At 36.1% G+C, this 72089-nt stretch overlaps 1 protein-coding gene and 3 long non-coding RNA genes across 4 annotated transcripts; 2 read left to right on the top strand and 2 right to left on the bottom strand.

The window, feature by feature from the left end:
- The first annotated feature begins 22990 nt into the window (after nt 1–22990).
- Nucleotides 22991–28502, top strand: LOC134666187 (peroxidase-like). The gene is made up of 12 exons (XM_063523338.1): nt 22991–23121; nt 23543–23685; nt 24321–24485; nt 24742–24929; nt 25072–25276; nt 25367–25564; nt 25971–26115; nt 26639–26795; nt 27029–27196; nt 27535–27733; nt 28081–28186; nt 28427–28502. The coding sequence occupies exons 1-12, from the start codon at nt 22991–22993 to the stop codon at nt 28500–28502; spliced, it is 1881 nt and encodes a 626-aa protein (XP_063379408.1).
- A 27958-nt stretch (nt 28503–56460) lies between these two features.
- On the bottom strand, nt 56461–65151 carry LOC134665870 (uncharacterized). Its single transcript, XR_010098428.1, has 3 exons — nt 65042–65151; nt 62642–62877; nt 56461–58306 (listed from the first exon to the last, which is right to left on the bottom strand). It is a non-coding gene; the product is annotated as an uncharacterized LOC134665870 (long non-coding RNA).
- Nucleotides 58742–60232, bottom strand: LOC134665871 (uncharacterized). Its single transcript, XR_010098429.1, has 3 exons — nt 59963–60232; nt 59154–59288; nt 58742–59060 (listed from the first exon to the last, which is right to left on the bottom strand). It is a non-coding gene; the product is annotated as an uncharacterized LOC134665871 (long non-coding RNA).
- On the top strand, nt 62823–65234 carry LOC134665872 (uncharacterized). The gene is made up of 2 exons (XR_010098430.1): nt 62823–62870; nt 65032–65234. It is a non-coding gene; the product is annotated as an uncharacterized LOC134665872 (long non-coding RNA).
- The last annotated feature ends 6855 nt before the right edge of the window (nt 65235–72089 follow it).

The raw sequence follows: 72089 nt of genomic DNA, 5'->3' as shown, positions 1-72089 counted from the left end.
TCTATTAATTTTAAATGTGACATATTGTATTTGCGTGGCTTATATATTCGAAAATACAGACATGATTATTGATTGCTGGAAGTGTAACCGAGAAAAAAAGGAGCAAGCATTCAAAGATTCAAATAGGGAAATTAGCCTCCCAATATTACCTAAAACACTGGTTAAAATTTTAATAGTTCTCAAGATAACGCCGGGAGGTATACCATCGTTGGCGTTCACGGCAGCTAGCAATGAAAAGACTAGCTATGAAAAATACCTTTATAAGAAAATCGAAAACATAATATCACAATTATGATTTTTTTCATGACTGACATTCTGCAAAAATTGTGCGATTTGATTCTATAAAGTACGCTATAAAGACACGTGGTAGGAACACTAGCGCAAGTATGGAGATACCTCACCTAACCTAACCGAAGTACCTGCTTAGACAAGAGATAAGATCTATGCCTGAAATTCTTCAGCTACAAGTTGGATCCGAATTATGACACAGAGCGAGGCGTGGCGATATTACCTACCTGCAATTCTCCTACTATGTGACTATTATTACAAAAAAAGGATATGGAGTTAGAAGCTGCAAGCGGTGGATTCAACCTAATTTTACTTACACCGGCTCTTATTTAGGTGCTATCTTTGTATACCAAATTGAAAGAAATGAAAATACTTTACTGTTATGTTTTTTTTTTATTCATTCTACTCTTTAAAACCTTTTCTACATAATATTAGGTCCACTTGGGCGGTTTACGAGTGATTTTTTTGTTTGATACCTTGTAATAGATTTTTATAATTTACAAGAAATCAAACAAAAAAATTACGTACATCACCAGATATAGTAATCCACTTCGTCACCTTTTTCTGGTAGTATTTCGTTTCTGTAACGGTCTGGCGCCCCCTACGCAGAGTTTCGCGTAATATTCCCTATTGATAACCTTCGTCATTCTCAGATTTGAAAGTCAGTTAGGTAATAAAAGCTTGTAAAATAGTTTCTGGTTGGGCCAGTAATTGACTGGTAAAGAATAACTTAAAACATTAAGTCCACCTTTTGTACCTTTAACTTGTTTTGTGCAATAAAGTATAAAATAATGAAATAAATAAATATTTAAAGTACATCCTATTTTACTAGTAGAAATAATAAATAGGACCAAACAATGGAACTGTTACAATTATAGAGTAGGTAACTACTTTATGCAATCTGTTTAATTACGGAGGCAAACATAAGAAAAACATCAAAATCAAATTTCATGTAACTAATAAAATAACTAAAAAAGTTTCATAATTTCAATTATAGAGGACCTTTGGTTCCAAAGGACCAGAACCAGAGCTTTGGTTGCAACTATTGAGGTTTTCCATTTATCCAAGTAACCAATTAACCAGGTTTCACTGTAGTAGTAAAATATAGGTTTACATTTTTTGCCTTATTACAAAGGAATAAGGTCCAAAAGTGTAAACATTATCTTTGACGTCGACAGTCCATTTTGAGGAAAAAATTAAACTAGTTGAAAAACACGAAACTGAAGGCTCTCGACTGACAACAGATGACGGCCAACAGGCCACCGGCCGGCTATCTGATAATGTGTGTGTAAATTGGCCTGCAGGCCACGGACTGTCCGGCAGATATCTGTCGACGCTGACCGGAATCGACGAGCCGTAGTCCGAATAGCCGTCAGTCCAAAATCTGAAATAGAACTGTTAATGTGTGGCCTGCTGCGGTTAACTGACAGGCTAACATCGTCCGGCGAACTGTCAATTTGTAGGGATCTGTCAAAATTATATCAGACTATTGCCGGCAGGCGGCCGTACGGTGGGAAAATGACGACTCGTCTGTAGTCGTAGAGGTGGCAGCAGACCATTGCCGGCCGGCAATAATCGCTTATGTTTGTGGACGTTATTGGTCTAGGACGGCAGGTCGCCCGATAAGGCCAGAGACTGCAGGCGGACTGGTAATCAGTGGGCCCCTTTATAACTTACGTACCTACCCAATGTAGACTGTGTGTAAAACTATTTACACTCTTTGAATCTCATGTCTTATTTAAACGTCATTACCAAAACACAATGAAACTTTACCGACCCAAACAAAATCTCAAGAGATGTATTACAAAACTTAATACCAACGACGACCAATATTTATTGTTTGACAATTAATTCCCTTCTCGTACAGTCAGCCAGAAAAACTTTGTTCTGAGTAAGCCGCTAATCCGGGTACAGTCGGCGTAATCGTTTGATTAGTCACTGGCTGCAAGGGAGTTAGGCGGATCAAGGACTCACAGTTTAGCAAACTTTTATTTTATTAGAGGTTTTGCTGGCTTGTTAATTGTTTATTTGGTTTAGCGGAACTCTAGCGGACGTTAACCAATTAGGTTTAAGTTTTACCTTGATAGTCTGCTTTATTTTATTAAAATGTGCTGAATTATTTGAATCCATACTAATATTATAAAAGGAAGTCTGTCTGTCTGTTGCCTCTTCACGCTTAAACCGCTGAACCGATTTAGATGAAATTTGGTGTAGAGACTTTTTGAGTCCCGAGGAAGGACATAGGATAGTTTTTATCCCAGAAATCATCCCTTAAAGGGGTGGAATTTTGTATGGGGACTTAACAATAACTGCACAACTGCTGAGTAGCACCGGCGCTGGTGCACGATTTAGTTGAAATTTGGTATAGAGATAGTTTGAGTCCCGGGAAAAGACAAAGGGTAGTTTTCATTCAAGAAATCACCCTTTAAGGGGGTTAAAAGGGGAGTTTAAGTTTGTATGGGGAATCAACAAAACGCAGATTGAATGAAATAATACCTACCTACCTAAATTAATAATTCCACGCTGACGAAGTTGCGAGCAAAAGCTAGTATTACAATATTTCAGAAAGTTTCATATAAATTTAATATAGAGAAATATTTTTAACACAAACGAGTCATAACTCATAACAGCTAAAATCTAAAAAGTTAGACACCTATATTAATTAAATACCTACATATTATCACGCCTATTTCCCGGGGTACAATTAATTAAAATAGGGAAAATAATTTTACCGATACGGTAATAGGTACTTAAATAAATAAGTAGAAGTATTTCTACACCGCATATCGTGAGGCGCCGCGGTGTCTCTCCGGTATTTCCCGTAATTATAGACTATTCCCTTCCAAATGATAGTCCGTTTCCTTGTGGACTCCTTTAATGTAGTGTAGGGTTAGAATATAAGAATGAAAATAAATTTGAAATGAAACTTTAAAATTCAAGTGTGACTCAGGATTGCGATGTCAAAGTCCCGCATAGGTAGTTACATAGTTATACGTCTATGTAGATTATGGCACACGATTTCTTGGTACCTACACTACCTATTCGATTTTCCTTTAATAGGAGAAAAGTCGCTACCAGTAAAAAAATTTAAGCCACTTACTCAAAAAAATTTATAAATAACGACTTTAGGAAAGAGTTTAAAAGCCTAGGTACTTACTAAAATTGTGACGAATATTTATACACTTACAAACTGGCTTTTAAAACCGATTTAATAATTTAATAAAACAATAAGAACCACAGAAAATTTAATTCATGTGAATTGAGAACTCTTTTTCTTTTACAGTTGGTTTTACATGACTAATATTAATATGTAGTTACATTATTAAAATGTAAATATCATCTAAAATAAACACGTTAAAATCATTTTGAATTTAAATTGCAAAGTGATGCGTGTGTGATATTTCATTTTTAACTTGGCTGGAATAATGTAGAACCTTCGCGGCGTTTTCTTCATCCATATACAAAATATGCCCCCTCCCCTAAACTTTCCCTAGCAGTTGGCGGTGACAATATTTCTTGTAATTTACTCTTTCGAAGACGGAATAAATTTCCCACAAAATTTCGACCGTCTGCCACAGATGTTGGCAATGTTAACGTAGCGCGGATTGAATTCGTTTACCTTTGCCAATACCTACTTGTTGATGTAAATATTTAGAAACAGTGTCCGAATTTATTCTTCTTAAATATCTGTATAATTTTTGTATTTTAAAGGTTTTCTAAGTGATTGTTAATACTGAAAACCATAATTAGGTACAGTAAATTACAGTCGTAAAAAAATACAAATTACCTACTAATTCACAAGTATCAAGCTAGGGCACTTCGTTGAAGCTTAAAACCAGAATAGCTTTAGACAATATTTTTCTTACTTAAATATACCTATTCATAGTGGATGGAATTATGTAGGTACCTACCAATATACATACCGTGGTGTTAAATTGCCCATAAAAATGTAACGTTATATTGGATAGAGACACAATGTAGCATCACCCTTGTAAGTATTCTTTAAATGACTAATTAATTTGTTCTGAAGTCACTTGGCAGACTTCAGAAGTCCCGCCATTATATCTAGTCTAAGTGACGCATTTTCATTTTCTTCACCGTCTCAAGGCACAATAGAGTCTTTGTACGACTACTCGTTCTATCGAGCCCCTATTATAGTCAACATTTTGAAAACAGTACGGCAATTGTTGCTTCAGAGCCTTAGAAGAAGGTAACGGATTATAAAAATGGATACGTCATGGTATTTTTCAAAGTAGGCGGGTAGGGTGATAGGTGTCATCTCCATATTATTATTATAAACCGCCGCCGCCGCCTAAATAGCGTTTAGTTTTTTAAGTTTGTAAAAAATGCATATGTATTGTATGTTAGTCTGTAAGGTATTTGTAACAATATATGCGCCTTGTTGCCTGATTTAAAACGTTAAATAAAAATAAATAAGGAACCTAAAAACGCCAAATTTCGCAGAATTGTATTGAAATGACCACTATATGTGCAAAATTAGTTGTATCGATGATATCTGTTTGCGTTTTTACCATAGGCATTAAGCCCGAAAGACCATCAAAACGATTACAAATACATACATATATACTGTACGAAATACATAAGTAAATGTAAAGGATAACAAAATTTTTTTTTTGTTATGGCCATGCTTTTAAATTATGAACTTTAGACAAAAGTTACGTGCTAACTAGTGGTAGGCTACCTCCTCTTCTTCTTGATGCTTTTCGGATTACATGGTAAAGGAGCCTACACTTACCTTTGGTACCTACTAATACATGTCATCTAACCTTAGACCCCTAGATGGAAAACTAGAATTTATTATGAACTAAATAATGTAACTATGCATAGTAGTGATAATTTAAGTTAGTACTGTATAAATATGTATTCTGCGTGTACTTTGTGAAACTTTATCTCGTTCTGTAAGCGACGCTAAAGGGATAACTGGGGAGGCTGTTAACTGTATCCTTCGTATTTTATTGATTGGATGTCTGCGACAGATCTGAGGTATTCTGTTCATACTTGCAGAGTAAAAAATGGTTTGTAAGTAAAGTCATTTCACAGTGTTGAGCAAAAGACAAGAAAAAGTAAGTAAGCGAGTAAGAAAAAGTAAGCAAAAAGTAGGTCGGGTTGATAGTGCTTTTTAATACTTGAGTTTAGGTCTTGGAGAGCGCTGGTGAAAAGTGTCCACATTCGTCACGTCCCTCAGCCATGAGGATACGACAACGAAGAAGAAGATTATAGGGTATGCAATATGAAATGAACGAAAATAGATGGATGATCTACTGAACTATAGAATCCTGCTTAAATGTGACAAATCTTCGGGTTTACAAACTTTCCATAGTTCTTATTCGGTACCGACGTCTCCAGTAATGTTACATACATGTCATGTTACATCTACATGCATTCATACACACATTACATGTATTCAGTAATATCTGCATGCATTTTCCTGATATTTTTGGTGCGTAGGTAGGTCATTAAAAATACAATGCAAACACTGATGGGAAATCCAAACAACCGCAACATAGACCACTTAAAACAAAGACTCCTCACAGAACCAATAAACTATCTAGACGAAAGTTTAATTAAATTTTGTATTGTCTTTAATGTCGCGGCCCATCTAAGATGTGGAAGCGTTTTTTATAACAAGAACGGCACCTAATTGCTACGCTACTACTGCATCGAACAATAATTCACGGCGATTGAACTATGTTTTTATAAGTTAAGAGTCTCATTAGGAGGACTTATTATCGACGTGACAGAATTTTGGATTTTTCCTAACGACCGTAAAGTTATAGTGAATAATGATTAAACAAAACAAACAAAAATGATTAATCATGAGACATTTAAAAGAAAATCTAAGTAATATACATATGTCTTTCTCATTACATGTTAACTACATGTAGGACGTAGGTATTGCATCCTCAGATTCATTTGCCTTATGAAACCAACCACATAAAGAGATTCTTGGGCAAGAAACTCTTAGCGTCTAGTGAATAAGTGCCTCCCTTATTTATGTGAGTTAAGTTATCTTCTTGACTAATTAGATTAATCCTGTTCACCCATTAATGAATATTCAATAGTGTCAAGATCAAGTACCTAATTTACTCGTAAACTGTGTACTATTACAAGTCTTAAACTTCATTATAGCAAGTGTCTCATTTCTTGTGACTTAGGCCGTAGGTGTGAGCTATCGCTTTACTTTGAAAAGTTTAAAGCCAACAGTGGTTTCAGCGCCCAACTCATCGCCGTCTGCCTTTTCACTCCCATGAAAATTATAACCAAAATAAGCGCTTGGAAAATTTAAGCGACGCTTTAATTAAAAATGTTTTTTTTTTCTTTATTGTAAATATCAAAGAATGTGCGAAGTTGTGGTAAATATTAGATTTGGCAATTTGTAGTAATATGATCTATATATAAGGTATGAGAAATATGTTTTATTTTTAAAGGATATTTACTTATGACAAAAACCAGCCAACATAACCATAATCAAATGTAGCTGTCTATACATATTACATATATACGAATATAATAACCTAACCTTTGTATAAATTATATGAGAGGCCTTACTGTGTTGCCCGATTAAGGGACAAATACCTCGCCAACAATACCTTTTAATATATGATGAACTTAGAACGTAGGTACAGTCGCCATCAGATATATCGGAGCGACCAAGGCGCTCACAAATATCTGAACACGCCTCTATTATCGAGGCGTTAGAGTGCGTATTTAAATATTGTGAACATTTTGGCTGCTCCGATATATCTCATGGCGAATGTACCTTTGTATATTATCACACCTTCATAGGTAATAACTAGATTAGTATTAACCCAAAACTCCCGGGTGCCCGGCCAAACGCGTCGAACAGAAGGGACTTTATTATACCAAATGCATATTTAACGATACAATAATCCGGGTCCCTGTTAAGCTTATAACCTTATAAGGAACGGTATTACTGATGGAAGGCTTTTGGGAGGGATTAACATTATAAACACAACATAAGTACGGTACACAAGGGTTATATATTGTTTGAACTATGTATCTAATACCTTTAAACGAGCAATTCTTGTTTATTTATTTATATGTGTATAGGTGTATTTCGGCGATCTAGGAAACGGCTCTAACGATTTCGATGAAATTTGCTATATGGGGGTTTTCGGGGGAGATAAATCGATCTAGCTAGGTCTTATCTCTGGGAAAACGCGCATTTTTGTGTTTTTATATGTTTTCCGAGCAAAGCTCGATCTCCCAGATATTTGTAAATAAAGGCCTGTGCACACCGGCTGCTTGTGCGTGACGTGCACGTGCGTGTGCGGCGTTATAGTATACAGATCCTTATGAGAGATGGCACACCGCTTGCGTGACGTGTGCATGTGCGGCTCCAACATTTTAGCGCACGCACACGCGCGCGTCACGCACACGCAAGCGGGTGTGGCTCGGCCTTAAACGTGTACGAAGTTTCTTTTTCGAAATATGGACTGAACCATTAAAACAAAAGAAATCTAAATGAAAGATAATTTGTTTTCACTTTTCAGACTGTGCAATTGTTCATTCATTTACGGAGACATAAAATTAATTGAAACACCTAAGTATTATGAATAAAATATTGATAAAGAGCGAATATTAACTATTTCCCATTAACATAAACGTGAATAATACAATGATAATAAAAATTTAAATATATAAAGTGGACCTTAACCAACACCTAATCGTCAACCAATCTGATTATCTTATTTGACCGAAAAAAACAAGGCATGGTCTGAAAACAGATGAAGTCACTCGCTTAGCGATTCACGCCACGAGGAGGCCGCGGGCTGAATAAGAATGGGCCGCTGTAGGTTAAACTTGTATTAACCTGCAAGGGAATGAAATGAACGATTACAGTACGGCGGTGGGAAAAACAACCGATTTAAGGTTCTTATTTGCAAGGCAGATTTATATTAGATATATAATCTAATTAGAAGCTAAGCACAGTAAGGGATGTATTTCTAATATATTGGCTCCCATAAAGCCAAGTAAGTTACCTTAGGGTATAGATAAGTGTCTGGCGAGGTTGCGGAAGAGTACTTCGGCGTTCCTGGGACCTCGCCGTATAGCAGCGAGGCGGCAACAGAGGGGTTTTAGTGGGTAAACCTGGGGTCTCATTAGCCCACAACAGGGAGTCCCACATAACCATCCCGGCCCGTCCCCGCGCCGGGGTGGTATGCATAAAGCATTTCCCCTGTAAAAAAAAAAAAAAGTATAGATAAGTGTGACGTTCCACGGCAAAAGGTACCCTATGGCGGTTGGCGCTTACGTCAAATAGCGCCGCAATAATATTGGAGCGGCGTTAATAATAGCTGCCGCCGTTTATGGCGGTTGGCGCTTACGCTATTATTAACGCCGCTCCAATATTATTGCGGCGCTATTTGACGTAAGCGCCAACCGCCATAAAGTACCTTTACCCGTGGGACGTCACAAATATTGTTTAACTACCGACGTCATCATGATAAGTGTAAAAGGAATATAGTAAATATATTTTTACCTCAGTTACTAAAAACTCACAAATTCAAATTAATTAAATATTGAATACGAATAATTCCGATATCTTTACCTAGCAAATAATTTTAGTTAGACAAATAATTTTAGTAATTTTAGTAAGATATTACAGAGGCAATAAAAACGCATACGTATACTCGTACTTAGTGACGTTTTTGTTTGAAGAAATGTCAATTTTGACACTTGTTTGACACTGACATATCTATTCCATATCGTTACAATATCTAGTATTTGACGTATCTCATTGTTCAAATACGGCTGTAAGTATTGTATTTTTGCAAACGGAAATAACATATTTCCTCCATCTAACTTAATACAAAAAGTTTTCCTTTTACAAATGCCGCAAGCGACTAAGTTACATTAAGAAACTGCAATTTCCCCTGTTACCCAGGTGATGGTTACAAAAGGAAAGAGGGGGTAAAACTATTTCCCTCGAGATGCGTTGGGATTCAATCAAGCATTCATTCAATTAGTTTAGTGATTGACATTCGGGGTGACTATTGAGTGCTGACTAGACGGAAATATAAGGCTTCGTTACAAGTTAATTTAGACTTACGTATAGTTCGTTTTTTTTTAGTATTAGAAAGAAGTTGCAAGAAGGTAAGCGATCTTGACATGTTTTTTAATTGAAAAACGCTTTTTAAAAATCAACAACTTTTACTTATGAAAGCAGAAGAATATAAATGATCGTATTAGATTCATAATTGTTACATATTTGCCGTAACTTATTTTTAAAATGTTTTTTTCAATAAAAAGACACATCAAGATTGTTTACCTTATTTCTAATGCTAATAAAAACGAACTATAGGTACCTATTATGGATGTTTGTTCAGTTGTTTAATTTATTGAACTAGGTACTTAGTTTCTTACATACATTTTAATAATCTTTGTTAAACTACCAGCTACAAAAAATATTGGGTATGCGGTTTCTTAAAGCAAAGTGTGAAACTTGGCCTGCATGTATATTATTTGTAGCTCTGGATAATACTAATACTTGTATGCTAACTCTATTGTTAATACTTTTACCTACATAATTTTGTTACATATTTGGGCCCGGACCCGCGCTGCACAACACATTATTGCATTGTAATAAATAGTTTTACGGCTATAATTAGTGAACTACGTAACTTAGTTAGAAAGACGTCCAAATCATAAAATTACCAAATCGTGAGGTTCTGTACATCCATTCTTCTTATATCTGAAATGGTGACAAAATTATTTTCTTATAAACCTGTGAAACTATTCAACGACCCCCAATGCCTTATCATTAGTCAAAAGGAACCGGGTAAGACCCGGATATCCAATACTGGTAAATTTATTTACTTGCCGGTCCCCCACTGGCGGACCCCGGCACTTCTATTTGAGTTATACGGGAATACAGAAAATAGTTAAGAAAAGAAAGTCGCCTTTGGATTAGATTGGATAAAAATACTTATTGAAAATTAACTATGATATTGAAATAATTGGTATCGATATCCTTCACATGTTTCATCCAGCAGAACCAATAATGGGTTTGTATATAAAAAGAAGCTAAATAAATAATAATGGTATACCTTATTTTTAGAGTTCCGTACCCAAAGGGTAAAACGGGACCCTATTACTAAGACTCCGTCCGTCCGTCTGTAAGGTAGACAGTTGATCACAAATCATGTATTTATGTTGCCGCTTAACAAAAAATACTAAAAAGTACGGAACCCTCGGTGAGCGAGTCCGACTCGCACTTGTCCGGTTTTTTTATTGTATCGTTACAATATATGAATTCTTAGCGTTGGCGCGTGAGTTTTAAAACGGAGGACGCGGGCGCGAGTTCGAAGGGGCTCCTACCTACTCTCATTAGTTTTTCTTCTGACTGGGCTAATCCCAATGAGGGATCATTTTGCCAAGCGGACCCCTGGCTCCCTGAGTTAGCCTTGGCAAAATACCGAAACACCACTACTTAGGAAGATGAAGATAAGTATAATTATATTTAGATGCAGGACTAAAATTCGCACTTAATTTGTTTATTTTCTTAATTACCTGTAGTAGTTGTAAACCCACTGAGCAACAAATTGTATCAATTGCCGAAACAACGAAATGAAATAAAACTCGGAAACTTTGCCCCAGGAGACGACGATTGAATTAGTTCCTTTCACGATAGTTGTAACTGAAACTGATTTTCCGGAAGTATTTTCCCTTTATCGAATTATATATTTTTTGTTTTTGGAGAATTCGTTCTGACTTTCCAAGTGCAACCACACGGCTATGTGATCTTATAGGTAGTTTATTAACTTTGAGAGCTGCAATATAATTTTTTCAACCTTGTATTTCGTTTGCTTGAAATAAATCTGAGAAACTTATCGTGTGAAAGTAATGGTGGGACACAATGATGAATGAGTAAATGTTTCTTTATTCAGGCAATAGACCCATTACATAATTTGTGCAATTTCCCTTACAATATGAACAGTTTTATTTTATTTTGCTGCTTTATAAAAGTACAATAATCAACAATCTCTGTGTAGAACAATGACACTGTGGCAGTTTTGCTGCATCAATGTACTTATCAGTTTATTTCAGTGTTTTGTCATTTTGTCAATAATCCACTGTCATTGTCACGTGAATAAAAGCTTGTCACAATTTTAAATTGTTTTTAGGGTTCCGTAGGTACCTCAAAACGAAACCCTTATAGGATCACTCGTGTTTCTGTCTGTCCGTCTGTCACTACCTATTTTCTCCGAAACTACTGGACCAATTAAGTTGAAATTTGGTACACATATATTATGTAAGTTTGTGACCATGACGGACCAAAGACAAAATTAATTTTAAATATGGAGGCCACTTTTAGGGGGTAAATGAAAAAATGAAAAAATAAAGTTTTTCTTTATCTCCGAAACTACTGGGTCTAAAATTATGAAAAAAATACACAAAATAGTTCTTTACCCTATAGATAACAGGAACTAATTACTTAGTTTTTGATCCGACTCCTACGGGTTTTTAACGGCAATTCACTCGCGTTTCTTAAAAAAAAATACATTGTTAAAAATTGGGTGATGTACGGAACTCTTGGAACGCGAGACAGACTCGCACTTGGCCGTTTTTTTTTCACTTATTATTACTTAAATACGTACCAGTAGGTTTGCAAAGAGTATAGTTACCAACATAGAACAAATAATTTTTAAGAAAAAAAAACCGACTTCCATGGGGGCCGATGAAAGATTATTGTAGATGGTACACTATGTAGAAAAGAAGGTAAAACTACCCACTTTTTTACTAGCATTTCGCTTCTGTATAATGGCTCCTCTACAGGATGGGCCAACGCCGGCCACTCCAAGGGACGCAGCCATGCACTATCACTTGCTCCCTCTAACGCATAAATGCGTCCCTTGGAGTGGCCGGCGTTGGCCCATCGTGAAGAGGAGCCATGAGGGTCGTAGTTCTAGCCTAACCTAACCCACTCCTCAGATAGCAGTTCGGTTCTGTGCGGATCGCAGTTCGAACCTAATCAAACCCACTTTTCAAGTAGCATTTCGTTTCTGTAAGGCTCGCAGTTCTAACCTAACCTAATCCTTGTTCGGTTCTGTGAGGATCGCAGTTCAAACCTAACCTAACCCACTTAATGGCGCATGCCGTGCGGTGTAAGGGGGTTTAAGCGGGAGGGGCTAGTAAGATTGGCATCATCGTACTTTATACCTACATTAATTTTATGGTAGGTAATCATAGTTGTATATTTAGTTAAGGTATCATAGTGGTATTCTGGGTCAAGGTCCGGGTCCGAGTCCGGGTCCGAGTCCGGGTCCGAGTCCGGGTCAGCGTCCGGGTCCGTGTCCGGGTCCGAGACCGGGTCCGAGACCGGGTCCGAGTCCGGATCCGAGTCCGGGTCCGAGTCCGGTTCCGAGTCCGGGTCCGAATCCGGATCCGAGTCCAGGTCAGGGTCCGAACCGGATCCGGGTATGAGTCCGAGTCCGGGTCCCAGTCCAAGTCAAAATCGAAATTCGTAATCATCAAACGTGTACCATGCGTCATTGAAGAGTTCTGTTCTGGTCATCATCAGCAGTTCCACTTCATCAAATGCGACAGTTTTTAATGTAAATGCTTGATTTTATGATGAAAATACAAAAAAATCTATACGTATGCCTTTAATATTTGAGGACTCGATTCCTTATGGATCCCATCATCAGAACTCGAGCTTGACAAAAATGTGGCTTAAAAACTTAACTTGCTTAACGAACATAACGAAAAGGAAAAATCACCAAACGTGAACTATGCGTCGTTTAAGAGTTCTGTTCTGATCATCATCAGCAGTTCCACTTCATCAAATGCAACAGTTTTTAATGAAAATGCTTGATTTTCTGATGTAAATACAAAAATCTCTGCACGCATGCCTTTAAGATTTGAGGAGTTCCCTTGATTCCTCATTGATCCCATCATCAGAACTCGAGCTTGACAAAAATGTGGCTTAAAAACTTAACTTGCTTAACAAACATAACGACGAGGACAAATCGCCAACCGTGAACTATGCGTCGTTGAAGAGTTCTGTTCTGATCATCATCAGCAGTTCCACTTCATCAAATGCAACAGTTTTTAATGAAAATGCTTGATTTTCTGATGTAAATACAAAAATCTCTATACGCATGCCTTTAAGATTTGAGGAGTTCCCTTGATTCCTCATGGATCCCATCATCAGAACTCGAGCTTGACAAAAATGTGGCTTAAAAATTTAACTTGCTTAACAAACATAACGAAGAGGACAAATCGCCAACCGTGAACTATGCGTCGTTGAAGAGTTCCGTTCTGATCATCATCAGCAGTTCCACTTCATCAAATGTCACTTTTTTGGATGTATATGCTTGATTCGTTGATAAAAAACCAAAAATCACTATGTGTATGCCTTTAAGATTTGAGGAGTTCCCTCGATTCCTCATGGATCCCATCATCAGAACTGGATTTTGACAAAAACGGGACCAATCTGTATGCATATACATTCAATCAAAAAAAGAATTTTCAAAATCGGTCCAGTAATGACGGAGTTATGGAGTAACAAACATTTAAAAATAATAATAATTCTACATGACATCAAATCTCTCCAAACGGCCTCTACGTGTTGGATCCATATCCCCACGCATGCCTTATAAATGACCGGGCTCGAAAGACCCGAGAGTTTTAAAACGGAGATACAAATAATAATAATAATAAAAAACATACAACCGAATTGATAACCTCCTTCTTTGAGATTTGGAAGTCGGTTAAAAATGCATTAAAATATTCACTATGCAGCCTAATAACTTACAACGTAAATGTTTTAGTGGCGTTTGTTTTTACAACAACAACTTTCATGCATACTAATTGCTTCGCCGAGTTGGCTCGTGGATAGTTTCCCCGTACTTGTTTTCAGAAGTTTTTAACTATGGTAAGAATAGGGCCCGTACCCACTACACCGACCCAAAAAGTTTTCATAGAAAACAAAGTTCGAGACACATACCAGAGTGCTCCTCTACAAATATTGTGCCAGGTGAGACTACATCCTAACTGGGCCAATCCTTTCTGGTCCCGGCAACTCGTGAGTACTGGGAACTTTGAAGGCTTTTCTTTCCCAGAAGTTCAGATGCCTGCTTGGTAAACAAATGAGAAGCATCTTTCGACTTAATTCTGCTATACAATACAACACTCTTCTCTTCTTTATATTTAAGAGCTGTGCTCTTGTCGGTGGAGCAATCTCCAACTCGTCCGATCCTCTGCCAACTCCTTGACCTTCTGATATGACACGACCTGGACTTTTTCTTTTATTTGGTTAAAGTAATTGATTCTTGGTCTTCCTCTTCCTCTCTTTCCCTCTATTTTTCCTTCTATGATGTTCTTTAGGAACATGTCGTGTCGTAGCAGATGTCCAATTAGTACTCCTCTTCTATTTTCTATTGTCTTTATTATGTTTCTTTTCTCGTTAATCCTATCCAGAACCCTAAACAAAACAATACAACACAAATACTTTTTATTACACACCTCATTACAGAAAACAATACAAATAATACAGGAAGAAGAGATTAAACAACAGGCGATCTTATCGCTAAAAAGCGATATATGCTTTGTTAGGAAAAGCTATCTGGACGCAAATTCGATGCATGTGTTTAAGAAATATCGCGAACATACATACACAAACAGACAGAGACTTTGTTTTATATTAAGGTGAGGTAATAAGTTTTAAGATACCTATGTATTTATACTATTTGTTTAGTTAACGGTGTTTGTCAATATTTTTTTTATGAGCTGTCCAATAAAAGCTATTCTATCTATCTATCAATATTGCTGTAAAATATTGCTTATACTATTATCATCAGACCTTAGTTACTACACAACCATCTCATATTGACTTAATACAAGACAGTTCAGTATGACGAAACCGTCAATTATCTTAAGCAAATACCGTCAGTTGGCTCGCAATAACATAATAGATGTGAAATTGTGTATACTAAGTTTGCTCAGGAGTAAGGGACTCTTGTAATAATATAATACCTATTACTTATAGGCCAAGCAATAAGAAGTTATAGAGGGAAATGCTAGGAACACAATTTTTGACTCCGTAGCTTTGTTTGGACTAGTTAGGAGGGGAACATATCAAAAGTCCCCGGCCGTAGCCCCGGTGCTGGGGGGTAGAGGGGGGAAAGAAGGTCTCATTTTTCGGTTTTTCACTTATATCTTGGAAACTTTGCGTCTTAACGACATGACTACTAAGACAAACCAAAAGCTGATAAAATTTGTTACAAGTTTTATTCAGTCAAGTTTTTCGATATCTTTAATAGTTTTTGAGATTTCTGCTCTTGAAAGTTTATTTAAGGCTTTCAATTTTATCTTGATATCTACATTAGTGAAGCTCTTAGGCCGTGTTTGGAATCATTTTCGTATAAGTCGGGGGTGCTGAATTCATTTTTGGTATCACATTGACACCATTCCTAAGAAAAAACACGTAAACTTTAAACAAATATCTTTTTTTTTTAATTCCTCTTCACGCTTAAACCGCTCAACCGATTTAATTGAAATTTGGTGTACAGATATTTCGAGTCCCAAGACAGGACATAAGATATGTTTTATCTCAATAATCATCCTTTAAAGTTGTGAAATGGAGTATGGGGGGAATTCAACTTCGTCGACGAAACTGAATTCCTGAGGTTAATACTGCTTAAGGTAAGGTTTGAAGTCATGTTTGGTATCATTTTCATCTAAATCACAGATGTATACCACCCCAAATTTCATCTAAACCGGTTCAGCGGTTATTGACTCTCCATACAAACTTCCACCCCACTTTTCACACCCTCAAAATATGTTTTTGGTTATAAAAACTATCTTATGTCCTTTGTCGAGACTGAAACTATTTCTATACCAAATTTCAACGAAATTGGTTCAGCTGTTTAAGCGTGAAAAGGGATTTAAAAAAATATGTTTTTTTAAATTTTGGTTTTACTTCGAAATAGTGTCAATGTGATACCATAAATGAATTCAGCACCCCCGATTTATACGAAAATGATACCAAACATGGCCTAACAGCTTCACTGATGTAGATATCAAGATAAAATTAAAATCCCTAAATAAACTTTCAAGAGCGGGTATCTCAAAAACTATTCAAGATATCGAAAAAATTGACAGGATAAAACTTGTAACTAATTTTATCAGCTTTCGGTTTGTCTTAGTAGTCATGTCGCTAAGAAGCAAAGTTTCCAAGATATCAATGAAAAACCGAAAAATTCGACCTTCTTACCCCCCTCTACCCCCCAGCACCGGGGTTACAGCCGGGGACTTTTGATATGTTCACCTCCTAACTAGTCCAAACAAAGTTACGGAGTCAAAAATTGTGTTCCTAGCATTTCCCTCTACAACGTTTTTTGAGCATTCATTTCCTGACCTAGTATTAGTATAATAATGCGGCCGAATTCGAATACTACATGAGAATTTTTCTTCGTCTGGAAGAAAATACAGAAGTGTCCGTTTTTCGACTCTCGTTATGAGACTGGGGTGACAAAGTGATATAACAAACTACTATTTATACACAAAATGACATACTCTATAATAGTTTCCTGGAAAGTTACGCCCTTACAAGAGGTACTTACAGCACATATCATATCGACCTATCCGCGTGAAGCTGTGAGTAGTGAGTAATAACCCAAGCGACAATTTCACTAAGTGGTTAGGGTAGCAACCGGTTATTTATTTTAATCAAAAGGTAACATGGCTCTATATTTATTTTAACAAAATGAAAATGGAAGTTAGGGAAAGCTGAAACCTCGTGATATTTTTTTGTGGTTTATGGTTTTTGTGCCGTATTAGCCACTCACATGCTTTTGGCATTTTTACCAGTCGCTTTTCGGTGAAGGGAACATCGTGAGGAAACCTGCATACATCTGCGAAGAAATGCAAAGGTGTATATGAAGTCCCCATCCGCATTGGGCTAGCGTGGGGACTATAGCCCAAGCCCTCTCGCGCTCGAGAGGAGGCCTATGCCCAGCAGTGGGACGCAGGTATATATGCTGAATTATTATGCTTTTGGCAACTGTAGTTGCCAGCTGTCACCCTTATTTTATCATAATAATAGAGGTCACTGAAAAATATCAATCATGTGAGTGAGGACATTTTCACTTAACTGTGTACCAGTGGCGGCGCGTCCATAAAAGCCGATTCCCACCGGCTTGCCTGTTTTTGGACGTTTGAGCAGAGTTGTAAAGGAAATGTGTAAGCCAAATTAGCCCCGGCTTGCCTATGGATATGTTTGACGCGCCGCCACTGCTGTGTACCATTAACAACCGGCTAGCAATCGTCACAAAATTTACGGTCAATGTCAAACCCCATACATTTTGTCAGGAATGTGACGGTTAGACGGTACTGAAACACGACTTAGGCCCACTTGGACCATCCCACTAACCCTGGGTTAAGCAGTTAAATAATTAAACTAGTGTCATATTGTTCTGGTAACCATGGTAACTTCAGGTTTAACTCGTTAACCCCGGGTTAGGAAATTGGTGCAAGTGGCGCTTGATGAAATTATCCATTAACAAAATAATAGATATAACAAAACTTTATTTAACCCAGTATTATGAAATGTTTTTGCTTCGCTTAGCTCAAGCGACAACCTGTGGCAACATTATTTATAATAAAGTCATACAAAGTATCGCTTACCGCACATACTCGTGCGTGTAATAATTATTCATCTTCCACGTCATTACGTTCTGCGGGTCGGCAAAAACGGGATTAATCACAAGCCGCCGTCATTAACGAATAATGAAAGTGAACAAGTTTTTACACGCTCTGTAGAGAGATTTAATAATACAGTATAATCTATGTAGGCCTGGGAAGAAGCTGAGCAGCTGAAAACGTTACTAAAAGTACGATAAAGTTATTATTAGTAGGTATGTTCAGTTCAAACTTATTTTTTTTTAATTAGGTACATATGTGAATGCTGATACGCAATAAATAATGTGTCAACCCACATTAATTTTTCAATAAAATGTCAACTGTAAGCGTATTTTTTTGAGTTCACATCTTATTGCAAATTGTATGTGGGTTGACACATTATTGCGTATCAGCATCCATGTGTAGTTTGTACCTATATTTAACATCAAGCTTATCCTTCTTAGTATTTTTCATTAGAACATGTTTTTGATTTGGTGATAATGATAAAATCTACCAATTCAGAAACGTTGCATTAACATTAAAATTCTTACGATATTAAATCATGGTCACGAAAACGAGTGTTGCATGTTTCAAATTTAGGAGTATATAAGAACTAGGTAGGTAAATACATATAATTATTTATCACAGTTTTCAGTAACATTCACTACAAAGAAATTTTAATCAGAATCTTCCAGACAGTGAAATATTAAAGTAAAGCAAGCCTTTTGTTTATTCACCCTCATGTTTGTCGCTCGTACACAATGTGTAATTACTTGGCACTTTTTATGGAACCCTTTTTGGTTGCGTTGAAATGTACAAAACGTCCTCTGTAAAAGACATTGTTTCGTTTTTTGAGCCTACCATTACAAAATTAAGGTAAAAGCATAATATGATATAATATATAATAGCATTACGTAGGAAATTTGAAACAAGTGGCGATCAATTAAAACACGTCCGAAGGGAGTGTTTTAAATTGACACGAGTTGCGAATTAAGTACCTATTCGCTCATGTATCGTACAACGTTTTACGATTTATGGCAATAATAGTACATTACTACAGAGGCCGGGACGAAAGGGGTTGCCGGCCGAAGACATATAGACGGCCGAGCGAAGCGAGGCCGGATAGGTCTGAGCGCGGGCAACCCCATTTCCCGCCGAGGTATGTATAGTGCTTTTCTCAAACATGCAATGAAATAAATAAAATAAAAAATCCACGAAACCCAAGTTTTATTTATAGAAAAAACTAAAAGTAAACTACACCCAAAATATAACCAACACGTACCTATATCATTATCACGCGTATGTTTTACACGAGTCGTGTATTTTTACTACCCGTATATTTTCATGTATCTTTGATTTTTTCGCCTTGTATCCGTCTGTCGTTTTCGTCACATAAGTTTACATAGTCTTTCATGTTGATATCATGTTTCACATACATCGTTGCTTTATGCATGGAGTAAATAAGTATAATTTCCACAGTGTTGACGAATTTGTAGTTACATTCATTTAAAATATGCCACAAAATTGTTTCTAATAAACTGTAAGCCATTTTTCTTAGTTTCACAAATAATAAAATTGCCATAATCAACCATATATACATACTTCGTCTTTGACGTGGCGGCAGAGGCAGCAAGTTATTTAAAATCAATTCTGCTTACGCTGCCAATTCCAACACCTACGATTACAATTAATATTAATTTCATTATTTCGTCGGAACTCATATTAAAGTCAAAAAATCAATAACGCACCATAAATCCAATAAACCAGAATGAATATTTTTCAACTTTACCTCCATTACAATTTAAAAAATATAACTACGCGTGTTTGAGTAGACCTTTTTACCGCTAACGTTTAGATGAAATATTTTAAATGTTTTTATTTGTGTAGTTAAATTTATAATTTAAAATTATAGAATGTATTATTTATTAAGTTCATGTTGATTTTATACAAATAAAACTGCAAATTATAGCAAACATTGTTTTTTGTTTTTTTTTATAGGCGTAATGGCAGAGTGTCATTACGAACCATAAAGCAAATACTGCCTGTAGTTTTTTTTTAATGGATGAATGCCACGATGCTGTGTCGCAAATATTTGTGAAATGAAAATTAAAAAAGAGGACTTTGCCGGCCTAGGCCTGCAAGATGTGTATGAAATTCCATTAACGACCTTTTGTCCTAGCCGCACCTGAAACGTCATACTTCGCAGCCTATTATAAGGAACATAACATCAATATTTCATTGCATGTTTGAGAAAATTAATTTTGAAATAAGTAGTCACGTAATGTGCTGATTATCGTACTAGCGCAGTTATAGTATGTACTGTAAAAAATATAAGGTATATTTTTCAAGCATTTCCATATGTACTACCTTGACATCTAGACTCTCCCATAAATATAAATTTGTTCTTTTGAGACAGTAAATAATTATTATAATACGTATTTCATTTCGATTTAATGCACTTGTACAAACCCCAGACAGTTTCATAGAATTATAATTATTTAAATATCGTCGTCGCAAATATCACTTGGTTTACATAGTTGTGCTTGAAATAATTTATTTCTTCAAAAAAATTACTTTTAAGAAATACATAGCAGATCTAATAAACTAGAACCCGTTCTGAGCCATGTGGGGTCCAAAGGACCCCATCACGCTAGCAGCGTTACCCCGCTGTATGGCGATGAAGACCAGCTGTTGGACAAGCCATGACTCATTCCCTTTCTCTGGGCGCTGGCAAAGTTCTCGGAAGGAAGGTTTAACGTGCCTCCCGTCCCCAGGGCCGGGCTGGTCATAGTTAAGTGAGAATATTTCAGGGCAGAATATTTCAGGCGCATGTGTTTGTGGCAGGAAGTGTCGTGCTGCGATTAGACTTTACAGCCATAGGAAAAGGTGTGCCGCACCTCCGATCTCCGACGGCGCACAGACCTCTTCTGAATAAACTGTCGCAGCAACAATCATCTGTCAAGATGCTGTGGCCAATGATGATATGTTTTGATGCAGTGCCACTGAGCCGACTGACTTAGCAGTGTGTCCTACATGAGATGCAGCAAATGTACTCACACAAGTTGCCTATTAGACACCGCCCTCTCTGCCACAGAAGCCCGTCGGGTCGTTTGCCGTCTGTTCGACACAGCCCTGGTCGTTTCAGGAGGCACGGAACACCTACCGAGAGCATCGCTCGACGTATGATTTCGTTTAGAGAATGGTGCCTGGGGAAACGACCGGCGCATATCTAGCAGCTGAGCCCATGGTGGCCGTTCACCACCATCAGGTCATAGATGCAGCAGTGCGCGTTGTAAACCTTGCACCCCAACCTTAAAGTCACTGCGATCCTTAATCATTATCCAAATTTAAACAAATGTTTGCTTGTTTGAAAGTTTAGGTAGTCCGATAAAGTAGGTATTAGGTAAAATAAAGAAAATAAATATAGCCATTATAGCTTGAAACCAGTTTTCCGGCATTATACATAAAATATTCCCTACGATCTAACTATCATAACATCATCATCTGCTAAAATCTTTGCCAACAATTTCTTTCAAGCTTTAAACCCCACTTCGGAAGCATGCATAATAAATCTTTAGGAGACATAGCTTCTTTAAGAAACAGCGATTGCACATTTGAAAGTATAAAAGGTTAAATGAATAATCGTGCTATATTAATCTGGTAGAAGAAATTTTTGTGTAAAGAATCCATAATTATTCTAAGAAGGATTATAATTACAATTTTATAAACTATTTTTTTATAAAAACAAACCAAAATGAAAGCGCATCGTAAGTAAACTAAGTTGGTCGATTGATTCAGTAAATATTATTTACTTTTGTAAAATATTAAATAACTACGTATGAAACGTCCAGGCCAAACGTGTCACAGAAAGGTCAATAAATTAATTAGTAAACACAGACTATAAAAGTATAAGCAATAATACATAGCATTTGTTGAAGTGTACTAACTACGATATTTGCTCTTTGTCAGAATACGACGAAGTTTCCAGCGTAAATTATACAAGATGATCCTAAACCTTCCAGTCGTTAAATGGTGAAACTTTTCAATTACCGCCCAAAGTGCCTTTGGATGTGTTCCAGATTTTCCATTCGACATTTGGATTATTTATTTCCCAAATAAAGAGAAAAAGTCGATGTGGTTGGCATTGGCTACACTGCAGTCAAAAACTAAGGCGCTAGGCACCCTAAGGTACAATGCAAATACTGGCTGTCCTCAAATGAAATCTCGGTAGCTTAGTTGGCAGGCGATGGGCTGGTGATCCAGAGTCGCGAGTTCATGCCTCGCCCGAGACAGTGAATTTTTCAACTTTTAATTTATTTTGAAGGTTTAATAAGAAAATAGGTAGGTAACTTTATTTTATTATTTATTGCGTTTGTTATACAGTCGAGCCCTATAAATTATGTACATTTATTATAAACATGACGTTTACCCAGATTGTGTAAATATCATGCAACATATGTATACTTTATTTTCTTACCGGTACTTATTCATTATTTTGTTTATTATTGAAAATTGCATGTTACTGAGTCATTCAAGTAAAATATCTCGTGAAAACCACACGTAAAAGAAAATTCATATCGTGTGAATTCACAATATATATTTTCTGTCATCGGTAAGGTTTTAAATCTCTTTTTCTGTCGTACTATGATTTATAATTTAGAATTTTCTGCTCGTTTGCTGACTATTACATAAATAAAACTCATACTTATATTTACTTTTTTTTAACACCGTACTCGTTTTAAATTTTGTGTATTCTTTGCAAAATGTATTTTTAGTAAAGATATACCTATAAAGAGGACTTCAATTATTGGTAACGGTGAATGTAAAAAAGGCTGCATATAAGTTTCCAATTAGATTATTCGTCATTCATGATCATTAATTCACAATAAAGTTAAATAATATAAAAATATAATCAAGGAATACGGTATTTTTTACAGATTCAAGTACCTAATTACATACAACAAATGAACCGTTATAAGGGATAGAATAACTATTTATACGGTTTTAACTCCATCTCGAAAAACTTGCAGTAAAAATGTATAAATTCCTATGGGTATTGTTGATGTTATCGAGCTTGGAAGCTAAAAAAGTATCCTTTCACACATTTTATGAGACAGTGTTAACAAAAAAGGAAATACTTCAGCAAGCTAAGGCCAATACCACATTGTAAGTATGTAATTGTTTTAATTGGTAAGTTACTATCTAAGAATTTCTAGCAATCACTAACGGACTGTCATTCAATAAAGCTTAGGTACGAGTAAATACTTGTTGTTATTTTACATATTTACAAATTAAAACCAAAATATTACTTTGCTAATCCGCGTAAAAGATAACGTGCTAGTCAATCAGTGCTAACCCGTTATACTTACTTGCATGTTTTTTACATGCAATTAATGTTCCCACTCTCCCACCACTGTAAGCGATCTCTTCCAGACAACAGGGTAATATAAAGGATGTCCACGGATTTGTGTTATCTACTGAAATAGTGTAATTTCTACTGATAAATAACCTATTTATTTTTAAGTGCCATAATAAAAATAATCTAACGGATCTTTCTGAAACTAAGTCCTAAATATTTGTATCACAGTTGGTGCTCTTCCGAAATCGATCTTCCTTGTGATCCTAATGAATTCAGGCGCTTAGATGGTTCCTGTAACAACTTGGATCATCCAACGATCGGAGCGTCGCACACTCCTTTTGTAAGGTTGCTCCCTCCAGAGTTTGGAAATGGTATGGTACTTCTCGCTACATTGTCAGAAATAATGAGAGACGAAATCTGAATTTGTTATCAATTTTTGTAGATTAAATCACTACACGTACCTTATAAAACAAAGTCCCCCGCCGCGTTTGTCTGTTTGTGTGTGTTTATGTCCGCGATAAACTACACACATACATACATCACTGGCTCAGTGAACCAAAGAGGATCTTGGCCTCTGACACAAGAGAGCACCACTCTGCCCTATTCTGCGCCACTTCGCGCCAGTTGGGTATTCCGAGGGCGGACAGGTCTTTTTGGGCTTCGTCACTTCAGCTGTATCTGGGACGCCCAGACGGATGTTTTCCGCCCGGGTGCCCCACATACGCTCTTCTCACAGCACGATCCTCCGCCATCCTCTCCAGGTGACCTATGTAGAGAGTCGTGTGGCTCAAAACTCAAAATCTTCTTCACTGATTTTCTAGCGATTTTCACCTATCGATAGAGTGATTTTTGAGGAAGGTTTAAGTGTATAATTTGTTAACCCGTGCGAAGCTGGGGCGGGTCGCTAGTAGTAGTACAAGATAGACAAATTTGGCTAAATAGGTATGTTCAAAAATACCTTTATATTATTGTATATGACGTTCTTAATTATTTTTTTTACATCTAGGATTTGAACCTAAACCGGCCCAAGATGGAGGGCCCGAACCCCCAGCCCGACACATTCGCACCACCTTAATAGCCAACGGTATTCGACCAGATCCCATATTCACCATACTCGCGACACATTTCTTTGTATTTATGGCAGCGGATACAGTCAGTATACAAGACACAGGTGAGTGGCAGATCTTTTCGATTTTCTGATTGGTTTTATTATTTCCAGTCGTATCGTATCCTCATTTCTAATGGTTGTGATTACCACTGACGCTTTGCACCACTTTCTTCCAGGCCATTTGCTGGCAACCTTGGAACCCTTGGATCCTGCATATGCCTTTAGTGTGCCTATCCGGATAGGCACTTTTCCTCTACTGTACCGCCAGACTATCTGTTTGGTTACATCAGTTTTTATCTCATGAGTCATTACTTTTCAGTAAATTACGTGGTGTGGAAGCCATACTGCTGTCAACCAAAAGGCAAAACAGATCCAATATGTACCCCTGTTCAAGTTCCAAATGATGATCCTGTCCACAGATTTTCTGATATACGCTGCCTTAATCTAACCAGACCTATAACCTATCAATTTGTTGGATGTACGAAGAATGGAACTGCGCCAGAGCGAGTGAGTTCACTTTTATTTAAATATATGAATAAATAACCATTAATTGTTTACGGTGGAATAGCCAGAGGAATTAAAAATATATATATATTAAAATATTACTTATACCAATCTAGTTTCTTAATTATTTTGTGTATTTTGACAGATTAGTTCAGCGATGCCACTTTTCGACTTGTCGATCATGTACGGCAACAGTTTACAGAACGCTTTAAAGAAAGGCAGATTGTATTACCGAGGTCTACTCAAATACGAAATGGTCGACGGAAGAATGCTTCCACCGAGCACTCGAACCGTACCGAATATTTGCTTGTTAAATCAACCACCCCATGAAACTAGATGTCATGCATCACGTAAGTAACTTATGAGACGCCTATTTACCTAATAAAAATTTAAAATTTGGTTCTAAGATTCTAGAAATATACTTACCTTTTCAATTTCAGCGGAAGATGGAATGAACTCACTTTTAGGCATAAATCTTATTGGCATCTGGTTCTGGCGTAACCATAACAGAATAGCTTCACGTTTGGCGGAGTTAAATCCTTGTTGGAATGATGACAAAATATTTTACACCGCTAGAGATATCAATATAGCTACATATGTGCAAATACTTTACTACGAATTTCTACCCCCGTTATTTGGTAAGAACTTTGAAACATTTATTTCCCAATGACCCACGCTACCCAATATTTCGCCACATGTTGTTTCAGTCAAGATAGCTTTTGAGTTTTTAGAGAAATTCGATCTCACTTTTGGCGGCTTTTGTAAAATTATTGTTTCTATAGTAGCTGCTTGTTCCTCAATTTCAGCAATTTATACTACGATTTATAGTGACGCAACGAATACGAACTCGTCGAATATAAACTTTTTTCGTTTCGTATTCGCCGAATATGAAAACACTGTTCTTATTTTTTTCAGCGTTCATGTCGTATTTCTAACGTAGGTACCTATTAAATACCTACGCTAATCATGCTTTACTAGTTTGTACCTACTTACATGGCAAGTTTAAAGTGTTTAAAAATTCCTGATATAAAATAAATTTTCAAGGTTGGAGTAATCTAAAGGAAGACTCTGTTGTGTCGGAGAGTCGAGGGTTCAGAGACATGTACAACCCAGAAGTAATGCCAACAATATCGTTGGAATTCCCATATATACTCCGATGGGTTCATTTGATGCAAGAAGGAAGGGTTAAGTAAGTTTTATACTGTGAAATGTATTAGGTACTGTGAAAGCTTAATACTACTACGTGCGAGTGTTTAAAGAGATTATTTACCTATTTTACCACATAACGAAACCCTAATTGTGTCTATGCCAAAATATTAAAGATAAGAAATCACTCTTTAGTTACATTAAATTGACGTCAAAACGAAATAAGACTGATAATTATAGAAAACCACGCTCCTTCAAAATTCCGTTTATTGCCAGGTGGTGTCACTAATGCAGCAGGTCTCAGTTCCAACAATTTTGTTCGGCGCTTAGACCTCCAGTTTCTGGTTCAGTTTCCGCAAAGCCATCTACAGATGTGTAGTAGAGTTAGTATGACCGGAGGTTTGGTCAAAGTAACTTCTATTAGATGTGTAGATGGCGTTGAAAATTGATTTTGTGTAGACAACTTCAGTTTTCTTGTTTTATTCGTCTTGTTTTATTGGGCATGAATCATATGTTACTAACAAGAATCACATTACAATTTCACTATTTTAATTACGTTATTTCAGAATGTACGACGAAGCAGGACATTATCTCAAGCAAATGCCTATAGTAAACCTGACGTTACGAACAGGGTGGCTAGTATTAGACAACCACCTTGACGGAATGACGCAAGGGTGTTTCCGGCAGCCGAGCGGCAAACTTGACTACACCATTGACCCAGACGTAAGTTGAAATACATTTCTGGCAAAAATCTAAGTTTTGAAGACACACTTAATTATTACTGACTGACGTATCAGATTGTTGTAATTAGAATAGTTCTAGATAAATTATACACAATTAAACCGTGGTTCCTATACAGAAAAATAATGGTTCGAAAAGATTTCAATTTTTTTTATTAAATCAGCCTAATTGAAAACTATTTATAATTTTAATTAATTGTATATTTTTATTTTTAGATGGGTGAATTGGTTCTTGGAGGTCTACAGCGTGCATCTGATGTTGGTTCTAGTGACTTGGAAAAGGGCAGATATAATAATTTCCCGCCTTACATTGAATACATAAAGTATTGTACCGGACAATATATTGAAAATTTTGATGACCTTGTGGACTTGATCGAACCTGATGTAAGTAAATTTAAAACATTTAACATGAGTACTACAGCGGAAGCACTGATAATTTTATTGTGAGATTGTATATTCCGAAAAAATGGGAAGGGATGTGGTTTCATAATTTCCAAAATTTTAGCATCTATTGAAATCTGCAATCTTGGCAATATTACCTGAACAACGCGGTAACTGAATGACGTAGAATGCATCGTTATGTGCAGTAGAATAGGAACTTCATTGTATTTATCTGATATCTAAGAGTTATGGTTTGATCCGTGTCAATCACCGAAAACCGTGAGACAGTGTGTAAAGTAGTACTTAATATTTTGCTTTAATTATATATGTATTTTTTTTAGAAACTGGACCTTCTTCAAGAATTATACCAACATGTGAGAGACATTGATTTATTGGCAGGCACTTGGGTTGAGAACCCGATTGAGGGCGGTTTTGTACCACCTACATTCTACAGTATAGTAGTCGATCAGCTTATAAGGAGTATGGTATCTGATAGACATTGGTATGAGCGACCAAACCGACCAAACGCCTTCACGTTAGGTAAGTAAAATATTTCTAAAACGATAGTCATCAAGCACGCTTCATAATGAATGGCATTTTTTTACTTCATGCTTCAAAAATTTATGAAATTTAGTGGTATAGAGAATGAGATGGCATGGGTCAGCATAAATAAGTAGGTACACGTTAGTTTTATCCCAGGACAATCATCCCAGGGAGGCACCTGGCGACATCTACCGCACTGGCACTGATGTCTGAAATCGTATAGACAATCATTCGCGTTATATATAATATGAATCTTTTTAATCGCAGCATTAACCGTATGCTAGGTCAGACGGTAGGACGTTCAATAATATTGTCATAAGTTATAATGTCGTAATTACTTACAGAACAACTTCTAGAAATTCGAAAAGCATCAATATCCAGGGTTCTTTGTGATGTAGGAGACACAGTGACTCGAATACAACGACGAGGATTTGAACGCGCAGGGCCGAAGTAAGTATACCTATTATATTGATTATTTATATTTGTACAACATGATTAATAAACTAAGAAATCATCATATACACAATTCAACTCAGAAGCGAAAATAAACACTCGATCTCTAGCTACATCAACATAGCCATGTTTTTAGGTTTCCTAACTTTTTCCTCGTATATCGCCTTCGGATATTTTGTACACCTTTAATTTTCCCCTCGTATAGAGTTTCTAATAAAATATTTATGTGTGTTCCAGAAATAGGATGGTTAGCTGTAATGCCATCGAGCAAATAGACCTGACGGCATGGGAGGACTATTCCTGTTCCTGCTAGATTTAATACAATAACCATTTTCAAGATTTTTCATTTAATTTCATTTCATTCAAGATGATCAACCATTATTTTTAACATAAGTAGGTATAAAAACATGTTTTGTTTTAGTTGTATTTGCTTATGAGTAGGTTTGTGGGAGCCCTAAAACCAGTGTCGTGTCTATGACACGGCTTATCCTGAGCGGCATCCAATTCGGTGTATCTGTAATTAATTACTTTGTCATTTCATTAGGTTAAGCCTACTGTACCTATCTAGCGTGTTTTTTTATGTCTTCTAGAATACCTACTAATGGCTATCTTTTAATAAATCATAATTGTAATTTATGACAATAGTCTGTAATTCTACAACCTCAACTAGAAGATTCAATATATATGTTACTGTTTTTCTATGCATACTTACAAACATGTAAGTTTCTTAATGATTTACATTCTGACAGTCTATATTTTCCCGCTTTCAACATAAGACAAGGTGAACACATTTTGCTTTTGAAAGCTCTACTTGCATTATTAGTATGAATTTGCCGCCACCACTAACCGCCGCTACCGGCGCTGACAACTAATTTGTGGTCGCCAATTAGAGCCCCGCAAATTGGAACAGAGGGGTGAAACAGATAGATAACTACACATTTTAAAATTTTGGCAGAGGCGGTGTAAGAGTATCTTTATAAGCACCAGAGTAAGGTCGAATTTGTCGGCATACATACTGTAAATAAATGCACCCACCTTTCTATTAATATATGTACCTATCGACGCTTAAGAAACAATACTGTCTAAATAACAAATAATTTAAAATTTAGACAATTACGGCATGCTATTCGTTATTTTTTTCTGCACCTAACTGCATTAAAAGGTAAAAAACGTCAAAAATGTTAGTTAGACAGTATTGATTCTTAAGCTTCGCTATGTAACGTCAGACCCCTTTTTTAAATGCGTAAGCAGGTCAAAAAGAAAAGTATTTCACGAGTGTTAGAAATATTGAAATTTTTAAACTATCGCCAAGGAGGAGTTTTGGCCGAAGGGTGTCAAGTTCCGGCGGTTCCGCGGCCGGCTCCCTGACACTGCGGGGTTGCGAACTGCATCGCAGCTATAATTTTGTTTCTAGTTTTAAGATATATTTTGTATTAATATGTATGCTAGTTTTAAGGTATTTATCTATGGGCCAATAGTTGCCTGAAAATAAATGTTTTCATTCATTCATTCATTATGCCTAATTTAAGAACTGTCGCCGCGTGGTGAGTAAGAATTAACAGTAAATTGGAAATACATAGGTCACAGACACTCAGCTTAATCGCATATATTTTGTTTCTGTTCCGCCGTAAGTAGAAGCGAAGCAGATGATTTAACCTCTAGCCGCCCAGAGACCTATAAAAAGGTCTCCAGTTCCATTCTAATTTGAACATTGTGTTGACAAAATGAAATTTCATTTCGCTTGGCAAGGTTTGACGTATAGGCGGCTAGAGGATAAGTTCGAGACATGCACTTATATATTGTCACTGTTATTTAACAGAAAGAGAGTGCATAGTGAGAACTTTCGTCATTATGCACTTTAGCAGATATCTTATAGTATTTATGTTATGACTTAAGAAAAAATGTGTTTAATGAAAATTGTAAAAATAATTCCGATTTTCATTAGAATGCAAACAGCAGCATTAAGTACCTACTTAACTTCAGCAACAAAGCAGGCCGGACGGTGGAAAATCGTCCGGTATTGGAATTTCCTTTAAACTCGACGTAATGAGATGGGCCTAAAGAGGGTTAAAGAACGACAGGAGGAAGAATTAATTTATTCTGGGGCACCCCTATTCTGATGAATTCGACTGTCGTATTTGAAAGCTTTTAAAAAGTAAGTACACAAAATTCTAATAAGAAATGAGAAAATACGTAATTTTATATTGGTGCTGAAATAATTATACTACTTAGGTACCTACCGACCGTAAAATGAACTGGTATGTGGTATGTAAGTACCTGAAAGTCCCAAGAACCTACCTATTTAGAGATTGTACAATGAGATTTTATTTACTTTTTAGTATTCTATACATCAGTTTTTTTGTGGCTATGCTACAATGACCAATGGTGTTCGAAAACTTTTAACCAGATTACAGTTATTTTCCTAATTAAACAGTCCAGAGGTTACCTACCTTACTTACTTTTGTGGCATGTAAACTACCTAGTTTACATGCCACAAAAGTAAAAAACATATAGTGGTATAAAAATATCACAGCACGAAGAAAAAGATGCAGTTTACCGAAATAAATTTTCTATCGTTTTAATAGACATTACAACCGCTGTCTGTTACCCTATGTAAAATATTCGCCGAGACCAAATATCACTTAAGAAACCGTTCGAAATATTTCGTCCGCTTTTCGATAGGGGTTCCTCGATCAATATAAGAATCCCCTTAACTACTGGAGTGTGAAATTGAAAGCGAAGTCATTAATGGCTGAACTAATCTTGGAAAAATTCATCTAATTATTTTTATTACTCGATGACACGAATTATTATTATTACTGTAGAAGGTGGATATATTGTTATAGGAGTTATCGTTAATAGAATAATATCTTTCAGGAATATTAGAAGTGAAATTTACTTTAAAAATATGTAATTATTATATTATATTTAGAAGTTTTTTGGCTTAAACGAGTTCTTGATAAAATAAAGTACCTATCTATATAACTGTTATCGATAAAATATCTCAACATCGCAGAAAAATATTACTTAAATATATTTTAAAGATAAAGGTGATAGAGTTAGACCAAGATCAGTTTGCAGCGATTTTGATAGCCTTCGCAGTGCTAGTGTTATTTTAAACGTCAAGCTTCTGTGAAATTATGACGTATAAATAACACTTGCCCTGCGTGGGCTATCAAAATCGCTGCAGACTTTTCTTGGTGTATCTCTATATATACTGCACGGACTGAAACTATAGAAATATTTCACATAGGCAATACGGATGTGTTCACATGAAAATAATTAACGATCCCTAGAAAGCACTGTTTATTAATGTTATTCATGAAAACTTATAAATGTTCAAATGAACACCCATCGCAAATAGTTCTTAATGACAAGCTCAAAAGCCGACTTCTCACTGCCTGTATTAAATTCTGAAAATACCAACAGGTTAATAGTATCACGATTTTACTAACCTAATCTTAAGGTTTCAAATCGAACAGCAGCAGTTTTGCCAAACGCATTAAGCGTTGCACTTACCGCCTATGAACTAACTTATATTTGCGTTTCGAAAAACAATAACCAGACTAAATTGAACCTTAATGAAATTTCACGCAAAACCGAACCTGGTTGGTATTAGCAGAATCGTAAGGGCCAGATATAATGGTTTGAGGCTTATGAATAGGCAATATCTTGTCCTGAGGCGCTTGCCGCTTTACACTGGTTAATGACAGTTGTATGGGCGAGTTATGCAGATTAATGCCAATTTTGTGGTACTGCAATAAATATGTATACAAGTTTATGTTCTAACGGATGTTTATTTTCTAGAAAAATATATTGATGGTCTAGGAAGTAGTTAACAAAGAAGTGATCTATCTCAACTTAATGGAAGTATAAGTGAAATTGAACTTGAAGGGACGTATCAGTATTTTCATGCTCTCTGAAATCTTTCTGCAAACCAAACGTCCTGGTGGATTTTCACTTAGATAAGTTAATTTAATGCTACAAATAGAATTATTATTTACTTATAGCAAGTTTGTTACGCAATAGAAAGCACGCATTGATATTGTAATAATAGATTCACTGATTTAAATTTTTACGATTTTTAGACATTATTAAATCTTAAAACTTAAATACGCGATTTAGTCCCGTTGTACAATTTAATAATTGTAATAGATTATCGTATGTAATTTTAATTAGCTTTAAAGTCTTTATGATGACAAGCTCCTACCTAAAAAAAATACGCGGTCATATTTAAGTGTAACTTTAAGAAACTTCTTAATGAATGATTACACGGATAAAGCTGCTACCACTAACTAAACACTGGTTTTTTAGCTTTCAAACGACAGCCAAAGGCAATAGTTTCGATATAGGCATATAAGACCTACACAGATTTTCTAAGAATTTCCCAGCACACATTATACAGTATATTACACAGTAGGTACATTTATTCCACACGAGCGCATAAGGCCGGACGCAGACGGCCCGGTACATTTACCACACACGCCATTGCCCACAAATGAAGCGAGAAACGTCTCAATCCAGGGAAGCCAATGTTTATTTTATTCCGGTTCGCGTTTTCAGGACGTCCGCTAACATCAAATGTTTTACGCGGGATTCATTCATTCGTGGTAATCATATTTTAAAGATAAAACAATATTGTTTAGAAGATTTTAACATGTTTTTGAATTAAGATTTAAATTTTGTCATGACATTGCACGATTGTCACCTACATGGACTACGTTCTCGAATTATCGTAGTCAAGTGGATTGTAAATTAAATTCGAAATACAATAGCGCCATGACAACTGGTCAGTGGTCGTTTTGTCTCGATAGCCCGACAAAGAAATTGACCCCACTTTAATTTTACTTGGACTTACCTCTTGTTGTTCCCCTGTTCAGCATTTCTCTCTTCTTCTCCCGAGTTCTCTTTTAACACTTTGACATCCTGAAAAATATGCATATTTATTTTTCTGTATGGATATATAAATTACGGTACAAAAAAGTAGAAGCGAATGAAGTCAAGGTATGTAAGGTAGGTATGTCATTCTCTAGCAGTCAACCATACGTTGTTGGTCTCGTAATAATCGAGTCTTATTGTCAAACTATGTTGATACGCAACCACATCGATAATATATAAAATAAAATACAGGATTGAAAGAATACAAACAAAATCTTGAGTATCTTGCCTCCGGAAACGTATTTTTATTTTTATTGTAAAAATAACGAGAGACTGTATATATAGGTAAACATTATTAAACATATTGCACTACTCAAACAAACGTGACATTTCGGTTTCTAGTGACCAGCTTTATTAATTCCTCCAAAATCAGATACTTGAACATCTTTACCACTAAACCCTACGCCCAATATTAAGCCTAATAATAAACTAGATAACGCTGATAATAAAACAGCAATATCTAAGTTCAATGGGCAAATAACTGGTTGGAATTGAGATACGAAGAGGACACGTGCGAGTTATTGCCTCACAAGTGTTTGGACAAACTAAAATATTGCTTATTTGGGCGGAAAATTTTCCAAAGGGACCCAGTCGGAATGACCTAGCAAAAGTTGGGAATTTATTGGCTGGTGTCGATTGATTAATAGTTGCAACCCTGCTGCTAAGTATAGAAATATAAGTTAAGATCGATGGTCTTCAAACGCTGACCGTGTTAGCACAATAGGTTATGAATATTGTGATTAACGATACGATCATGCGGTATTTTGTTATTATTATTAAAATATTAGATTATACTCGCAGTAATACGGGTAATAATGAATATAAAAACCTTCTAAAAATACTTAAAAAAAAAGACTGCAGGAAGCCGAAGAAGTGGCGAAATATTAAGTACATAAAGTTATTTAAACGTAGTTAATTCAGTCGATACCTACAGTCCATATTTATTTTAGTTGGTAGGTACTTGAATAAATAGTGATATTCTACAAAACAATTAACTATTATCTAGTTTCTAATAATGATTGCCTGTCTCCTAGTTGCAATGTTGGCCACACAAGATCTCATTTTTTTTCAACCCGGGTATTGTTTGACATGGTATGACATATAATATAAGGCAATGTTGAACAAGCATAAAGTAACTGCGTTATCAAGAAAAGCTCATTAATTTTTTTTGTCAAGTAGTTTTATCAAAGTTAAGAATATTTGTCTTAATTTTACTGACTTTGTCGATGTTCATGGTAACCACCAACACTTAAAATAGCGCGAACGCCAGTTCACGGTGCATTGCGTCGCGCACGCGCAACTGGCTTCCTTAACGAACTGCGAAATTGTACAAACGAACAAGAGATTCCTCGAAACGGATGTTTATTGATATATTTTCGTTTAAAATTCTTTGTTTTTGTACAACTGAAGACGTAAATAGTCTTTGTCTTGATTTTTAATACAGAGCTTGTATAGTCGACGTCAAAGATATAAACTTTTTTACCATCCTCCTTTGTAATAAGGCGAAAAATGTAATATAATATCTTTGACTGTACCTCCGAATAACAAGAAATGATGACCAGTATTTTTTTATTTAAATTTAGGATTAGTGTTAGGGAGAACTACCAGCTTTAAAACTTACAATAGACAACAAGATTAAAACAGGAAGACAATTACAGGAACTATACTATGGAAATAATTTCAAATTTAGCAAATATTGATTCATCGTCACAGTCCTGTGGACACCTATTTTATATGAACACTGCGTTTTTGATCATATACGGTTATTATTTTCCCAAGATTTAGAGCCAGTTGCACTAACCACATTTGACAGACTGATCACCGTCAGCCGGCGCGCCCCAGCGTTTTTTTATGAAACTTTCCATACATAAAAATTTAGCGAACTCTTTAACGATACGAACAGTTTGGTGCAACCGACCCTTAAAGTAGATGTCCAAGTGCTCGTCACTTACATCATTTCATTACCAAGAAAAGTGGCACTAGGGTGTAATTTTATTAGTCATTATCATTGGGATGTTTTACCTTACCTCAATTTACACATCCACTGTCAAATATTATTGTGATACATTTATCGGGAAATCCGCTAGGCGATGCTAAAGTAAACAAATACACAAAAAAACTTGACTTTGTTATTTTTATGATTGGTCCTCGGGTTATGTAGGTCATCTCAGCTTTATCAGCCAACTTGAAAGACCCGTATCCTTTGAAGCACCCCTTTGAAGTTATAAGATTTATAAGAAGGTTGTTACTTCCCCGTTTTGGTAAGAGATATGTTAAGCTTGGGCTATATTACGGGGTTGAAGTCTTCATATGAGATGATCTTTTTTAACGATTATATATTTGCATATTTTATAACTAATCAGATTACATTCGTATCCATAAAAGGTATCAATGTTTTATATAAGCGCTAGCCTTGCAAACTTTTTATTATTCGCTAAATGAGAACATGTCTTTATGACGTCATTAGGGTATCATTCTTGATGTGTATTTTTACATGTGATATGTGTAATAGAGGCCAGTTAATGATTAAAATAACCCACGGTACATAAATATACTATGTATCTGTGACCCAGAAATCCTTTACAGGAAACCAAACATCGGCAAAGTCAAGTGTTTGCCCGAATAAAGGAAAAGTTACTGGTCCCGTATATATATTGCCAAGGGTTTTCGGTAACTCCACTGGAGTGCCTTAAGGACTCTCTTTTGTTTTTGTTTTGTAGATGAAATGAAAAATCGATTTAAGTGTAATCTTAAAATTACTGAAGATTTTTAGTCAGAGTAGGTACATTTAGAATTTTATATTCAATACTACAGTATTGTCGTATCAATAGGTATTTAAATATGTGAGTATATGTATAACCTATGAATATGCTACATTGTTTCTTGATGTAATAGTCCATAATAAATTTCGTTGACTAAACTCGAACTTAATTAAACTAAATCCAAAACAAAAAGAAACGAACATACCTACATTATACAGTATGCCCCAAAAGTACGTTGACAACATCTGTGTTTATGTATAAAGGATAATTTTTGGAAGATAATTCTTTTCGATTTAGTTAGATGATCGTAGTTTTAAATTTTAATAACATTTTGTAAAAGACGTCTAAGTAAGAAACTTATTCCTAAAAATTTCCATTCCCTGTAAGTGCAGCTATAACTCTTCATCCGTCCATAAAATGTGTAATAATTTGGGATTAAGTAATTCAAATAATATTACACCAGTGAAAAATCATTCAAAGTTATCAACTGGATACAAATTATCATGTTATTTTGGCAAAGACCCACAATGTCCGTAACATTACATTTGTTCACAAAATCGTTCGAAAATTCACCAATGATTACGAATTTCCTTTTATTTCCCCGGTAAAGTGAAAAGCCAATCTCGCTGAACTGTCGTCGAGCACGGCTCCCCTATTTTTCTTCCTACAACTCGTTCCACCCATAAAATTGAGTTAGCCCAACGGTTAATACTTTTGGCAAACAACTTCGCATTGGACCTACGTGGTTACTTCTGTTTTCCAACAGTAACACGGTGTTTTATGGACAGTTGATTATGGTTAAGCCTTCGGCGCTCTTATGCATAAGTAGAGGTTAGTATAGTACTTATTGTTATGGAGGTCTGTAAGTGCAAATTGGCACTTAATAAGTTGAATAATGTCAGCAGCAGGGTTACGCACTATAATCCTTTTTGCGCGCAACATACAACTGAAGTAGAAAAGAAGAATACCTAACACTTCTAGGTGTGACAGTTCAAGTCAGTCGCGTTAGCTATAAATAAAAAGATAAACCGCACAAAAATTCGAAACGAAATATTAATTTTGAACATTATGTATTATTTCACTCGAAAATGTAATTTTAAAATTAATAACTTCCCCAACAAATTTAATGTCCCCCGTGTCTGAAACCGTTAAACTCGGGGTCGGACCTAAATCGTTCAGCAATGTAGGTCATGCCGCATTGGACCACCTACATCACTGCTCTGAATGTGCACGTCGCTTATATTGAATAATTGTTTACGTGTATCCAAAGATTTGTATATATACCTAAATCTGAAACATTTTCAAAAGTTTATCAAATGTAGGTAAAGTATTGTATATGTAGGTAAACTATAAGTATTTGTGTTTATGTTAAATTACTAATGAGTCTAATGAAAAAATTCAAAGATTATTTATTTCCTAAATATTGTTTACTTTTACTTTCTGCTCCGTCAATAAGGCAGAAAATTTAATTTTGTTTGTTAAAATGGTTACCTATGCGTATGCGGTACTGTATTTAGTTCGAAGTTCAATCGAAATTAAATGCGTTTATTTGCTCATCATGATATATGATCAATGACAACCAATCACATTAATAATAATCCACGCTGCAAAAATAATCGCTGATTGACAATCAATCCGTATATGTATAGTTGACTGTTGACCGACTGTGTTTAAAATGATTTGAGGTAATTTAATAGCTTACACAGATCATCAATTTTCCGTGTAGGTACAACTTTACACTACATTTTTGATAAGAACACAATATATGTTTTATATCCTGCTACCCCAAGGTTGTCTGGAAGAGATCGCTTACAGCGATCAGACCGCCTGTTGCTAACTTTATTTACACTGTAAATCTGTTATTGTATTTTTCTTTGTGGTGCAATAAAGTGTATGTTTACTTACTTTATCTACGCACATATCATTACTGCTCTAAAATGCATTCAGAAACCATAGGAAATGACCAGCATTATTACAACCAATTTTACTATGAGAACTTTCTTATCTGTGGTAGTAGGTAAAATTTGTACTTTAAAGTTATAACTTTACAGATTTTTGTAAGGTTATGAGTTTAAATTTGGAACAGCTGTCAAAACTCATGTGGGCGTCTATTCTAGTATCCATAGATATTAAAACAATTATCGATACGAAACGTCAATTCGGTATATTTTTTTAATATAAACCGTACGGCATTTGATCTCGAGTGGCATGAGAATAGGGACTTCATTCGTTTGTCTATGAATTAAAAAAAAAACTACGGATGCGTGACATTTGTGAAAAAAGTTTTCATTTACCACCATTTGACTTACAGTTTATCTTTTAATTAGTTTTCGGTATAAAATTAATTTGATAGGCATAATAGTTTTTTAGGGTTCCGTACCCAAACGGTAAAACGGGACCCTATTACTAAGACTTCGCTGTCCGTCCGTCCGTCCGTCCGTCCGTCCGTCTGTCCGTCTGTCCGTCTGTCCGTCCGTCCGTCCGTCCGTCCGTCCGTCTGTCACCAGGCTGTATCTCACGAACCGTGATAGCTAGACAGTTGAAATTTTCACAGATGATGTATTTCTGTTGCCGCTATAACAACAAATACTAAAAACAGAATAAAATAAACATTTAAATGGGGCTCCCATACAACAAACGTGATATTTGACCAAAGTGAAGCAACGTCGGGAGTGGTCAGTACTTGGATGGGTGACCGTTTTTTTTTTTGCTTTTTTTGTTTTTTTTGTTTTTTTTTTGCATTATGGTATGGAACCCTTCGTGCGCGAGTCCGACTCGCACTTGCCCGGTTTTTTTAACCAAACTTTAAGCAAAAGTTTCGTGTAAAATGAGTGATAAAAAAATATTTAGGAGACGCCACCTCTCAAATCTGCGAGCAACGATGGATGTGGGCTGAAATATGAGGTTAGTGAATATATAATAGAAGGTAATAATATGTGTGTAGATAAAGTAGTGTATGTAACTGTACATAATTAGGCATTAAAACACTCGTGTGATCCTTTTAAGAACCCACACTCGTATTTTAATGCCTTTCATTATGTAGCAGTCACATAAACTACTATATATGGATAGATGAATATATGGATAAATAAAATAAATAGATACCTACCTAAATGCTGAATGCCGTCAGACCGCACAGAATAGGACCGAATGGCGAAATCTTATGGCTCCTCTACACGATAGGCCAACGCCGGCCACTCCAAGGGACGCATTTATGCGTTAGAGGGAGCATGTAATATTGCTATGTTATTCTACCGCACGGCTGCGTCCCTTGGAGTGGCCGGCGTTGGCCCATCGTGTAGAGGAGCCATTAGTGTCGGAGGCCATGATCCACTTCGGATCTCTGAGCGGGCGAAGTAAGTAAGTACGTAATGCTACCATATTTAGCATCAATGTAAAATTATCATTTTGTTTTCGCATATACCCGCATCATATACCTAAGTTCATTATATATTCAGTAAACAGAATTGCGTCAATGGAAAAGTATTATAAATTAACTTTGTGTGCACAAGTGTAGAGCTATGTTTTGGTTTTCTGTTTCATTTTTTATAGATACAAAATACAGTACCTAGATATATTGCGTCTTTTATATAAGTAAGACACTAGCTTCTGCCTAGGTACACTGAGAGAAAAATCATCACCAGGAATTAAAAAACAGTTCTGTACTGGGGGAAAAAATGAAGTTTTAGTAATAATTATGGACGTTTCACTATTTCTGTAAAGTTTATTTATTTCTACAAACAGCTCAGTAATCCCAACTATAATTTCGACAAACAGATAATAGAAATTGCAAGAACTAATAGAAATTGCAAAAGTAAATTTGTTCCTATTAGTTAACTCTCCTTGTCCCCGGATTAAGTATATTTTTTGAATTCTAAGTGTGTTTTTGTTGTACTTTTCTCTCAGTGTACTATTGAAATATACTTAATGAAATGTATGATATTCAAAGCTCTACTTATTCAACGCACCTCTTAGTACATTAGCATATTTCAGTATTATTTCGAATTAATTCAGCGAATACGATACGCTTACAGAAGAAATATTAATTAAAACCGGCTAAGAGGAACAAAGACTAATGTTCGAGGTAATGTAAAGAAAAGCAAATTCTGCGACACGTAATTTACCTAACCTGCTTATAAATAAGTTGTTGATAAAAATTTCATTTTTGGTACAAGCTTTTATCGCTGACTGTACTTTTCTTTCCACAGGCAACTAATACTCATCGAGACAATTCTAAAAACCCCTAACACAATTAGGTTGCGTTGTTTAAACACAGGGTTCCTATGGCCGCCTCCTGTCTCCATCATCAGATCAGCTCGATGGTTCCATAATATTGCATTGTCATCCGATTTATACAAGCATGCAAAATTTCAGCTCAATCGGAAACCGGGAAGTGGATCAAATTTAACTTGCAAGATTTGATTACAGACAGACAGACAGACAGACAGACAACGGACAGGTGGACAGGTGGTAAAAGCTTGTAAAAAGGGAGGACTTTATCTATAAGTCTGTAATTTTCTGTGTTTGCTTCCAAGGACCATCCAATCCGTATGAAATTATATCGATTTAAGCCAATTACTAAATGAACAACACAAAAGTTTCATAATTCCTTCTTGGAAAGTTTCAGTTACTTTCCTTGCATTGTAAATAGTAGACTGGACGCTGCGGAAATTATTGTTCTCTTTGCGTAAATATTCTTAGCCCAGTTATGCCCATTTTTGAGAGAGATATTTTTTTCATTTAACACCACCATTTAACAGTTTACATTTTTAAGTTGACATTGACATTAAAAAGCAGCGTGATGCTAAAAAGGATTTTTTGAGTCAGTAGCAAACATTTCATAGGAAAGGTCGCGTCTGTTTATAATTAATCTATGGCCAAGGGATTTGCAGGCGATTTGCATATTTCTAAAATGGATGCGGACGTCGTCTGGCTTTGTTTGTCGCTAATGGTATTTTATCACGCCTGTGACACTGCTTGATTTATGAATTTTCAATAGGTTTGCTCACTAGGCAGTGAAGCGTTCTATAAACCGCGGAAGACCCTTCCTCTACGTTGAAGTAGATTAATAAAATAATCTGGTAAATATTAACTGAATGTGTTCATTTTATTACCTACAGTTAGGACGACTCACGCTATACCGGGTCGTGACGTGACCACACCGAGCTGGTGTGGTGAAAAATAATTTACCTACACATCTTCATTGGTCATATGTATACAAGTAACTCATGCCGTTGACGTTTGTATATGTATATGGAGATACAGCAATCTATTGAATTAAACCGATATATAAAGACATATTGATAGCATTTATGTGACACGCAGACAGCGTAGACATAGCAGCAGGACTATATGCGCCCTGCTGTCGCGCAGTAGGGAGCCTTAAAAGATTTATACCGAGTGTTATTCTGATCAAGTGACCTTTAGACAAAGTGGCCATTAAGGCTGGTAGGTACCAACATCGACAATTGTACCTACTCGTATGGTACCACTGGTACCTAAATGAGAATGAACAGTTTAGATTCTAATTCTACACCTCTAGATGTAAGCCTAGTAATTTCTTACTGTACACTTTAGGTTAATACTGACATGTTAAACAATTTAGAAAAGAACATGATATCTACAGATCCAAATATTTAAAAACCGAGTATCTATACATAAATCAGTATTTTATTGCGATTTAAATATGTTTACACTTACACACTTACAGGTACCATTGATGTAGGTAAATTAACACCATGGTCTTAAGACGGAACAGGAGCTGAGTTTTAAATATTTTAGGTAAATATACCCGTCACGCTAACGGAAGCGGCTCCTAAAACTAGTGCGATAAGGACAAGGCGAAAAATCCTGCGTAAAAATCTCAAAAATCGAGGTTTCGTACTCCTCTGTTTCCTCCTCCAAAACCTAACCAATCGTAACCAAATTTGGAAATCTAAATGATTATAAAATTATCTGTGTCGGACCGTTTTGCTTTTTTGGCTAATTGATATCAGTTTTGAATACTACGCCTCTCATTGCGGCATAGTCAATGAGGCCATTTTGGCCAGTTTTGAAGGGCTCTAGCGCCTTAAAAAACAAAAATATCAAAAAAAGCAAAAGGGCCCGACACATATATTGACAATATTAATATTCTGTGTTGAAAAAATCATTGCTCTAGCATCAAAGCCCACGGAGGAAAAAGTTGAGTACGTTTGGATGGAGAAATGACCACTCCTGTTGGCTCTTAAAGGTCTAGCTTTCGCAAAAAATCAGACGTTCATTGGTAAAGGTGAGGTTGGTACCGGTGTCTATCAACGGGATTAAATGTTTCGATGCTCAATATATTTTAAAGGAATTGTGTACTATTTAAATTTTCAGATACTTACCGCATTATAAGTGTATGGAAGAAAGCTACGGCTCGATTCGGAAAATGAAATAGATCTCTACTAGACCTCAACAAGTTACGATATGGATAATTTAAAGATATTTGTAAGATAGATATGTCAAATTTGACGTTTCCGCGATTCTGGAGGTCCTCTGGAACGATTTCGACAAGTTATGACTTAGATATCCAAGTCACATCTAGTCGATATCTAATGTAAATCTAGTTGATCTCTATATCGTTTCTAGATCTTGTGATTATCTCGTTTCCCGAATACGCGTGCTAGTTTCTCTAACACATATTTGAAACACTAGTTGTAAAAATTACCTGAATACGGCTACAGTGCTGCCCTCCCACTGTAATATACCATTATTTATCTCGTCATATGCTCGCAACGCCCTCGCATCCGACTTGCCCTTTATATTTGTACTGGTTACAGTGGTTACCATATAGCTTGAGCAATAATGTAGACCTTTCATAGCGACAACCTCTAAATAATTCAGACTGGCGAAATGATAGCTCATAATGAAAATAGCATACCTAGAGAAAATATGAAAATTCATATGAATCTGTATTTGCAGAGAGCTAAGGAATGCTATTTGCATAAAAATGCATATAGTCCGGGCGAAGAACAGTTCGCATACACATTTCAAATAACAACAAATCCTCCGAAATGCTGGCGTTATTAACCGGGATGCCTGAGCACCGGGTAAGTCCAAATATTAAACTCGCCCAAAGAAACATATATTGCGCGATAACCGAGGATTAAGTCAATGTCAACACAGCCGGGCTTATACTACTGTGTACAGTGACGTGCAATGTGCATGACGAATGGTAAACCTTCAAAAAATATATAAAATCTCTTCTCTTTACATCGATGCTCTCTATGTCTCTAATTTAATATTTTATTACTAGCGACCCGCCCCGGTTTCGCACTGGTTAACAAATTATACACCTAAACCTTCCTCAAGAATTACTCTATTGATAGGTCAAAACCGCATGAAAATCCGTTCAGTAGTTTTTGAGTTTATTGCGAACAAACATACAAACACACATAGAGACGCGGCGGGGTACTTTGTTTTATATGGTGTAGTGATGTATCAGCATGTTATTATTTAGGTTAGGCATTACATTAAATTTGTACATCCGCATTTGTGGATAAACATAGTGATCGAAATGTATAAAAAGTACCACCTGTATTTATTACCTATGTTATACAAATAAATTTCTGATTTTGATTCTGATTCTGATCATATCAGCCCTTTATCGCCCACTGCTGAGCATAGGCCTCTCTTCTAGTTCGCTACTTATCCCGGTCCTGAGCTAATCTCATCCAGAAGTGACCCGCAATTTTCCGGATGTCGTCCACCCATCTAGCCAACGGACGCCAGGCGCCAGGCGGAGTGATGTATACCTATGTGAAAGTTTGTGGCGGTGTTTTTTCATAATAATACCTACGAGACTTTTTAGTGATAGTTTCTTAATTTTTTAGACATCAGAGGACAGGCCAATTCTTTATAAAAATGTATACTTAATGGATTACTACCTTAATGGATATGTTGCATAAAATTTATTGTCATATTTTACTTTCGCCTTGGCAGAATCATCATTTCGCAGAATTACTTTTTGCATAAGTTTCATGGCATACTGTTGTTTCGCACAATTTTGTAAAGCAGAATAATGCAATGGCATAATCTCAATTTGAAGAATAATACTATAATCGAATAATTGTTTTGCCGAAAATTGCGTCGCATAATATGTACTTGGCATACTGTCTTTTCGCACAATTTCCTTAGGCAGAATAATTCATTGGCATACTGTTGATGAGAATAATATTTTGATGGATAGTTAGTTTCTCGCCGAAATAGGTATCGCATACAGATATAAAATCTACAATACATACTATAATCGAATCGAATAATTGTTTTGTTATATAGAAGCTATTCGATATAACGTTTACTGGATATAATGAATATTTGTTATAAGTATTTATGGTATAATGTATTCAAATGTATAATAATAAGTTGAGGTTATAATAAAAAAAGTCGGTTCTGGCGCTTCGCCGGCCGCTACCGCGGCACGCTCGCTTCGCTCGCTCGGCTCGCGCGCTGTAGGGTCGCAGTTCTACCTAACACTCCTCCTCGCTTCGCTCGTCGTCGTACCTAACTGAGACCTGCCTTAAGTTCGAATACGTAGGTTGTTATAATAGTAGTAAATATTACAAATTATACCAGTACTACATTATGCCAACTGAGCGTTATATCGAACTTAATTATATACGCTTGTTATATGTATGTGTTATATGTATATGTTAGATTAAAAGTTGTTATATTACAAGTTCATTATACTTGACGATAGTTAGACTCTTTAAGAATATACCATGTATTGTTATAGCAAAAGTGCATTATGTCCCTCAATCGTTATATCGACTAAAAATATATCAAAAGTTGTTATATGGACCGTTACGCACCCTCTTTTGAGTAGGGGTCGCAGTTCTAACCTAACCTAACCTACAGTTCTGGCAACAATTTCTTTTGTGTAGGGGACGCAATTGTAACCTAACCTAACCTATAGTTCTGGCAGCGATTCCTTTTATGTAGGGGTCGCAGTTCTAACCTAACTTAACCTGTAGTTCTGGCAGCAATTCCTTTTGTGTAGGTTCAGTCAGCGACATGAGTATTATGCGGTAACAATTTCGGCAGAACTTTTATTCTGCTGCATAACATTCTGCGAAATTCAAGTCTACAATATGAGCAATATGCCATAAGAAATTCGGTGGAATGTAATTTATGCTACATACAATTCTGCGTATGTAAAATCGACGATAGTAGTATTCTGCTATTCAAAATTCTGCCAAATGAATGTTATGCGACATGACAGTTATGCTAATTATACAATTATGCAAAAGTATCATTCGGTTAAAAATGTTTCTGCGAAACCTGCTATGCGAAGTGTATTTCGGACAATCGATATTATGCAAGATAAAGGGAAGCCATACTTAATATAAAAAAAATATTGATAGTAACTATAGCTTCGTATAGTATGTGTTTTTTTTTTCAAATCTTATCGTCATCAAGTTTTTATTAAATAACCATTACGTAGTGGCATGTTTATTTTGCACTGCACTGTAACGGGCTTATGGCAGGACTTAGTTGGCGGCGAGTTGGTTTGATTTGTTGGTCTTTTGCAGAAATTTATTGAAACTGATGTAAGCGATTGATAACACATTTTGGAGATAATTACTGGTTTAGTCCATCGCGGTTTTTTGGCAGTATTTTTTTCATTTTTGGTTGAACCTGTTTCCATACATAAAAGCTGCAAGACTCTCGGTAAATTCACATAGTTACTAAAACATATCCATGAAATGATGGAGTAGTACATCGCATACCACATTTTTCACATTTTCATTTGTTTCTTTATTTTATAATTTCGTAAAGATAAAACTTATCTATATTTTGTTTTCATCATTGCCATAAATAAAGATTTTCCTTAAAAATAAAACAATCGAACCGTTTCAGCGACGTAGCACGATGCGTTGCGTGTGACAGGCGTCCCTCGCAGAAGTAGCTTTGTAACCCCCGTTGAGATTTTTATACTGACTTTGCCATTTGTATCCGCTCTGTTTAAGATGTGGCCGTATTTTACCGATAAATTATAACAATAAAGCATGAAAACTGCTATACATAAAAGTCAAAAACGTCTCTATTTGACACAAAAAGAGTCGTCGTCTTTTTTTTGAGTTTTTTGTTTGTATATCCTGAAAAGTCTAGAAAGTGAATCTAAGCGGCGGGTAACATAACATTACGCTCAATGTAGCCGGGTCAATTTAATTTTTTCTACATCAAGGATCTTGATGTGGAAAGTCATCTTTAACGCCGAATAAATTAAATCATAAAACTATTACTTATGCGAAAATTTTTCATCTACTTTCCATGCAAGTAGGAACCTATATTAACAATTTATTGGAACTGCTTTTTTAGTCTTTTTTTCCATACAACTGGTAACTTTTTTGTACCGTCACACGGCACGTGGCGTCATTACGCGCAGATGCCGCCAGGGGGCGCTCGGTTCCGACCCCGTGTTTTAATAACCATCGCTCCGTAATTGACGGGTGACAGATTTGACAGTTCCGGGTGGTTACATTTTTATCTTGCGTGTGCTTTGTCATTATCACTTTAATGTAAAAAAAAATCGAAATCTATTTTTATCTTGTGAAAAATACTGAATATGTTATCCAATTGGGTTATAGAGGGAAACATAGAAACTATCAGAGACAGTTAAGTAAATTTAGTCTCAAGAAATAAGAAGGAAATCTGCATTTAATTATTATCCAGTCGGGTATCCAACCCGGCAAAATCTATAAAAATTTACCACAAGCCATTAGAGAGAGAGAGCCACCAGAGAACTGGTCCGAAATGATTAATTATTTATTATAATTGAAGACAAAGCCATTCTAATCATATTTTCTGAATTAGATAGTCTCTAATCTAATCATGTAGGTACTAACGTCACTGGAATCAATAAGTATTTCCTACCAACTTTCTATCATCCCAGCCCGTCATATGCCTGGTCAGCTTTCCTTGTTTTGCTTCTCTGTTTCGTTCTGTCCTCATCTTTGCTACCAGATACCTTGCATTCAGCAGTGTCCTTTAGCACTACCGGTCTGTAATTAGCGGTTTCCCTCGTCCTGTGTCTGCCTTTGCACGGGCCGACGGAACAGTACAAAATCAAAACCACCAGGCCACTAATCAATCAACTCGGCCGTGCAGGTCAGCCACAATCATTAAACACTGCAACTGCCAGGAGCAGTTGCCAGTGCTGCCACCCTTCGGTACATTATGCATGTACCGGAAAGTTTTGGCCAATTAAGACAGGCGTTGCCATCGATTGGATGCCATTATTGCGTTTTAAGTTATAAGCGGAAAGACGCTGGTTAAAAATTAAGATCTGAATCATATTTTTTATTTACAGATCGATTTAAAAATACCTAGTATGAAATTAATTAACTGAACGAATGTCCAGTTATCATTGTTTCAGTGTTGGTTTTTTTTAACTTTTTTTATTGATTTTTAGATAGATAGATAGGTAGATAATTTCTTTTTTCATACCCACAACACGGCATTGAAAAAGTTCAAGATAAGAACATGCAAAACAACTTAATTACTAAAAACTATTTACTATCTATTACCTACATTAAAAAATAAAATTATGAAGCCATGTGTCGTGACACAGAAAAGGCGCTGGCTTTTTTTGCTATACTTACTGAATCGTAGAGAGGAATTACTCTTGCATTGGGTTGAGATCCTACAATTAGTCCAGTTTTTAAGTAATTATTCCCCAAGGGAATGCCGCGTGGCGTTACGTACTTAACTGTACACTGAGAGAAAAATCATCACCAGGAATTAAAAAACAGTTCGGTACTGGGGGAAAAAATGAAGTTTTAGTAATAATTATGGACGTTTCACTATTTCTGTAAAGTTTATTTATTACTACAAACAGCTCAGTAATCCCAAATATAATTTCAACAAACAGATAATAGAAATTGCAAGAACTAATAGAAATTGCAAAAGTCAATTTGTTCCTATTAGTTAACTCTCCTTGTCCCCGGATTAAGTTTATTTTTGTAATTCTAAGTGTATTTTTGTTGTACTTTTCTCTCAGTGTATAATTTTACTAGTTGGTACTATCACTAATTCTACATTACTGCCGTTTATCTCTTGTGCTTTACGTCACGATTTCACGGTCAAAGCGAAGGGTCTGAATTTAACGAGCTACACGTGTCCTAGGTGCCGTAATTAACTGCTACGTCACTCGCACGGCGGCCGCCGCGTATGGAAATTTGCTACTGTGCTTGTCATATACACGCCGGAAACAAATGTAGATTGCTTACCGATTTAGCTTGTGAGTAAGCATAATTATTATTTTATTACTGTGTAAGGTGCGCTGGTCGCCTAGCGGTAAGCGTGCGACTCTCAATCCGGAGGTCGCGGGTTCAAACCCCGGCTCGTACCAATGAGTTTTTCGGAACTTATGTACGAAATATCATTTGATATTTGCCAGTTGCTTTTCGGTGAATGAAAACATCGTGAGGAAACCGAACTGACCCCAATAAGGCCTAGTTTCCCCTCTGGGTTGGAAGGTCAGATGGCAGTCGCTTTCGTAAAAACTAGTGCCTACGTCAAATCATGGGATTAGTTGTCAAGCGGACCCCAGGCTCCCATGAGCCGTGGCAAAAATGCCGGGATAACGCCAGGAAGAAGGAGACTGTGTAAGTTACGTATAGACCGACAAGAAATTGTGGAAATTAAAAAGTGACAGCATCGTAGTGACGTCCCTTAGATTGATTTGAAAGAGACGACACTACGTTATTGCCACTTTTTAATTTCTACAATTTCTTGTCGGTCTATTTGGGATCCATTTAATTATTCAATCATCAATCATCTTCATCTCAGTTTTCATATCGTGTTCTCACATTCACCTATTCTTAGGACGACCTGATTTTTTATTGCTAATTTATTCAAATGGTCTTGCTAACTTTCCACGAAATATTATTTTGAACACAACCGGTTGGACCCATTAATATTTCTTCACTAAAAACCGCCCTTCTTATTAAAAATACGTAAGTGCCGGGATTATACGCTCCTTTACTATTTTTTATGTCATGTGAAGGTACGGAGCCCTCCATTAATACGTAGCCCGACATACATACTAATATTAATTTACATGTTACGTTATTCTACTCAGTTTACGGTATCGGCCATAATTGCTGTCTTTCGATAAAAAAAATACCTATAGAATTATAAAATTCTGAAGAAAAGATTGTATTTTTTTTCAAGCCAGGCAATGTTACGCATTTTATAAAAACCCGGTACAGTGGAACACTTCTCAGCGAAAAATAAAACATTTCTGTTTATTTCTACAAGTTAAATGATCTCCAAAAACAATCTACATTTTTCAATCTAACCGATAAGTCCTCTTTCATATTGTTTCTGTTTCTCTCGCGCAGGCCTTACACAATTCTTCAAAAGGATCATAGCGTTTCCATTTGCATGATATTGTGTCGTCAGGCGCAATATGGGAATATTATTCCTTTGTGTGATTCCATGCAATCTCGGAACAAGTAAGCTTGTATCGTAAAGTTCCGTACTGACAACTGTTCCATTGGTAAAGGAATATTTAAGTCTGCTAGTCTCATATTATTGTTATTCTACCAGTTTTCATTAGATGAAATGAATGGTTTTGCTTATTGTCCTATAGCTACCTACCTACTCGTAAGTTATTTGTAAACTCTTCCTCTTTTTTTCCTAGCCTATTTGAGTGCCCCACTGCTGGGGGATGGCCTCTCCCCTTAATTTAAACTCTTCCATATTTTATAAATTAGTTAATTGTTCACAAACGTAAAAACGTTAAACGTTCACTATTCTACGGCTTCGTTAATCTTTAATTTTCAAAACCCTTTTTTTAGGATAACAAACGTTATATTTTAACCTATTTTTTTAATTATTCTGCTTTTCAAACAATTGGAATAGCACTGCAACACTGGATTCTGGGAACCGGCAAATCACTGCGCCACTAATTTACTGCATGTCAATACATCACGCCACACATCCATCAAGTATTTATGTCCATGTCATGGCATATCTCTAATATTGTGAAACATAGCATGGCACTAAACGTCAACATACTTACGTAATTAAAAAAACACCCCTAACAAAATATTTGCAATCAATTGGGGTTAAAAACGCATTAAACTATGAGTTTGGCAGGTCCGTTTCTTTGGCAGGTTTTTATATGTATAGGTACCTCACTGTACTCGTATAAACAAAACTTTATACAGAGTTTATTCACTGTATAAACAAAACTTTTTGTACCTTGAACTTATTAAAACTCACTTCCTTAGTGCCACTTGCACCATCCCACCTGGTAACCATGATAACTCCAGGTTTAACCGGTTAACCTGGGTTAGTGCAAGTGGCGCTTAATGATTGTACCTACTCACTCCACCAATCCAGTAATTGTACCAATTGTACCACTTTTACTTGACTACAAATTTAATATGCGGTCATACCGTACATTTGTATTATCTGTACTTACATCTATACTTTTCCGACCGTTGCAACTGCAGCATACAGTGCATCTTACCAATCGTCAATTTCCAATTTTTTTAAATGACATTTAAGAAATATTTACATAACTTATAATTTTTTTATTGTTAACCGACTTCCAAATCCCAAAGGAGGAGGTTATAAATTCGGTTGTGTTTTTTTTTATTTATTTTTTTTTTTTTTTTTATGTTTGTTACTCCATATCTCCGTCATTACTGGACCGATTTTGAAAATTATTTTTTGATTGTATGTATATGCATATCTGATCCAGTTCTGATGATGGGATCCATGAGGAATCGACGGAACTCCTCAAATCTTAAAGGCATACATATGGTGATTTTTGTGTTTTTATCAACAAATCAAGCATATACATTCAAAAACGTGACGTTTGATGAAGTGGAACTGCTGATGATGATCAGAACGGAACTCTTCAACGACGCATAGTTCACCTTTAGCGATTTGGCCTCTTCGTTATGTTTGTTCAGCAAGTTAAGTTTTTAAGCCACAATTTTGTCAAGCTTGAGTTCTGATGATGGGATCCATGAGAAATCGAGGGAACTCCTCAAATTTTAAAGGCATGCGTATAGAGATTTTTGTATTTTCATCAAAAAATCAAGCATTTTCATTAAAAACTGTCGCATTTGATGAAGTGGAACTGCTGATGATGATCAGAACGGAACTCTTCAACGACGCATAGTTCACTTTTGGCAATTTGTCCTCTTCGTTATGTTTGTTAAGCAAGTTTAGTTTTTAAGCCACATTTCTGTCAAGCTCGAGTTCTGATGATGGGATCCATAAGGAATCGAGGGAACTCCTCAAATCTTCCCTAGTAGCATTTTCGTTGGGGCCCACGGTGCCAACGGTAGGGAAAACGTTGGGATGAGGTTCGTTCCGTAGCCAACATTAATTTTGTATTGGCCCACCATCGCATTTACCAACATTCGCTGTGGCACAGATGCCCAACAATGGGCCTTTGTGTATTTTGGTACCGTTGGCTAAACAACGATAACATTCGTTGGCCCAATGGTGACGAATACCGCATTTACCAACATTGGCTGTGGCACGGATGCCCAACAATGGGCCTTTGTGTATTTTGGTAACGTTGGCTAGTCAACGATATCATCCGATGGCCCAATGATGACAAATATCGCATTTACCAACATTGGCTGTGGCACTGATGCCCATCAATGGGCCTTTGTTTATTTTGGTAACGTTGGCTAATCGACGATATCATCCGATGGCCCAATGACGACAAATATCGCATTTACCAACATTGGCTGTAGCATTGATGCCCAACAATGGCCCTTTGTGTATTTTGGTAACGTTGGCTAATCAACGATATCATCCGATGGCCCAATGATGACAAAAATCGCATTTACCAACATTGGCTGTGGCACTGATGCCCAACAACGGGCCTTTGTTTATTTTGGTAACGTTGGCTAATCAACGATATCATCCGATGGCCCAATGACGACAAATATCGCATTTACCAACATTGGCTGTAGCATTGATGCCCAACAACGGGCCTTTGTTTATTTTGGTAACGTTGGCTAATCAACGATATCATCCGATGGCCCAATGACGACAAATATGGCATTTACCAACATTGACTGTAGCATTGATGCCCAACAATGGGCCTTTGTTTATTTTGGTAACGTTGGCTAATCAACGATATCATCCGATGGCCCAATGACGACAAATATTGCATTTACCAACATTGGCTGTAGCATTGATGCCCAACAATGGGCCTTTGTGTATTTTGGTAACGTTGGCTAATCAACGATATCATCCGATGGCCCAATGATGACAAATATCGCATTTACCAACATTGGCTGTGGCACTGATGCCCAACAATGGGCCTTTGTTTATTTTGGTAACGTTGGCTAATCAACGATATCATACGATGGCCCAATGACGACAAATATCGCATTTACCAACATTGGCTGTAGCATTGATGCCCAACAATGGGCCTTTGTGTATTTTGGTAACGTTGGCTAATCAACGATATCATCCGATGGCCCAATGATGACAAAAATCGCATTTACCAACATTGGCTGTGGCACTGATGCCCAACAATGGGCCTTTGTTTATTTTGGTAACGTTGGCTAATCAACGATATCATCCGATGGTCCAATGATGACAAATATCGTATTTACCAACATTGGCTGTGGCACTGACGCCTAACAATGGGCCTTTGTGTATTTTGGTACCGGTGGCTAAACAACGATAACATTCGTTGGCCCAGTGAGCACAAATATCGCATTTACCAACATTGGCTGTGGTACGGATGCCCAACAATACCAGTTGAGTTTGCTTGTGGCGTCACTAGATGGCGTTACTGTCTCCAAACATCGAAGTTATAGTTATTTTCTCGATTATTCCGGATATAATCATAATATTTTTTAAAAGTAACTTATAAATCTAATAGCTATAACTATAAAATTTACACATAAATTTAAAAAATTGTATTTTGCCAACATTTTCTCAATTTAAATCTCAAAAAACATAAATCTCGCTTACGAAGTTTCGAAGTGCGGTTCGTATATATACAAATTAGAGTGTATAGTAAGTGTACTTGCTTCGGCAGTACATATACTAAAATTGGAACGATACAGAGAAGATTAACAACAACTGCTGCCTAGGGCCTTCATGTGGATACAACCAATGCCTACCGTAGTGTAATTGTAATATTTATCAGCAAAGGCCCAACGTCGTATTACACAACCACTTAACGTAGGGTAACTGTAGGACTCGTAAACAAAAGCCCATTACATAATAGACTGTAGGCACACTATAAATTACACAACTATTTACCTACGGTAGTATTATAAGAATCCTACACAAGGCCCAACGTTAAAGTTACAATGTTGGCCCTTTGTGGGACAAGCTGTGTTGGGCCTTCAACCTGGTGCACGACTACCTACCGACCTACCTGACTTGCCGTTGGGTAATTGTTGAATTTGCAAACAGAAGCACAACGAAAAAATTGCCCTTTTTTATTTTTTTGCAGTTGGCCCTACAGCAAGCCATACGGCCAAATGTAACAATTAACCAACCATCAAACAAATGTGTATAGGCCCAACCACGGCCCAACCAAAACCACCACCGTTGAATAATTGTATGATTTATTTAAATAGGCCCAACGAAAAAAATACTCTTATGGCCCTCTGTTGGGAATCTTCGGGAGGGCCTTTGTCAAGGGCCCTCCAGCAAATCGTACGGCCAAATGTAACAATTAACCACCCATCAAACAAATGTGTATAGGCCCAACCAAACCCACCACCATTGAATAATTGTATGATTTATTTAAATAGGCCCAACGAAAAAATTACTCTTATGGCCCTCTGTTGGGAATCTTCGGGAGGGCCTTTGTCGAGGGCCCTCCAGCAAATCGTACGGCCAAATATAACGGTTGCCCAACTAATACGTAAACAAAGGCCCAACAAAATCCCTACAAGAAAATGCTATTAGGGTTAAAGGCATACGTATAGAATTTTTTGTATTTTCATCATAAAATCAAGCATTTACATTAAAAACTGTCGCATTTGATGAAGTGGAACTGCTGATGATGATCAGAACAGAACTCTTCAACGACGCATAGTACATGTTTGGTCATTTCGAATTTCGTTTTTGACTTGGACTGGGACCCGGACTCATACCCGGATCCGGTTCGGACCCGGACTCGGACTCGGACCCGGACTCGGACCCGGACTCGGACCCGGACTCGGACCCGGACTCGGACCCGGACTCGGACCCGGACTCGGACCCGGACCCGGACCCGGACCTGGACTTGGACCGGGACTCGGACCCGGACTCTGACTCAGAGACCCGGACCTTGACCCGGAAAACCACTATGATACCTAAACTAAATAAACCACTATGATTACCTACCATAAAATGTGGGTATGATGATGCCAAACCCCTCCCGCTCAAACTCCCGTACACCGCACCGCATGCGCCGTTAAGTGGGTTAGGTTAGGTTTGAACTGCGATCCTCACAAAACCGAACAAAAGTGGGTTAGGTTTGGTTAGAACTGCGAGTCTTACAGAAACGAAATGCTACTAGAAAAGTGGGTTTGATTAGGTTCGAACTGCGATCCTCACAGAACCGAACTGCTATCAGAGAAGTGGGTTAGGTTAGGCTAGATAACTACGACCCTTACGGAAATGAAATGCTACTAGAAAGTAGGTACTGGTTTTACCTCCTTTTCTACATAGTGCACCATCTACCATAATCTTTCACCGGGCCCCATAGAAGTCGGTTTTTTTTTCTTAAAAAATATTTTATTAGTGCATTTTAAATGTCACGCCAGTATAATTTACGATAAAAATGGCCTCGTCTTTGCCATTTTCTGTTTTATTTAACCGTTACAATAAATAAAGTGCTTCGAAGGAAAATCTTACCGTCAATTTATTTTCAAATGCAACATCCTTCCTAGACGCAATAGTTCTGAGGAAACAATACATTCCCTCTTTGAATAAGAGAAGTATTGTATTACTAAATAAGCAGGGGAGGAAAACTGTTTATACGAGCATACGTTTAGTCTCAAAATGCATACTTAATCTTATTCAGTTCGCGTAGACAAAAATGGAATCTATTTCTAAAGAAGTAAGGATTGAAATGGTTGCAAAGTTACATTTGCTTTCATAGTTATTTTATTAGATTTTCCATAGTGGTGTAGGTCGGGGGATGCGATAACCATGGTAACGGCACGGAGGCTTCTGATGTAGGATGACAGTAGAATACTCTGTTTTATGCTAACTGCTAATGTAAGGAAATTTCTAGGGATTTTCTTCACAGCTTTGCGCTGAAGATTTAATGTGGAACAGGATACATTTACGACCTTGTCGATGTGTTATTCAAAAGTGTGGTGATAACCTTATGGTTAATAAGTATTTAAATTTTAAATAATTGTTTATGAGCGTCATGTGATATTCATATGTGTGTTAATAATACTTAATACTTACTTACTTCTAAGTTGAGCACCGTTAACCCGTCACATGTAACTAAAATTACATTTTTTTGTATTGTTACGATCTACGTATTTATAACAATTAGAAACAAAAACCCGTACAAGGGCGCGTCGGGCCACGCTCAGTGTTGGGTTCCGTATTTGCCCATACTGTTTTCTTTTTGCACTTAAGGCAAAATGAAATTAACACATAAATTACAAGTATTTTTATAACCAGATGTCCGCGCACCCCTCTTGAGTATTTTAATCATTTGATTAAGCGTATTTGGTATTTGATTAGGCTGCTTTGAAGTATTTTTCATCAGGCGTTGAAGGAGACCTTTGCGGGACATACTTAATTCGAGAAAAGGATGGTACCGCCGTGCCTCTTTGTTTTGCTCGACTTGGCGCAGATAGGCGCGTACCTAGTATGAATTTAAAGGCCTGTGCACACCGGCTTGAGGCCGTGCGTGACGTGCGCGTGTGCGTGCGCTAAAATGTTGGAGCCGCACACGCACACGCCACGCATGCGGTGTGCCGTCTCTCATAAGGATCTGTATACTACAACGCCGCACGCACACGTGCATGTCACGCAGCCGGTGTGCACAGGCCTTAAGGCTCTTAGCACACTCTGCGTCGCTCCGATGTGCGAGTGGGATGTCGCTATACACACGTATATAATACACGTATAGCGTTGTCTCGCTCTAACGTCGAAGTGACGTGCAAATTGGATTCAGGCGGCCTAGCCAAGGTGACAATCCGAGCGACGCAGGGTGTGCTAAGCGCCTAAGCGGTGTGTGTGCAATGCCCTTTCTAGCAATGTGAACGCATTATATTTTCAATTAAAATTTGTTAAAGTACTAAATTAGCAACAACCATTTTAATGGTTACATAAATAGATAAATTACGTAACTTTTTCTTGTTTGAAAATCTAATCGAAAATATCTTACGTGACTTACGCAGTTATCACAGTGAAGTGAATTCGTACTTCGCTCCAGTGTATGAGCGTGACGGCGCTATGTACGAGAATAGCGATATCTCGCTCGCACGCCGGGCGGCGTGCGCATTTGCATCCAATGTGAAGACTGCCTTTAAGCATATATTTTTATAGGAAAATAAGGAATAAATAAATATACAATTAACATTTTATTGTAATTTTTTATTAGCAAAAAAAATACTACCGGTTCGCAAAGTTACACCTCTGTCCTGAGAAGAACCGGCGTAAGAAACTCAGCGAGGTATTATTTTTTCAAAAAAGTTACAATATTCAGATGTATTACAGCGGTTTTTTTTTTCCAAGCACAATTATACAATCGTATTTTTATATAAACAAAATATTAAACCTTATTTAGAAACAAACAGCTACTTATTTATTACTAATAAATATTTTTTTAGGAACGGCCCGCCCCCTTTCCCGCCAGTAATAAATGGCTCCACATAAATGCAACTAAGCAGTGAAGCTTAGGCAGTCCCTTTTATATATTTTGTTTTTTATAAATTGATCAATTCAATTAAAAAACTCAGGCAGGTATTATAAAAAAAAAATAACAAATGTATGCTCTATACAAACAGTGTGCTCTTTTCTAAGCACACTTATACAATCGTATTTTTATGTAAAAAACATTAGTCAAACCTTATGTAAAAACAAAGGGCTATACTCGTATGTAGGTAGGTACATATGTATATTGCTAATTTAAATTTTTTTAGGAACGGCCCGCCCTCTTTTCGCCAGTTATAAATGGATCCATACAAATGCAACTAAGCAGTGAAGCCTAGGCAGTCCCTTTTATATACGTAAGTACATATGTTGTTTTTTTTATAAATTGATCAATTCCATTGAAAAACTCGGCGAGGTATTTTTTAAAATACAATATTATTCAGATTACAATATAGATTCATATAACTAAATTGACATTAATTTAATTTGTACTGTAATGACAATCAGTGTGTTCTTTTCTAAGTACAAATTATACAATATGGCTCCACATGAATGCAACTAAGCAGTGAAGCTTAGGCAGTCCTTTTTATATGTATTTTTTTATATAAATAAGTCAATGCAATTGAAAAACTCACCTAGATTTTTTTTATTACAATATTCAGATGTATTACAAACAGTGTGTTCTTTTCTAAGTAGTACAATTATACAATCGTATATTTATGTAAAAAAAAGAATCACTAGTTAAATATTATTTAAAAACAAAGGGTTATTTGTTACTAAGTAATTTAAATATTTTTAGGAACGGCCCGCCATCTATCCCGCCAGTAATAAATGGCTCCATATAAATGCAACTAAGCAGTGAAGCCTAGGCAGTCCCTTTTTGTAATTTTTTTTATAAATTGTTAAATAGGCGACATTGATACAACTGGAATTGTAAAGTGTAACATAATTAAACTTTGATGATGCAAGAATACACCTTATATGCAACTAAGCAATGAAGCTTAGGCGTTAGTTACGAAATGGCATTACATTTGTTATTTTTAATTATTGTCTCTAATGGCTACCCGGACCAAGTCAATCGATGCGTCGCTCAGCATCCAGTGGTCATCGATCGATGTCAAATCGACTGGTCGACCATACAAAATTTATCGATCGACATTTATCGATAATCAAACGATGTTAATTATTGACGCTTCAACTAAGGTATTCTTTTGGTTCGGTAATTAATACACTCAGCCGTTAATTCCAAATCGTTCTCGCGTTCACTCGCAAAGTCAAGTTTAGTAACATTTTCGTATCTTTTCTTGTTATTTTAGTAACAAAATTTTTTCAGGTTATGTTTTATAGTGTTACGATATTGTGGTTGGTCATTTTTCACTTTCACTTCCACCCAGTATCCGGGTTATATGTGTCTAAAGCACTGGCACACTAAATACAATGCCATTATCATAAAATTTTTAGGTGTTTCCATTTCTTCTGTCTTCTTGCCAAGTCGGTCTGAATTTCCTTTTCAGCGCTGCTCTATTTTCAGTTGTAGACTCCCCCACAAGCACCAGTTCTGTAAAATAGAAAACAAAAGTTATTGGTTTTTTCTATTATTTGAACTTAACTGAGCGCTGTTCGCTTGGCTGCTAAAATCTACAGATACGCTTTTCAATTTAATAAAAAATGTTTTTGTTAGATCTTACTTAATTTTTACTTGAGTTGGTTATGAATGTTATGATAAATAAGCGGTAAAACGTTCTTGCATAAATAATTGTTAAAAAACTTTAATGTTTTTAAATATATATTCAAAACTCAAACATTTATTTAGGAAATACGCGGCATTGGCACTTTTAAATAGACAGAAATAGTATCGGTGAGAATAATCCCCAATAAAGCATCTAAATAGTGGTAAAAGCGGAGGGCGGTCTTGAGATTTTCTTATCTGAAACTATTCCAGTTGGCTATACATACAGTAATATTCGCATAGATATATAATTATATATATTTATATGAGTTTGAGACATAAGTAATAATGCAGACAATACACGAGAATTTAGAGGACTACAAAATGACTGGCGGCATATTACATTTTTTAATCGCACTGCCCCAATTGTTACCTAATACCCATACTATACGATGAAGCTACGCTGAGAATTGATGTCTATGAGGAGTATTGAGGAGGACGGTGGACTCTTTGTAGGTTGTGGTGGACTGTACTGTTGGTTCCCTATCTGTAAATTATTTAAAAAAACATTACGGTTATCCTTGTGTCTAGTCTGGCTCTTCGCTGCTCCAAAGTATAAAATGTCTGTCAGTTAAGTCCTTATCTGGAACAAAAAAAATTGGGGTATTGAAAATACTGTGGGTCAGTCAATAAAACTATAGTAAATATGTTCAACAACATTTTTTTAGGTACATACTTTTTTTTATAAATTTACAATGTTATAATAAGTTTCGAGTCTTCATAATTCTTCTGTACGAATCGCCGAATAAACTAAAGGCAGCAGCAATATTTATTTACATTTCCCGCTTGAAGTGTAAAGATCAGCAAATTTCTGAAAAATAAATTAAACATCAGTAATAGGTAAAAGTAGGTGTACGTACAGAAATTGAATTTTTAATAATTGATTTGTAACTATCTCTTTCGTGTTAAGAAAATGTTGTTTTGATAAACATTTCTTCAAAATATTCAATAAGTAATTATAATTTAAATCCAAATCTTATTATGAAAAATAATATACACCGTGTTTTTATTGAATTCCGTTAACTTCGGGGTATGGTTAAGTACGTATAAGAGAACTAAATGACATAGATAATTTAAAAAAAAAAAATTTTTTTTGTTTTCTTTTTTGGATTTTTTTTTTGTTTAAAAAGTAATTAAATGTAGCATATAGCATTGTTGTAACACGGGCATTACATTTAACTCAACCAAACAATTGAAATCTGTGACATATCAATGTCATTTCGTACATCAATCGACCGAGATTGTACTTAAGTTAAGTAGCAAATGTATGAACTCATTCTAAACAAATCAATATGTAAACCGGCCCTAAGGCAAGTGTACATGCTTATAGAGGCCTTATAGGAAAAAAAAAATTATTGATTATCTCCGGAATGGACTTAATTAGAACATCGGTGTCTTTGAGAAAGATACTTGATTTAAGTTCAGGAATGCACCCTTGAAATTAACGGAAATCAAAAAAAACACGGTGTATAACAACATACCTACCTGATTTACTAAGTGCAATGTTGGAATATTATTTCTTCTCGGTGATAGTCTTCACCTCGGCCTGGTCAGGTCTTGGTATTTTCGTTCTTCTCGTTCTTGATCTTGAAGTTCGCAAGCACACAGAAATACATTCGCGGTGCAGATAAAATACATTCGCATTGCAGGAAAATGACATTCGCGTTGCAGGAAAATGGCATTCGCTTTGCAGATAATATACATTCGCTTTGCAGATAACATACATTCGCTTTGCAGTGAATATGGAAATATGTAAATCTAATTTGGAAGTCATTTAGAGTTCGCCTAAGGGTCTCCCCTGATATATCGACGCGCATTCGGCAAAAGCCGATAGGAAAAAGCTTTATGTCCACGCAATAAGAGCGAAAAAGTCGTCGTTCGGCTCGGCTCGCATCAGCCAGCGCCTGCCGACGCGTCGACGGCTTTTTCGCTCTTATTGCGTGGACATAAAGCTTTTTCCTATCGGCTTTTGCCGAATGCGCGTCGATATATCAGGGGAGACCCTAAGCAAACTCTTCACCGACTTTGACGTGATGACATGAGGAAGTGCTACAATACACGCAATATTTTTATTTGGAAATTTTACCATTATCAAAAAAAGAAAGTGTACCATAAAAATCGTCAGTTTTGTGACGCATTCTTACCACTGTCAGGTTGTCATTAAAGTGAATTATTAATACAGTGAAACCTGGTTAAGTGGGACCTGGATAAGTGAGAAACCTCTATAGCTGGGACTCATGGTGTGATCCCGACACTTTAGCACTGAATTACCTCTGTTAGTGAGATAAAACGGACCTCTATAACTGAGATTAGTTGTTGTGATTTTATAGTCACATTTACCTCTATAATTGAGACAGAGAGTGTATTTTACCTCTTTTACTGAGACTATATTTATAAGATTACATTTTCGTTATTGGTTTTTTAGAATTTTATTTGAATTACCTCTGTATCTGAGATAACGTCAATCTATGACCTCTCTAACTTGGACTTTATTGATCTATTTCCGTATTCTTACTAACTCTTAGTCTATCCACAAATTCCGCATTTGATTAATTGTGTCTAAACGACTTCAAGTTTCATTTAGTTAGTTTATGTAGTTAAAACTATCGAAACGAAAGCTGAAATCTTGATAAGGAACAAGAATAAGCAAATTTTCATTTAATAAATCTCTAAGACGCAATGAAGTCCGTATCAAATTTAATTTAAAAAAATATATCCTGTGGAAAATCATTTAAAATAAATTCAAAGAAATAATTAAACAGAATTAAAACTATTTAGGGACAAGGATTATTTTACCTAAGCATTTAAAGATAATTACAAAATACCTTACTAACCACCTCTATAACTGAGATATATCCTCTATTCTCACCTCTATTAATGGGACCCTCTGTAAATGAGACGGAAATTTATTTGTACCTGGCTAACTGAGAGCCTGGGTAAGTGGAAAACCTCTTTAAGTGAGACAAATCTGCTCGTCCCTTGAAGTCTCACTTATCCAGGTTTCACTGTAATTGTGTACCAAAATTTTATATCAAATTCAATTAAATCAGATTTCAAGAGGACTTTTCCTCATGAATCTGGGTAGAAATAACCTAAAAATGGTAAAATTCTAAAGTTAAACATACTAGGTATATTTTTCTGAAAACTCCCTGTTATAAATGCAATTAACTTCCAAATTAGTTCTAAAGTGTGGACATGAAAAAATCAGGTCATGCATAGTAAGATAAATCTTTTAAAATTAATGTGGATCTTCAAGCAGCACTTTTTTTTAATAATTTGTCGATATCTACAAATTGTTGAAATAAAAAGCTGCTTGAAAATCCGCATTAATTTTAATGATTTACAATTTTATGCATGACCGGTTTTTTGTGGCCACACTTTATTTGGTTTTTTCGCGAAGCAATAAAAATATACTTACATTCACGTGAAAGAACATCTTTTTTGTTGAAAAAAAAACTAGCAAATTGAGATAGATATAAAATGTATTTGTTTCGCACGTACTTACTAATGTATTTACAGTAGGTATCTAAACAAAAAGTGAAAAGATGCTCTTACACGTGAAATACACGTACATAACATTCGCATGGCGGCAGATCTCTGAAAAGAAGATATAAATATTAAATTGTTTAAAAAAGGAACATTAGATATAAAAAACAATTCGCAGAGCTGAAATTAATAAATTCGCAGAGCATTAAGAACAGCTCCAGTCTTTGGTCTTCCAGCAGGTTTTGGTCACCCCTCACGCCTGTCTTCTCTCTGTAGGCTCCACTGTTGGATTAGCTGGTCGATCTGGATAGAACTGGTTCAACAGAACACAAAAACGAAATAGGAAATTGCAATGCACACGAAATAATCAATAAAAAAATCGCCTGGCACAGAACAGAAATATAAATATGACAATGGCAACGCATATACAGATGACAATGAATTATTATCAGTGATCTGGGTTTTGGTTGCCACTCGAGGAAAATGTGTGAGATTTATTTTATTTACTGTCGTTTATTTTATTAAAAATACCTACAATGAAATAGCATTACTTTCAAGCAGTTTCAAAGGTATCGGTATCGCGGGTTTAAAGGTGTCATGTTACTATTTCAACCACCGTGTGGCATCCAAAATCCCGATCACTGATTATTATTATAAAATCGCAGAGCTTAAACTTACAATTGATAGTGCTGGGTCTCCCATCGAGTCTTCTAAGTCACCCACCCGTCGCCTGCCTCGTCCAAACAGCACCGTAACTTCCAATCTTCCCGATTCCGTGGGCTCCACTGCTGGCTAGTATGGCTGCGACATCTGTTCCGGTCTGCCATTGCGCCTCGGTATGTTTGCAAGCCGTGCAAACCTTCCGTCTTCTATGAGCGCCTGGTAGAATCTTCTTTTTCTTTATGTTGTTTAACCTGAGAAATTGTTATGGTAAAAAGTAGTTTTTAATAGAGATTCGAAATTAATCAAAATTAATTACTATAAATTCATATTAGGTAGGCATATTGTCCAAATTCTAATATCATATAAGCCGACTACAAAGTCTGACGCGTCGTGATGCACGCTAATGCGTCATGAGCACGACACAGCACAACACAACACAACACGACAGACAAATGTGAATCCGGCTTTAGGGCCACTTGCGCCATTCAGGGTTAGGCACTAACTCGGGGTTAACCGGTTAAACTCGGAGGTACAATTTAACCCTGTGTTAACGGTTAACACCGAGTTAATGGCTAACCCTGGCTGGTGCAAGAGGCCTTAATGGTGCTTAAGCTCATGTAATGTTTTTTCATGAAAAAGAGATGAATAAGAGAATATGCCTATCAGAATCTTAGAAGTCAGAGACAAAATTAAGAACATTGTTAGGGTTCCGGACCCAAAGGGTGAAAACGGGACCTTATTACTAAGACTCCGCTGTCCGTCTGTCCGTCCGTGTGTCTTTCACGAGGATGTAACTCATGAACCGTGATAGTATGTAGTTGAAATTTTCGCAGATGATAGATAGTATTTCTGTTGCCGCGCTATAGCAACAAATACTAAAAACAAAATACGAGTAAAATAAATAAATAAAGGGGCTCCCATTTTTTACTTAATTTTTTTTTTTGTATTGTACGCACCTTTAACTTAATTAAACTAAACAATTTATTGAACTTTTGCAATCTAGGTACACCTCTAAGGTTATTTTTAAAAACCAAAACCCAAATTTTAAACCGGCTTATGAGCCATGAAACGTAAAATTAACCTATTCTATAAAAATGATAATATAAATATACCTAGGTTCAACAACAACCCTAAATGGTAAATAGTTAAAGGAGATAAATTTTAATAATATAATACCTAATTTTTTATAATGTATTTATATGTATTTTTATTGTTTTGTAAGTGTTTTTATATTTTACTTTTATATTCATATTATAAAAATACCTAACCTAAGACGATAAATAAATAAAGAAAATAATACCTAACAACAACTTTTCGTAATACAATACCATATAAAATAAAAATAGATTGTTAGTCAATCAAGTCCAAGCTATAGTTCGTTTTTTTTAGCATTAGAAATAAGGTAAACAATCTCTGTGGGTCTTTTAATTGAAAAACACATTTTAAAAATAAGTTACGGCAAATATGTAACAATTATGAATCTAATACGATCATTTATATTCTTCTGCTTTCATTAATAATAGTTTCTTATTTTAAAAAGCGTTTTTTAATTAAAAAGACATGTCAAGATCGCTTACCTTCTTGCAAGTTCTTTCTAATGCTAAAAAAACGAACTATAGTATATACCTACCTATTACAATATTGTATACATGTTAACAGTTTTTTTTTTTATTTATATTTATTGGTTCACCAACAATTGTTTACACTTTGTAAAGTATAACTACAAACGTTTTAACTATTATCGCTTAGCGTAACAATTACTTAAAGGTAAACACCACATGCATTGAATAAAGTAAGATAATTGCATTTACGTTACATACGTAATATACCGTTTACAATAATAATGCAGGCATTAACTATTTACTATTGATTATTAGTAACAGTTATTAATACGCTCCACGAATGCTCCTATCTCTTAACCTAAAGCATCCATACAAAGTGCATTCGCGCAACGTTTGCTTGCCGTCACGTCATGCTAGTATTATTACTGTCAACTATACTTAGCTATATTGTATGCCGTAACACACAATATAATAAGAGCTATATTGCCGTGACCGCTTCAAAAACAAATTGTGGAACGCGGGCAGCGACGCCTGTACCGAACGAAGTTTACCAAGACAGAAACAAGATGGCGTTGGTAATAATAATAATATTATGCTTAATTTCGAGGACTATTCTTCAAGAAATATAATATATTTTGATGATTGAATTTATTTACACTTTATATTAATTGATAGTCAAGAAAATAAATACTCTGAGTCGTTTAAATTGCCAGTTATTTTTTATATAAAAGAAGTAAGGTTATTTACATGATTTTAAAGCTAATTCTAATTTAAATAACTTTGTTGCGTAAACCCTGATTTTAACAGGTAACTAGAAACAACACATTCTAGGTAAAATGCAAGAAACTGTTACCTGTTAGTGCAAATACAGACGTCAGTCCATTTTTATTGCCAATTCCACATTTATGTTTCGTTTAAACACTGAGATCGTGAACACTGTATTACACTAGTCCATTCTTATCAATATTATCACCCATAACTATTATTTAGAATGTTTTATATACAACTTGCGTCACGAGTAAATACATCTAGCGTGGGTCTTGAAATGACGTTACATAGCGACTCACTGGCCCACTGCGCAATCCTTACCTAACTGTAAGACTGAAGTCGACAGATTTCTGTCCCACTCTGACGTACGCAGAGTGAATGCAACGTCGCTAACAATATCGACATTCCGGAACCGAAGCTTAATTGAGAGCGAGAGTGAAACGGCAAGATTAAAGCGAGAAGGGAATACATACGCGCACTTTTTGCCGGCAAATAACAAAGCTATTGAAATAAACGCATTGCTTGTTGTAGATTATAATATTAAAGAGTTAAAAGACAGTAAGTAATAGCAATTATTTAAGAAGGTAACTTTACTGTGTATTTGATAAAAGGCCAACGACCGGCCTCGCTTCCCGCCGAAGCAGAGGGCCTACCGCGAATCACGTTCGACGTGTTGCCTCTCTGTCGCACTTGTAAATTCGTACATAAATGTGACAGGGAGACAACACGTAGAACGTGATTCGCGGTAGGCTCTCAGGACAAGGTCAGCCCGAGGGTGGCGCGTTCTTATAAAGACGGAATGTTGCAATGTAGCAACAAATGGCAATAACTAGTTACTAACGACCCTTTATTGGTCAATCTTTGGTCAATGATAAAAATATTAAAACAGTGTGTCATAAAGAGAAGAAACAAATAGTTTAGTAAGACAAACAACATCATCAGAAATGCTATTGATTTATGGATGGGGTCCAAAATAATGTTTATAAAAATTAAGGAACAGATGACGTTACTTATTTGACTTGTTTATTTGGCAACTGTCAAATGTTTGCATAGATGGCGCCATCATAGCTTGTTCTTTTTCTATGAGATTTGGCTTAAAACGCATCCAGGGCATAAAACTCCATTAAACATTTTTTACACAATTCTAGGGATACACAGGGCAAGCTATGCTGGCGCTATCTGCTAAATACTTCGACTGGCCGACCCCATTGGCGCCGAACGCAATAAAATTCGAACTTACCTCAGCTGGAGAGTTGAAAAAAATCCGCCGAAAACGATTACACAAGTAGTGTTCCCATCCTCGTAGTAGGCACAGAAATGAAAGATGCCAACGATGCTATGTAACTGTCGCAAGGGTGCAGGTAGAAGTTTCTGGACGTGGTGGGGGAAAATACATTGTATTGTAGTTTTATTACATAGCTTGGGGAGACTTTGACTTTGGCATGGTTGCCAGCTCGATGTTGTTACATGTTTAAAATAGAAAAAAAGTGGCGTCGTCTTTTTTATCAGAAGACGGAACTAATGTGTTACTAAGAAGTTAAGAATACATTCCAACATTTCAGTGAAGAAAAGAAACAATGTGATAAAAAATACCATATTCTTTGAACATATTTGAATTACAAGATTAAAAGATACTACTTAGTAAATGTATACATCTGTGGTATTTATTATTTCTCCCTTACCTAACTTCTTGGGTCAAACAGTCCGACTACATAATTATAATTAATTAATTATTGCCTAACTTAAGTTAAGGGGAAGGTCTATGTTCAGCAGTGGACGTCTTATGGCTGAGATGATGATGATGATGAACTTAAGTCCAAGGAATGGCGATAACCCTAATTAGGACAACCCCGACCCAATATATAACTTTGCAAAAGTAATCCCAAATACTTACAATTCCTGCAAATAACCCAAAAACCCCATGCAGTCGACCTTACTCTTGCTGGGTCCTCATTGGCCAATATTTTCTCAGGTATAAATTCGTTGGTATCTACGTCTGTGGTGGGGATGTTTGGTCCCTTTTACCAAACTTATGCGGTAACTTTGAGTGCATCGTATCTTGTTTAGCATAATTATTGAACAATCGATTTTATTTTTTGGCTGTCAGGGTTTGATTTTGAATGAAATAATAAAAATTATAATGCTACTTTTAATCATGGGCAGAAGCGTTGTCCTTTACGGTTTATTTAAAATTAGCAGCACCACGCGGTGACTGAGGGTTTTACATTATTTTTACAGTACTAGGTAAGGATCCCTTTTCCGACCTGCCCCACAGAGGCATGTGGGCTAATTACGTCAAACCTATGGGTATTATAGTATTATATACTATGAGTAACTTTGGTACATGGCCCTACAAAAATCATTGACTAATGAAAGGTTGAAGGAGCAGGGCAGCAATTGATATGGTAGCAAATTAGCGATACGGTTATCTCCTCTTGTTCTGGTTTCGATAGTCTGGCATCGCGGCTGGTCTGTCTGGCTGCTTTTTTAGTATCAAATTGTAATCTAATTTATACCTATGTAAGCGAATTTTTTGGCCATAAAAGAAATCAAAAAACCGGACAAGTGCGAGTCGGACTCGCCCACCGAGGGTCCAGTACTTTTTAGTATTTGTTGTTATCAGTAATCAGTAATCAGTGTATTTATTGCTTTCATAGGTTATACAGGTTGGTACATTGTATTAGTTCAGCTATGAAACCCTGTAGGGCACTGCAATATAATTAACTATCTAAGAACTCTTGCACTGAGTAAAAACAGCTGTCTAATAAATATTTTGTTATTTTTCTGTTAAATAGAGTATCCTTTTTTTCGTCTCTAACTGTTTTTGGGAGTTTATTGTACACTTTTATACACATTGCATGTGGGCTAGAGGCGTGCATTTTTAGTTTAGATGGCGGCATAGGAATTCTATCTCTAGGGCGTAAGTTAATATTGGTAGGGTTTTTTGCTGCAGGGAAAAACTGATTGTACTTTCTTATTTATAGCGGCTTTCTTATATATATCTTTTATAGCGGCAACAGAAATACATCATCTGTGAAAATTTCAACCGTCTAGCTATCACGGTTCGTGAGATACAGCCTGGTGACAGACGGACGGACGGACGGACAGCGGAGTCTTAGTAATAGGGTCCCGTTTTACCCTTTAGGTAAGTACGGAACCCTAAAAAGCATCTACCACAAAAATAAGACTCGTTTTTTTGTAAATGTCTTTTAGAACACGAATACATATTTCTCAGAATTCTTTGTCGTAGTTCGCCGGACGAATAATATTCTACCTTAATAATAATTTTCTATCCTGATCCATTGTATCGGATATGAGCAGGACGCAGAATACTTATAAACAGCTGGCATTAGCTTTGTAAAAATAACAACAACTGTCTTTTCTTCTACCGCAACTATTGTTTGATGTCTGTAAAAATAAACTTAAGCCTAGTAAAGAATACTGCACTTATTTTTAACTATAAAATAAAAATAATGAACGTAGTTATTGCCCTCAACCAATTTAAAAAAAACAAAAAGGAACACAATAAGTGTTCCTGGGCAAATTGAATGAAGAAATGAAGTATAAAATTCGCATTGTTTCATTGATGTCTTGGATAACGGACGGCTTAACGGACTTTTTATAACCTCTAGCCGACCATTCGTCAAACCTTGCCAAGCAAAATTAAATTTTATTTTGTCAACACAAAGTTAAAATTAGAATGGAACAGGAGACCTTTTTATAGGTCTCTGGGCGGCTAGAGGATCATAAGTACCTGCGAAAAGGTTAGTGGAGGCGCCGTTTATTATCTAAGCGCCATACTATTTAGCATACATATTTAGATAATTACTACGTCCCTAATAGAGTGATGATCAGTTTATATTTAAAGAGTCAATTAAGTAGGTATTATGTCACTAATTAATGCTTATTTGGTAGATTAAGAATCACACATGTTGGTTTGTTGTATACATTCGCATAATATTGCTTTAATAGTTTATTTTTTATAGGCATCACTTTAATTCCATGATAATATACTAAATTACTGATTACGGTGATGTGAAGAGGAAACCTTCCATTCCGTCCACACGCCTAAAAATTTAATCTCTTTTTGTATGTTAATGTTTACTGACGATATTGACGTGATAACGTCTTATAAATAATCGCACGAAAAACTGTCACATTGTGGGTGCATTGTGGACAGATCTCCATGGCAACGTTGTGGACAGATCTCCATGGTAACGTTGTGGACAGATCTCCATGGCAACCTTGTTGACAGATCTCCATGGTAACGTTACGGTTACGTTTTCTTATGACGTTATCAACGCAAAATTATCGTCCGTAAACCGACTTTACGGACAACCATATTTTTTTATTGTCGTAAGGTCTAACTTTACAGACGCTCCCCGCATTGATCATAGTCAAAATACATACAGTCATGCTCATGTCGTACCGTAAAAGTATAACCCCCTTATTCATAAACGTTTACTAAAGTTGACAAGCCGATAATAATCGTTTGTCCCTTTCCGACGTATTGGTATGATGGAAAGGGACAATCGATTATTATCGGCTTGTTAACTTTAGTAAACGTTTATGAATAAGGGGGTAAGACTTTGCCCTTTAACGTAACTTTGCCCTTTAACGTAACTTTGCCCACCGCGTCACAGTTCAGTAAAAGCGGAATAACTTAAACATAGTTATAGATATACTTTCTTCCCTTTCTTCAGAATTTTTTATGCTTTTACGGTAGGTACATAACATGACTTATGAGTTATGAAATTAACTGTCGAACTTGGTTGATTGATTGAAGATTTGTCCAGTAATGTTTACATTTTATGTCAGTTTTTCCTTTAAAATATACAAGATACTTTTAGTGACCAATCAAAAACCCAGGTAGAAGTTATTATTATTATACATTAAGACAAAACGCCGGCGCTTCGCAAAAGGCTTTAATTTTTTCTTAAAAATTGAGCTTTAAAAAGCAGCACTGTTGTCTATTATTCGACGACTGACTTTTAGTTGACATTTATTTTAGACTCTAATATTATCGGGACTAAGTTCATTATTCTGTGTTTTCCTTTCTATCGCTAATAGAAGTGTTGCTAAGTCTCCAGCCTATTGTTGTGCCCTTCTTTCATGATTTTTAAGAACAGTTTTATAATCCCTAAAAGCAAAAGTAGAACAAATTTTTTAATTGTTTAAAACTGAATGCAAGATTCTATTGTTAATAATGAAGTCAGCACAGGTGGCGTGGCTTTGTGTCCCTGGAACTAGATGTTGAATTGATGATGATTAAAATAATTTATTTTAGTCATGGAAAAATTTAGTTTACATGATAACGTTAATGTATGTAGTTACATTATAATACGTGAAGAGCCGCCAGACTAAATCTGTATTAAATGTATTTGCATTATGGATTAACAAGTAAAAGACTTCTTTTGTATACTGCTTTTTCTTTACGAAGTTTCAAATCCTTCACTCAAAAAAATCATACCTACTTCAAATTTAAACCCCTTTTAAGTGATGAATTTTTAAAAAACGCTGAAAATGTATTTTTCTTTCTGTATTTTTCTACGAATTTCAAGCCTCTTACTTAAATCGTTACCGGTGATCATTAAGTGATGAACATTCATAAACGCTGAAATCACTTTTCCTTTTTTTCTAATATTGTGTCTTTCTTTTCTACAAAGTTTCATAACTCTCGCTAAAAAAATCGATTCCGATACCATCTTTCAACCCCCATTTTATCGTAGCACTTGTATTTTAATAAAATTATTATTATTTGTTTGTATTTGTGTAAAGTACCTATAGCAAACGTAGACCACAGAAAAACTTACAAATGAACCTCACTATAAATCCCATGTTCAAACTTTACGCCACCGTCATCAATAGCAGTTTTATACACAGTCGGATATATTGATAACTTCGACTCAGCCTTACAGTTCAGCTAACGCAGCATCCCGTTTGAATGCCCTTAATTCCTCTGAGTTTGCTAAATGCGTGTTTGCGGCTGAATCGTCTGTGAACCCCCTTAATTGACAACCTTCCTCCATCTACAGCTAGCGAAGCATCTGCAAATAATTTTGAACTCTTTGGCTTCGAGTATAGAGTGTACGGATATGAGAACCATGTCAATAATCGACTGAGAGATTGTTCTGGAGTTTCCAAATGAAATATAATTGCATTTATGAGTTGTGGTAATATTTAACGGTTATTACCTATGTATTCTTGCCACTAGCAAGCTTTGCTAAAATTATTCATACTAAGAGTATAATATGTATAATTTTGTAAGTACGTTTAGTTTAGTAAGTTTACCTGAAGACGAGTACTGTAGAAGTAAATCGAAATGTTATGAGACCAATAAAACGAGATTCAATTCGTCTAAGAAATAGTTTTATTGAAATGGGTAAGAAAAATGTATTAAGTAATCGCAGAAACTGAATCCAACTTTAAAAAAAAACATTTGAATAAAAGTGATTTTCAGTTATCAAGGGAACGTTATTGTTATTATGATAATTTTTTGAAAATTTGTCAATGAGATTCCTTAGTATTTTATTTTGTTATTACAAATGTAAAAACTAAGTAGGCGATAGGTATTACCGTAACGCATCAAATAATATTAGGTATCCACACAAATTACCCAAATTAACAGTCGTTACATAATGACCACGATTGTAGCCGGCCGGCCGGTGTTACCAGTCATTCCGGTTGAAGTGGTAGTTTTAGTTGTTTTTATTTTTATATTGTTACCGTTTAGCAAGAACACAAATTCATTATACAAGTTTAAGCTTCGGTAATGTTTGTGATTAACGTCATTATGCGTCGATGACGTTCTAACCTAAATTTCAGAGACTACTATTCTAGAGGTATGAGTAAGGGTAACATTCCATTTCTGACCGCAGCTGCACTACTAGTACGAACGCGTCGGTGTTATTGTCAATTTCCATAGTAAAATGAATGGTAGTGTTGCTGTCGTTGGAAATGGACTGTCACCTTAATGGTAACATTCCATTTCTAACCGCAGCTGCACTATCGGTACTGAATGCGTCGCTGTCATTGTCAATTTCCATAGTAAAATTAACAGTAGTGCAGCTGGAAATCGTTGGAAATGGAATGTTACCCTAAATGTGACGTTCGGATTCCGATCGCAGCTGCAC

This window comes from Cydia fagiglandana, chromosome 7, assembly GCF_963556715.1.
Source record: "Cydia fagiglandana chromosome 7, ilCydFagi1.1, whole genome shotgun sequence".
Lineage (NCBI taxonomy): Eukaryota > Metazoa > Arthropoda > Insecta > Lepidoptera > Tortricidae > Cydia > Cydia fagiglandana.
The sequence above is the reverse complement of the archived record's forward strand: the minus strand, read 5'-3'. Positions and strand labels throughout refer to the sequence as shown.

Excerpts from the sequence above, each read along its gene's own strand:
- LOC134666187 (XM_063523338.1), top strand. The coding sequence starts at position 22,991 with ATGTATAAATTCCTATGGGTATTGTTGATGTTATCGAGCTTGGAAGCT. Across the intron at positions 26,796-27,028 it reads ACTACACCATTGACCCAGAC|ATGGGTGAATTGGTTCTTGG; the intron begins GTAAGTTGAAAT and ends TTTTATTTTTAG. Across the intron at positions 27,734-28,080 it reads ACCAAACGCCTTCACGTTAG|AACAACTTCTAGAAATTCGA; the intron begins GTAAGTAAAATA and ends AATTACTTACAG.